The following is a 72,089-nucleotide window of genomic DNA, read 5'->3' on the forward strand; positions in this document are numbered from 1 at the left end:
TACCACAACTATTAACTATCACATGGTCGGTTTTAGTCTCATAAAATTTATAATTACGTATTTTTAATCTCATAATATCATATGTGCGTTGTCGTTTTGGAATTAAAAAGATGTTTTGATTTCGATACTAAAGAGTCCCAAAATCACACTTTTTGATACAAAAATGGCATGATTTTGAGCTTTATGACTAAAGCGTGACCTGCCATATGGAACTTAAAACACATTTTGACCGAAGTGGAAATCTCACCAGAAATTAGTTCCGAATACAAATTGCCAAGGATGTTGTATTTCAAAGGTATAAATTACCAAAAATACAATTTAAGGGTATAAGGTGTCGATTGAGTATAATTGGAGGGTGCAATAAGCGAATTCCCGGTGGGATAACCATAAGGATCGATCTTCCACGACACAAGTACTCTGAATAATGCAATGTAATAATTATCTATCTAATGAACCATGACTGAACAAATCTGCATTGGAGGCTATAAATATTTGCAATCAACAGAACTTGAGTTTCAATGCCATTCTTTCCAACATCGAACTGTAATCAAGCACATCATGTTTCTTAAACTTGTGCAGATTGCCGAATTTTTACTAAAGATTGATGGTCAACTTACAAATGTAAGCAGGAAATCTGTCAACCAGGCCGCATATATAATCATGGTTATGTAGTAGTTTAACTAAAGCGAAAGCCTGAGCTCCAAATCTATGTCTTCAGAGCTACTGGATTCAGTGTTCTGACTACTTGAGCCCATCGGATTGTTCCCATCTTGCTTGTTCTTGTTGATTGAGCCCTACAATCCAATTAATGACAAGAAAAAACATATACAACTATTATTAGGATGCTCAGTTGTTTATTCTCGATGATCATTTCCTTTTTTTTTTTTTTAGCGTGTGTGCGTGTGTATCTAGAGAACGTTGTTGAATTGATCATACCTCAATTGTGGGCTGGAAGAAAGGCCTAGTAGTCAAGCTTGGCTCCACGAAATGTTGAGTTCCCAAGCCTGCATTGCCCGAATGCCATCTGGTTTAAGTGCAAGTTCAAAATCAAGAACCTATCAGCACATACAAACAAATAGATTTTTCCCGGCATTACAATATGTATAGTTTAGAAATCATAGTAACTCAAAGAAATCAGTGTAATTAAAAATAGACCACAGTTAATCAACAATTGTCGTAACCTTAACTATGGCTAAAGTATTTGCTATGATTCTTAGCTGTAACTACTGTTTTCGCTTTGTTTACTGAAATAGCAGATAATAGTGTTGCGCACTCGTTGTTAATTACTATTAACAACAAATTTGCACTATGACCAAAAGTAATATTTCTTGTAATGTTGAAAACAGTTTGCAAGACCTCAACATATGTTGGCAAGTAAGTGTATAGCATCTTATTAGAATTTGAATACAAAGGCTTGATTTATATATCAGGAAAAACAATCAAAACCAACCTTGAAATAGTACTGCTGGATTGGGTATCTCCATATCTGATATTTGTCCTATCTAAATCTGGCAAGCCCATCTGAGACAAGACCATGTTTGGTAGATTTAATCATTGTTGGGTAGATTGCAAAGATAAGCAAGTAAAAGCACATTAAAACAAGTCAAGACGGTACAGTTTAAGCCCACAATTTCTTTTCAATCCTCCAAGCTAACAGGTGTTGTTCCACTTCCTCAGAAATTTTGGAATCTGGTACAAACTTTTTGGCTCAGGCTTAGGGTTAATTATAAGCTCAAGAATCCAATCCTTTTCAAGGGACAGGAGATATGATAATGAGACAATGATTATGACATGATAAGAATCAGAAACCGAAACTATAAGAATGAATACGAATCCCAATTAATTACTGTCTCCTGTATCTATCGACTAATCTCAAATTCATTTGTTACTCAAAACCCTGATCCGCAATTCCCTGTTTGAGTTTGCCAGGTTTCAAGAAAAAGTAAAACGGAAGCTAGCCCTACCACGACGGCATGGGGTCCCCGAAAGCCATAATTAGAAGGTGAGGATGACGAAGAATGGGACAACGACGAAGAGGACGATGAGTAGGCTGTCTGCAGCCTGATATCCTCCTGCAGTTTTGTTCAACAGATTAAAACTGCACGAATCCCCCCAACAGAAAGAAAAATGAATATTCGAAAATCTATCAGCTAGTAAAACAGGAGAAAATCAAGACAAGTACCTGGCTGAAACTGGGGGCATAAGGGTTATGAACAGGAGGAAGATAATTGGAGCCCAGTTGACTATGCAACCTGATCTTCTCAAGCTGGGCAACCCCAAGTCCTCTCTGCGGCTGCTTAGGCTTATCTGAACTGCCCTTTTTCCCTTTTCGTGATGACGAAGACGATGAAGATGAAGATGAAAACCCTGAACCTCTTTCATTCCCCGGGTTTCCTTCTCCATAATAATTGCTTCCCATCTTTCTTACAAACCTACTACTGCGTGTTTTCTTTTGTGTTTCTTGATTTGTAGTCTGCAAAGAAAATTAAAGAAAAGGAAAAGAAACTAAAAACTGGTATGGAATCAGAGAGATCTTCTGATACCCCTTTTAAGCTGTCAACACTTTGCTCTCAGTAATTATTGCATCGCTGGATCAGATAGTGTGTAGATTTTGTGTGATTCATTCTATTTATATATATATATTCTTGGGAATTAATTAATATGCTGTTGTTGCTCGTTTCGACAGCTCTTATCAAAATCCCTCCCTATTATATATATTCTTGCCTTATGGTCATTGATTTAGAATTTAATAAATACACTTGAAAGCGATTGTCTCTGATTTTAACTCATTAAATATGCAATAATTAGTAGTTTTCGGACAACATTTCTAACCCAACACACGCGCCTTTAGTCCATGTTTTTCTTTTTTGTGTTCTCCCCCACCCCTTAAAGTTCTGGAATACAAAAATATAATAAAGTAAAGCAAATAATTGTACGAAGTAGATTAGGGTTGCAATTGAATAGTCCTCAAGCTGAAAAATTGTAATTATGTATTCACGCGCTTCAAGGTTTTGTAGACTTGATTTAGTTGATTGGCATTTTATGTAGAAATCTTTTGAATTTGTTGACTGTGTGATTATTGACCAGGGACCACAAATAAGGATTAATTATAAAGTGGTGAAATTTGACAATGTTAACATTGGAAATCTAATAATACTTAATGGGAAAATTGCAGTTTTGATTATCTATAGAGGTGTCGATTTAGATCTGTTGGAATTCAATTAGATTATTGGACTCCGTAATCTTACAGAATTGATATATTAAGAATAAAATTCAATCAAAAATTGCAATTTAGCTGGATTTAATTAGGGTTCATTTGAGGGGTACATTCTAAATTTCAACCTGATTTTCAGTTTTCGATCTCGTACATATAAATATCGAGACTTCATTCACAAGGGAAATGTCGAACCTATTTAGAATCTTGTTGAAATTCAATTTAGTAATATTATGCCTAGAATTTAAAATAGTTAATTTGCATATTAAGGATAAAATCCGCGGGTTGGAAATCTGCCTATAATATGAAGTTTACCTGTGGCGCACATACAAATTTGGCAATTTTGGATGGATTTTGTCATTAATGTGTCATTTTTCTTCAATTACAAGACTTAATTAATTGCCAAATTAAATTTCAAAATGACTGAAATTGTGATCCTTTCTGATACGGGATCAAAATTGTAATTTTCTCAATACCTAAGGATATAGATTTTTTTAGAAAGTATCTAATAAATAAAGAGATATATAACGTCAGATCCCACACATATTAATTTGATATATCTAGTTTATGTATGGTTTTATTGCAAGAGATTGATCCCCAGTTGTCAAAATCACAAACTGTAAATGCATAGATTTGCCTTATTTTGAAATAATCTATTATGAATTTGTGCTCAAAATAAGCTGAGGCCCATGATTTTAGAGATCATGAGTCCAAATCTCGTTTTATGCTTGGGATGTTATGTCTATTGAATAGTAGGTGTGTTATTTCTCAATGTTGATTCTACTGTAATAGTTGTTGTTAGTTAAATTTAATTTATTTGATATTATTTATCAGAGTATAATTATTGTAATCTAACAAATATAATTATAATGATTTGATTTCAATTAATAATATCTCATCGTCCTTACTCCAAAAAAATTTTTCATACCACACTTCTTTTACTCGAAGATCACCAATTCCAAGTATTTCAAAATGTACAATCAAAGACAAATTGGACAACTTTCTATTTGGAAATTGTCATGTCTGCACGCGAGACATCAACTATGAAATTAGACAACTATATATTAAACAAATTTTCATTACATTACACTGCACGGGAAAATTCCCACATCAGAAAGGCAATTCCTTTGGAAATAATGAAATTGAGATCAACATGAGAATCCAAGCAACCATATGTATATATATATCGAAGAATTAAATCCTGCATGCAGCGAATGTTTTGGGATTTAGAAAGATATTCTCGGCCCTATAACCGTAGATATCAATTAGAGATGGAAAGATCTTTTGCCAATACATAACAGCTAATAATTAATCCATACACCCACACACACACATATACACATATATATATGATACGGGTCGAATAAGCAAGCTCCTTAGGGGTCAAACTCCATGATCCAGTTGGATTATCTCAAATGTATGGTGGTCCTTAGAAAGACAAAAGCACTTTAGGCTAGCCGAAATGGTTCTCGGCAAGACCCTTTGATTCTTAAGTCAGCCTAAATTTGAGATGGTGAATAATGATTTGGAATAGTAAATGAGATAGTAAAAAATAAATATATCTTGCCATAAATACACATTACTTACAGGGCCATATGTGGTGCCATCTCACATCATGAGTCGTCAGACATTATATGGCCAAGATCCCAAGTTCTCGGAGGGGGTTGTTGGAGTGGGTCGCGTTGATCCTGGGGTGCTGGTACTTTGGCTTAGTAGGAGGGTTATTTAAGTTCTTCTCAATTGGTGTAATTAAACACCCCTATCAATATATAAATATATATTTATATATATTATCTCAATTTATAATGTGTAATCTTTGTCGGTTTAGGATATCATTATTAACTCCGAATTTTACTACAGTTTATCTTAGAAACAACAGATCCATATTCCATGTCCAGGGTATTAGAAACAAAAATGAGATAATTGCCACCACGAAATCTAGTCGAGCTGTTCCAGGCATGAATTGTGGGTCATACTTCATAAGTAGTTGTGTGGTGGAAAATTGCGAGTGTGAATCCCTCATTCTCTTAAACAGACATGTGAACTCATGCAATTACAAAAAACAAACCATCAATTGGTCTAATTATAAAACGGTATCGTGCATGCTTTTATATTAATGTACCTGAAGTGCTGTCTCCCCAAAGTGTCTCATTTTCTTGAGGTATGTGATAATACCGACAAATTATTGTCACTTATTTTCCAGAGGGTCTTCCAAATAAATGTTAAATAATTAACTTTTCTTATGGATGTAATCCACATTTCTGGCAGGATCACACGTTTAGCGGATTTTGCATAGAGTTTAATATGGTCGGAAGTTCTTCTTTTGAAAGATCAAATAATTTTATAAAATGGCAAATTATGTAACTACGAAAGTATAACACATTTAGTTTTATATTTTTATTAATTATAAATGTAGTCCTATAATTTAGACCTACCTCACACATTTTTGTCTTAATTTTGACATATTTGGGCTCGGGCCTCATACATTTGGTCATGCATTGTTTGACACATTAATTTGGTCCTGAGATTGACACATATAAGATTCTGAATTGACAATCTTGGTCATTTGTTTCCCACCTCGGTAAATCCCTTAAACTGAAAGAAGATTATTGTTTTGGCAAATGTCCGATCACATGAGGCTCACTTGTTTATTTACGGCAAAGACCTTTTCCAGAAAATCTAGGAAGGACCAAATTTATCAATTAATCAGAACCAAATGTCAAGAACTGGAAATATGTGAGACCCTAATCCAAACGTGTGAAATTTTGGACTAAATGTGTGAAAGCTTTGGACCTAATGTGTTGAAAGTAAGACCAAATTTGTGAGGGTGATCCGAATTATAGGACTATCTATATTATTATTAAAGTTGCCGGACTAAATATGTTATATCTATATTTACATGATGTAAAATATAATTCATCTTTTAAAAAATTAAGTGTAAATAGAATAATCGGTCCTTTAAGTTTGTATTTAAAATCACTTTAATTCTTAATAAAGTTTATTTCTTGACTTGATCATTCCTAAAGTTTAGCTTTTTTTTTTGTCTAAGTTTAGTTTTTCAAACCATTTTCCGGCAAAAAAGAGAGATGAAATTTGACCTTTTATAGGGTAAATAGTCAATTTAAGGTTTTTTTCCTACATTATTTTAACCCTTTAAATTTGTGAAATTATGAAATTATTCCAGGAAAATAACTTTTTTGTATTTTTATGTTGAATACACTACAAAAAAGAATGGCGTTTTAGCGATGGAATTTGCAATGGTAGTTCTGACGAGTTTTTGTTGCTGGTTAAATTGGTGATGAATTACCGACGCATTTCCGACAAAAGGAAGGCCGTCGTAAAAGGTGGTGTTGGATAATAATTTTGTCAGACAAACATATCGGTCGGAATTTTTGCAATGGATTTCCGATAGACATGTTATAGCGGTTGGAAAACACGTCCAGATGACGGAGCTATAGACGGAGTTTGGGGTGGACTATTTAAGCATTGACGTTACATTTTCGGACCCAATTTTTTATGGACATTGAGATGCTATCTCTATTATTTATGACTCGTGTTTTTGATAGAGGATTTGTCGAAAATCGAGAAAAAAAACTTTGGAACGCTTCCTATCTGTAAAGACTTTCCAAATTGTGTTAGAATGAGACGGCTTTTGTCGCAAAATTCATCCCTAATTTAATTTTTCATTTCAGTCGATTTTAACATCGCAATTCCGTCCCAAAAAAATTCATCCATTATATGAAATTAGTTCAGAATTCTGACAAATGTCATCAGATATTTTAATATATTTTTAAAAAAATTATTGTTGTTTGTTTTTTGTTTTCTATTTTTTAATACTCTATTAAATTCAGAATTGGTGATAATTATTTTTGAAATTGATAACGGCAATTCGCACATTTACGTGTGGGACCAAAATTAGAAATAGGTCCACTTATGGGACCAAAAATGTAATTTACCCTTATTTTGATTGTATTGACTAACAGAGAGAGCAGCTGACGTTATCAATTGGACAGAAATCCCTCAATGGTCCTCAAAATTGAGAAAAAAAAAAAACCAAATATGGCACTGAATGTGCAAATTGATCTGAATGTGGGACCAAAACTGAAAACAGGTCCACTTATGGGATAAAAAAATATAATTTATCCTTATTTGAGTAATTGTGGATAGATTGACTAAATTTGCTCACCTTTTGCCGTTATGAAAAAATGATTTCTTGAATAAGTTGGTTGGGTTCTATGTTTCAAAAATTATAAGATTATATGGAGTTCCTACCTCTATAATCTCCAATGGAGATCCTTGGTTTACTTCTCATTTATGGTGAGGGACGAGTGTGCTATATTTAAAAAAATAAAGAGGAATTTTTGTTTATTTTTAAAACACAAGAGAGTTTTTAGATTACTTTTGAAAACATGGGGGTAATATGCAATTTGACCATAAAAAGAATGACTTCATTTTGTAATTAATATGACATTTCTAAGATTACTACCACACCAAACTTAAACTTATATTTATTTTTGTAAAATTAAATGATACCTTTCTCTTTCTTCTGCTACTAACCGAAATATGATGAAATCTTGATTTAATATACTTATTAGAGCCAACTAACTTACTTTTTATTCAGTTTTTGGTGGCACTCAATAACACATGAAATATTTTTTTAATCTGGTCTATTAAATTTGTAATCCAGTTTGTGAAGAAAGCACATCAAATATATTACATTTATTATTATTAACCTCTGATCGCATTTCTTTGATATCAAATTTGAAAAAAGAATGTCTAAATTTATCTTTTTACATACTAACAAAGGTGTAATAAATTAATTATTAATCTATAACTTTATAAATTTCAGGGTACAATCTTTAGAAATTAGAATTGATCAACAAAATTGGTACGGAAGTTCTATCAATTTGTTGCTTTGAAAAGGCAAAAGTTTAGCAATTATCGTGCCAGCATACGCTGATATATTTATTTAACATGACGAAGGACAGTGAAGGAAACAAGGGATTATGTTGGTTACTTGGGATAAATATTAATTAATCTTTAAGATTATGATTTGATTTTCGACATATAACGTGGGGGTGTATCTATTTTGGATTGTGGGCACATGCAATGTCTTAACCCTACACCACAAGACACATACATAGACATAGATACAAGTAGTGTCAGTATATATATGTAGTTGTGTGTATAAAATATGTTAATAGGTACAAAATTCCTCTAAATAAAAAAGAAAAAGGACAACCTCTGGAACTTGAGAAACGAAGTTAATACCTTTCTGGTCGCATTGTCTTTTGTTTTAAGGTTTTGAAGGTCAAATTGACTTTTTAAAAAAGAACATCACAAAAGATAAAGTAATTACTAGTATTTTCACAATAGGTATATTGTTATAAAATTAATTATACATGTTTTGAGGTCTAATATGTCTAAATACACAAATATTCCTTCACTAAACAAAATATGATTTTTGTCTACAGTTTACTACTATGAAAGAAGAAGAAAAACCATGACGAATATAAATTAACCATAGTGATAAAAATCTAAAAACCCAACATATTGGACCATGACAAATATAAATTAATCATAGTATTAAATGTAAATTAACCACAAATATAAAAATCTAAAAACACGATGATGATCATTATTATTGTTTCTGCAAGTGGTAAAATTTATGATACTACAAAAAAATCCGAGATTTGTAATGGCTTTTACGGCTTTTGTTATGTATTTATAACGGATTGAATGTGATGATGTCATGGAAGGGCTGATAACAATTTATTTTTTTGTATCGGACAAAGCCATTGAAGAAGCCGTTACAGTATCATTGTATCCTTAAAGTCGTTACAAAACTATAGTCGTTATTCTGAAATTAGGGACAACTATATTTTTGCATTATGCTAGCCCTTACAAAACATATTACAAATATTTCGTCGTTACTATTTTCATATATTTTTTATAACGACGTGTAATATTTATAACGGATTGAATAAAAATGATAAGCCGCTACAAATACCATGGAAAACACAGCGAGAAACTATACAATAAGATGGTGTTGCAAAACCAAGTCATTAGGGACCGCTTTTTGTACTAGAAAGTATTACTAAAGCCGTTCCAAACGTGCACATGATAACAAATATATTTTTTAACGGCTAGTTTTCAAGGACTATATTAATCATTCCAAAAGCCGTTACAAAATATCTTATATATAATTGTGTTGCAAGTTGTTTTATTTCATTTCATTTGTTGTAGAAATTTTTATTAACCACAAACACACTCAATATTCTGATTTTTCGTGCATATACACTTGATTAGGTAGATTATTACTGAATTTTTGGACCGTCAACTACTGATCATCTGTTAAGTTGGTTGACCAGGTAACAACGACTAATTTAATATTTTTTGTTAATTAAATTCATTATAGTTTACTCATTTTAGTTTTATTTTTTTTTTTTTATCTTATATGCTATGTATTCTTAATTAGTGTAATGTAATATTTAATTATAAATTTATAGGTTCTCGAATTATATAAATATATATACACGTGTGAATATGCAGTGATATATATATCATCATGTTACGAGAATTGAGGAGATGGGTGTATCATAAGAATCTCCCGGGAAGGGCATGTCTACCACTGGAGTTTCAGGATGGGGTTAAGACTTTCATAAAATAGGTCAAGTGTCAGCGTGGACATATGGATGATGATAAAATTAGGTGTCCTTGCTGGAAGCGCAAAAGCACAAAGTTTATAACACCCGACAATGTCAGTTATCACTTGTGCATGCTAGGATTTATGCCAAAATATTATAATTGGACTTCTCATAGCGAGAAAAGGGTGCAGGAGTACTTTGATGCTTTGACTGCCCCTCCAGTACCAGAAGAGCAAACCCCAACTGCTCATGAGGAGGGTAATTATTCACACTGGGATAATGAACAACAGATGGATTAGGCGCAGATGATGATTTTTTATGTAGTCGGGTCGAGTTATTTTTCCTCTTCTCACGATGGTGTGCCTGATGATAGTACGAGGTCCTGCCCTATTGATGTCGGTGCAAGTTCATATTATTATGGTGGTGGCTCCTATGATTATGTGTAAGGGTCGGCATACTGTTTTACGATATAGTGCATACTGTCGACCATCCATTGTGGAACGGTTGCGCCCAATCTCAATTCGCATCTGTTGCTAAGTTGGTGGATATCAAGGCGGACGGTCATATTTCTGAGCGATCATTTATCAAATATTGCAATGGGCTAATAAAATATTGCCCCATGTGACACCCTGCTGAGAGATTACTACAGCATGAAGAAATTGATAAAAGATTTGAGTTTACCCGTTGAGAAAATTGATGCATGTCAGAATGGCTGCATGCTGTACTGAAAGGACAACATCGATTTGAAATACTGCAAGTTTTGTGGAGACATTAGGTACAAGCCGACCCGAGAGCAAGACCCACGCCGCAAGAAGTCCCCTTATATAACTATAATAATTATACCAATTAAATATATATTTTAATTAATTAAAAATAATTTCAAATAATTATAATAAGTATTATACTTAATTAATTTAAATATACAGTTTAGTTAATTAAGAATAATTTTAGATAGTTATAATAATTATTATATTTAAATTAATTTATAAATTATAATTACTATAATTACTTAATATTTATATTCATGTACATATTTAAATATAAAATTTAGTATATTAGTTTTTTAATGTAATTTTTTTTTATTTTGATATTTAATATAAATATGTTTAAAAATAAAAAATTATATTTTTAGGAGAGATAAATACAAAAAAAAAAGTCAATTGGACCATAGTAATTTTAGATACAATATAGGAGCATTTAGTCAATTAAAGATAAAAAAATGTCAAAATACGTAAAAAAAAAAAATAATAATAAAGTTCGAACGCAGTTCAGGGGCGTGCATCTCACCTTCACTGATGAAAGGGGGGATTTTTTGCTGAGTTTATTAAAACATAGGGGATTTTAATTTATTTTTAAAAGACGAGAGATTTTTAACTATTTTAAAAAAATATAGGGGATAAAATCTATCAATATAATTTACAGTATATTTAACACACAAGGAACTCATCACAAATGCAGACAAGAATTTACTCCAATCCAAAGACACTAAAGCAATCCCAAAATTTTATCCTACCAAACACCAAATCAACCTCAATCGCATAATAATATTATACGATACAAGATTCTTGTATTGTTCGTATTTTCAGGTACATCAAATTTTAAAGATTTAGCACACCATCTTTCTGCGTCTGGGAATCACATTATTGTCTCCTAACTTTAAAAATCCTTTAATTTATTAACCAAAAAAAAAAAGAAAAAATCTTGAGGATTATTCTATAAGATTGATACCATTATCAAACACTCTACCTAGCAATATATGCAATCTCATATATCCATTAATATATTCTTATTCATACGTGATCGGGGCAGAATCCTTACAGACGCAATCTGATGTCGTCTATTGAGTATGATAGTGCTCAAACTTCTAGATGTTTCATTTACTAAATACGTTGCCCCTACCCACAACCAACAGAAAAAAGGAAACTAATTCGAGAAAGGTACAAATCGTCATACCATTTCGGGACTTTTTTTTTTCTTTCCCAACAATCCGTTGACATTGAGGCCGGGCTTATGAATATTATATATATAATTTTTAGGGTTTTTATACGGAAGTTCCATGAGACATGATCGATATAACTAAAAATTCTTAGGTTGTGACGGTGTTGTATTTTCCTGTTAATAATTGGTTTGTATATTCCCTGTTAACAATTGGTTTGTATATTACTAATGACTATAATTTGAGTATGGATATTCAACAAAAAGTTAGAAAAATTAGAGGACCAAAAATTATACAAACATGGCACGCTGGGCTAGGTTATTTTTTCAAGGATGGGATAAAGAGGTTGATTGACTCTAAAGATCTAGAAAGATAAAACTTAGATGCTCTGTCAACTTATGATTTTTTTCTAAAGGGGAAAAAGACAATTAAAGCCATTTGTAGAACAAAGTAGCAAATTCATGAATCTGATGGATTTTATTCACATGGATGTTTGTTGGCTATTAAGTACTCAAGCCAAAGGAGTAGTTTCCTTCTTCATAACCTTTACTGATAATCACTCATGGTTTAGTTGTGTGTACTTAATCAAGTAAAAGTTTAAAAAGTTTGAAAAGATCAAAGGGTTCAAACTTTTTTCTGTAGGAAATCAAATTGGATGTAAAATTAAGACCATTAAATCTAATCGAGGTAGTGAGTACTTAAGTGGAGAATTCTTGAATTACTTAAAAGAGAATGTGATTCTCTCTCTTAGTGGCCACCTCCTGCATTGTCACGGCTTAACAGCATGGCTGAAAGGAGAAATCAAACTTTGTTACACACGTTTCAATCAATGAAAAGATCCACTTCTTTACCTCTTTTCTTTTGGTGCTACCCGTTAGAAACGACAATCAAATTATTGAATATGGTGTTATTTAAAATCATACACAAAATAACATATAATAATGGCATGACAGACTGGTGGTGTCTTGCATATGTTGAAAGACTAGTAGGGGTTTAGTTGAATACTAGATCCATCTTGCATTGGTTATCCAAGAGAATTTACCGGAGACTATTTTCGTCCCTCGGAACAAATGTTTTTGTTCTGATAAATGCAATTCTTAGAAAAAGGAATTTTGTAGTGGATACTCAAATTAGAAAGGCCACATGAGAACTTTGAGGAAACATATTCTCCCGTCAACTACGGGCAAAATCAAAAGGATCCTACTTGTCATAAGTTGTGTTTTATGACTACGAAATGGGAAGTGGATATAAAGACGGCATTGTTTAGTGAAAGATTAAGGAAAAGATCCAAACGAAATTTACATCTATCGAAAAAAAAAAGGATTTGAAAACTCCAAAGATCCACTTAAGGACTCAAATAGGCATCGCGAAATTGAATAATTATTTTGATGAATTCATAAAGTTGTATGATTTTGTCAAGAATGAATATGATTCATTTGTGTATAAGAAGGTCAGTAGGAGCTCAATACGTTTTCTCTGGTGCTTCATGTGGACAATATATTGCTCATTAAGAATGATAGTAAAATGTTAGGAGACACTAAAGTATGGTTCTCTACTTAATTCTCCATAAAAGATTTGGGCGAAACTTTTAATATCTTTGAGATCAAGATCTATGGACATAGATCCAGAAAGATGCTAGGAATGACACCAAGTCTCGTACATTGACGTTGAAGAGGTTTAAGATGGATGGGTTGAACATGGGTTTTTTTTCCTATGAGGTTTGTCATTAAATATTCCAAGACTCTATCTACCGATACTAATGAGGAAGATAAGACAATGTAGGGCATTCCCTACGCCTTTGTTGTTTGACAACTTATAGTATGTTGTTCAATGTAGAAAGCCTAATGTAGCATTTGTTCTAAAGTATTAAGAACCGCTATCAGGCGTGTGCCAGTTATGGTCACTGGACTGCCATCTAGAACATCCTTGAATACTTGGGATAAACTAAGGATTTGTTGATGTAGATGGCTATGGGGAGTTGATATTGGAATGCTATATAGTTTCCAATATGTAGTATGCAATGCCAAATCAAAATCCGGTTAAGTATTTCAGTTAAATAGAGAAGGTGTCAACTAGAAAAGTTCTAAACTATTAGGATATATAGGTGACCAAAAAGCCAATTAGGTTGGCCATTTATGATCTTTTTCATTGTAATGTTGAATTATATATAGAGAGTAAAATTCATTATGGCCTTCTTTGTCATGCTACTTACATTGTCTATCATGCATGTAGGAGTGCAAACGAGTCGAGCTCGAATTCTTAGGGGAGTCTATTTTCACGGAATAGCATTAGGGGTGCAAGATGAATCGAATCGACTCGTAAACTCACAACACGACTCATATTCAAGTCGAGCCCTTCGCCAGCTACACTTTTTATGTTCGTGAACTTTTTTATTTTTTATTTATAAATATTATTTAAGTACATATTCAATATCATATCAAGTTTATATTCAAAGTTCATCATAAATTAGAATTATTAATTAGTCAGTAATCTTCTTATTTTAATTTTATACAATAATAATAAAATACGGTATTTTTATTTATATTGTTTAAAAAAATAAACTTAAACAACAATTTAGTAGGTTTTGATACTTTTTTTTTTTTGTAAATAAATATTTAAAATTCATCATAAATTGTAATTATTAGTTAATATCTCATATTTTAATTTTAGATAATATTAAATATCTCATGTTTGAGCCACCAGCGGGCTAAAAAGTAGGTGTAGACTAGCTCAGTTTGCAAGCAAATTTCTCAACTGGGTAGGAGGTGGTCTTTTGCTCTTTAAGCTTTGGGCACTTTGTCCAACTGATTTTACCTTAATTAGGACTCGACTCTTTTGGTCAATTGGATTGTACAACTCCATCCAGCTTTAAAAAATGGATGCCCTATATATAAAAAATAATACTAAGAATAAATCTTTTCATTACTATAATTGTAATTAACTTAGTTACTTTTTTCTATTATAAATATCTTTAGTGTGAAGTAAAACATTTACAAACTAATCACTTTTTAATCTTTAAAATTTTTGGTTATCCAAATAAAATTACACTTTTTAAGAATTGAAATATTAAGTTAAAAATAAATTTCATTTGTTAATGAGATTGATTACTACATTAAAAATTTCAATTCAAAATTTATCTCGCTGTGTACAAATTATTTTTAAGTTTTAATATTTGAAGTTTTCTTTAATTAAAATTTATTTTATTATTTATTATCCACTAACTTTTTTGTTTGTAATTAAAGTTCACTAAAATTGAATATGATACCCTCTGGCCTTTCGGAGAGGCCGAAAATTTCCTTTAGCCCAATATGACTTGCAATAGCTTTTCGACCTCTGCCCACCGACATGGGCCTAGTAACCTCCTACCTGAAGTCCAGCTTACAAGTTATCCACTTAAAGGCCTTGCCTACCTATCTGAAGGTCCAACTAGAAACCATTACCTAAATGCCTAATAGCTAGTACAACTGTGGTTATTAGGCCCACTTGGGGAATCCAATTATTACACTCCAAAGTCTCCACTCCATGGTCCAACTGAGACCGTTAGGCCTACTTGACAGCCCGGCTTAGGTTACCCACCAAGAACCCCAAAAACTCCAAGAATATGCATCTTCTAGACGTCCAAGACTTATCCCCAGCAACAACACTAGAGGCCCAGTTATTGACTGATTATGTAGTAGTTCTACATATTATAACATCAATTTTTTGTTTAATTACAATAACTGAGGTGGAGTGTTTTCTAAAAGCCTCTAATTTCAATGAGCATCATCAACCAATAAAATGTCTTGTGTTGCCCACTGGGCCCTGCAAGGAGGTGGAACGAGGGCAACAAATTGATACACCTCGACTCTGTGCTTGTGGCGTGTCGAGTAGGATATTCTGTACAAGTAGTCAAGTACAAAGTAAATTATAAGTTTTTTTATGATCCGGGAAACATGATATCCAAGGGAAATCAACCCTGCATACTGGTTACAAGATCATGTCTGTGAAAGAACCTCAATTGCCCAACAGAATATTGTTCTGTTGAAAATGCTATACTTAAAGATCTTTTCGGGCCAGCTAGAGGTACCTGCTACAGTTCTACAAATGCTTTGGTCGATTGTTATTTGGAACGAATCGCCACAAGTCCACAGCTACATCAACCTCCTTTTTCTTGTGAAATTTGTAGAGTTGGGGCACATCAAAACGAAGCTACAGAAAGACAAGTTTTCCAAGAAGTCTCATAAGTTGGTGCGAGCTATTTTTGCTATGGATGCTAAAAGCACCAAACTAAAGAATGTAGGATCAGCAGGCTGTGCTAAAGTATGCCACTAGGGAACAGTAAGTCAAGATGAGGTACCTCACTTAGAACCTCGGCACTGCTTGCATTATATTCTCTTAATGCAGTTCTTTTGATGTGCTGCAGTCGGAAAAATATTAGGTAGATATTTAGTTAAATCACATCATATTTAGCACGAGCTTTCTTCACATTCTACTAAACATAGTAGAGAAATATCATGGTATGCTAAAACTGTAGAAATTTAGCAGATGACAATTAGGCAAAAATTGGATAAAAATGCACATAGAACATAAGATGGAAACCATATGAAGCTCACATTCGTTAAAATCATCATACAATATCGTAGAGATAGGAAAGTCATCATGCATGCACGACAGAATATGTCCATGGAAATCTAAAGGTGAGGTGTATAAGAGCAAAGAAATTAAGTACATTCCTAACTATTGCACAAATAGATACCTTGTGTCATATATCCTATGCCTTATGTTTTTGCTATTAGCTTTTGGAAACATTTCATGTTGGGGGCAGATGATGTAGTAAACTATAAACAAAGAGCAGAAAAGTAGAACTTCAAAGTGTGAATTAATGGGCCAACTGACTTCAAACCATCTAGGTTAGATGCTTCTAAAATATCTCTACTCACAATCAAACAATGCACAATCATAAGAAAGTCTAAGTGACATCAACAGGAACATAAGATTTACTGTGCAACAGACCAGTGAACCATATGCTGCAACAAAAAATAACAATTCAAAAATTTATGCGGAGGACATTGAAGAGGTAAATGAAGCAAAGTGATCAAGAATCACAACTCCCATAGCCTCTAGCTTTTATTGTATTAATTTTAACCTTAAAATTCCAGTGATCCTCTTCTTTTGTAATCTTTAACTACTGTTGGCATGGTTTTGGAAAATTCGATCATACTTGGGTATCTAACTATTTTGCTCAGAAGTACCATTACATTTCCTGTTGCATCCATTTCCCTCATAAACCAAAGTTAGCTCCAAGGTATCCATTTCGGTGGAGAATCTTCAGTTGATTCAGGTAAGGGAATAAAGCTCACCCATGTTCCATGAAAGTGCTAAGATAGAAAAAAGAAATGAGAGAATTAATTCTTCATAAACCAACGGTCTCATTTTGCCAGCCGGATAGGATAAAATACAAAGACAATCACAATAGCAGCACCAGGAAAAAAGCAGTTGCACCAGAGAACTAGACTAGGAGCAAAGGCGGAACTCAATATTTACATAGAAGGAAAAAGTCATTAGACCCAGCAAACTGGCGATAAATAAGGAGAATTAAATATTGCACAAAGGTTGTAATCAAACTTGCAACTGCAAATAACAAGCATCGTGAGGCAAGAGATTGTACTTTGGGAAGAACCAATATTTGATTTATTTGCAATATGAATAATGAAATTATACCCTTATTCCAGAAGAAATTTTTTGATAGAACATTTAATGGAGAAACAACAAAATAATCAAACGTTCCAAAGAAAAGCGAACTTACATCTCTCGTTGTGGTCTTGTGCAAGGAATAAACTGCTCCAGAAGCCACCTGACATCAATTTGTCAATTTCTCAGAGAAGTAAAACAAATGCATGGAGCAAAATAGAAGGTGATATATCCATTATGGATAAATCAGAATGTAGTTCACGATCGCACCTTCAAAGCCATAGACAGAAAATCCATATCAGCTCCTTTCTTCCTCGTCCCAAAAGGAGGATTCATTACTACAGTATCAATAGCTCGATCTGTGCAAAAGTCAAGAGCAGTTGTCAGCATTTTAATTTACTTCTCATCCAGGATGTCTACCTATAACAAAGATGCTTTGATGGCTACATTCTCTCTTATAGAATGGAAACATTTTTTGTCCAGTCCCAAGTATATGAGAGCTTCCCGTTATATTCCCATAATAACTTTTGGATCAACCATCACATTTCATCTTAAATTTAATTACTATAATATGAATCTTTTGTTTCTTGTTGGGGGTGAATTTCTTCAGGAAGAATTACCTGACAATCTTAAGTTCCTGATATCACATTGAATGAAATCCATGTCTAACTGCAAGTTAAATTCATCAAGAAAAGTAAAGAGTCATATAATAGTGCGAAATGTCTAATATAGAAGGACTTTGAGATTCATTATAAACTAGAACGTAAGGCCTAATTGAATGACAAAATTAGGACAAAACAGCACCCAGAAGATATCATAGATTAAGCAAAATAAACAACAGCATAATCACACAATATATTGTTTTTGATCCAAGTACCTCTAGCTCATCTGCATTTAAGGATGCAATTTCAATAGACTCCGCATCAATATCAAAGCCAATAACATGCCTGGTCAATGAAAAGAAGCATCAATAAGCCTCATGATACACAACATAACTGGCCACAAAACGTGCACACATTCAAACCCACCAGGAAGCAGATTAAAGAGAGAAACCAATTACTTACTCTGCACCCAAAAGACCAGCAGCCAGTCCAAGTGTACCGCACCCACAACCAAAATCTGCCACCACCTTATCCGACACATCCCCAAATGAATTCTCTGCCTGAATTATGCTAAAGGATGGAATCTAAGTACCCATAAAGGAACTATTTACAATATTTAAAATTCACTGACAACCAAAAAGTGCATCAATATAGTATATGACCAAAAAGGGCACTTGAGAAAATTAGAGAAAAAGAGAAGAATCGGGTGTAGAGAATATTTACAGTGTAGAGCAACCGAGACGCAATGTGGGGTCCAGTTGGATATTGTTCCAGTTCAATCTGTTACACAATTAGAGGATGCCATTGCACTTAGCATACAGCAGTAGTCTTGTACAAAGCAAACATACTAAGCAACAAAAGAGCACAGAATAAGATTTACAGAGCGAGAGAGAGAAAGAGAGACCTTTGGAGTTTCGAACTGTTGAAGGGAACCAAGAAGGCCCTCTAACTGCTTCAGCTTCATCTTCAATTTGGGGCAGCTCAGTGCGCGTCTCACATTCAGAAGAGAGGAAGGTTTTGGAGTGAAGAGCCCTAATTGGGAAAGAAATTGTAAACCAGCAATATAACATGGCTCGAAAATGACTGAGGAGTGAGGACCATATTTGGCCTAATTATTTTAATATTGTAATAATAATAAAATTTCATAAAAATAAGATAAAACTAAAAGTTTTATAAACTATTGGAAATCATTACTAGAAGTTAAGACTTTTATTTTTTTTTAAATAAATCTTGAGCTGTATTAATTTAATTTTTTTTAATTAATAGCTTGGAGTCTTGTATTGGAAATAATTAAGGTCTTAATTTTATTTTTTTTTTTCATAAATAGCTTGTGGACGTTATTTAGAGTAACGACTTCAATGTTTTTTTTTTAATTTTCTTACGTTAAAATCATTTAATTAGTGATTTGGAGAATACATATTTAATAAATTATTGAAAATTTAATTAGTTTTTAACAATACGTACTATTATTTAAAAATATCAAATAGTATTACAATATGTATGATACCCCCTTAATCATTTTTTCTAATGTCCAAGGTAACGGTGGTGGCTCTTCACTGAGCATCAGCAAGTTTGACCCATTTGGTCCATGAATAAAGTATCAAAATTCCTTATTTTTATACTTACACTAATTTGGTACGTAAAAAAAATAAGTCCAATATAGTAGAATGACTCATTAGACAGTAGGGGTTCCATATTATACATTTTTCTAACATGTTAGGACACATCATACTAAAAAATCTCCAATAAACCCCTAAATCCACAACGATTTACATTTCAATAGCTAGTAAAACAGATTCTGCAGAACTCGGTATGACGTCCGTAGAATTTTTCACATAATTGGGAGAGTGATTGATAATTATTAGAAATTTAAATTTAATTAGTCAACAAATTATAGACTGAATTTCAGATATAATAAAACTTGAACGGATTAAATTGGAGTTTGTTATAATATTTGAAAGCAAATTATATTAATTAAGAAAATTGGGAAGGACGTAATGGGTATTTTGAGAAAAGTTTAATTAAATAAATAGAATAATAATAATAGTATTTATTTATAATGTGTATATATAAATATATATATATATATATATATATAAAATGATAAGAGAAGAGAGAGTGGACGAGAGTGGCGGCCACCTCTCATCTTTCTCCTCTCTCTCATTACACCTATATATAACATATACATATATATAAATTTCTACTTCAGAAATTTGCAATTCCTCGCGGGCGAAAGAAGAAACAGGTAATTTATGTTTGAATTTTTATTAATTTACATAATTATATTATTTAATTCGTCTTTTTATTAAATATAGTTTATATTGAACGGTGTACTATTTTATCAAAATATTTTATGATTTTGGCTATTTAAATTGATGTTGAATTAAATATCACATTTGCTATAAAAATGATATAATTGGGTAATTAAATTATTAGATTTGTCAGATTTAATTATTACTATAGCTAATTTACACAATTCCATCGGATGATTAACCAAATACGTAATTCTATGTATTGTTGTTTAATTAAATTATATAGTAGCGATAAATCGATAGAAAACTCATAAAAATGTCTCGGAAAATTATATTTAAGAAATATTATGTTATGAAATAGGAAAAATGAGATTTTAACGATAATATAATTTACGGATGTTATTAAAAATGATAGTTATGAATATATAAGGGGTTTGATTAAATGAATTCTTATGAATTAGTTGATAAATTAAATATATGTTTGAGAAGCTTAGAAAAGGCAGTTATTTGAAAGAAAGGTACAACAGGGGTTGGACTTTAATATAAGTGGAATACTAAAAGATTGGTAGAAAATGTACGAACATATAATATTTTATTTAGAGTTATAATATTCTAAATATATTGATTATACGTATAATAATCTATTATAGAACGTGACAACAAAGTAGAGGGTTGAGTAGTCGCTCGTGAAATCGAAGCATTTCGGAATTTAAGGTAAGTATAGCTAATTGGATTTATATATATCTATATGTGTAGTATTGTATATATAATATATATTGATTTCTTGGATGCGAACGTGGACTTGACTTTATATTATTATCCGTGGCTTTCGTATATTGATTGTTTATATAATTAGTTGTTGATTATTTGTTAGATTACTTTAAAATCGGTGGAATTGCTACTATGTGTCATATGTGTTGTAATAGTTGGACGTGATAATGGTATGATGACGTGATCGTATAATTGATTGTTGTATGAAATCGAATTGAAAGTTATTATTGAGGAAGTAATTTGTTGATATGGAACCAAACAATACGAATTGAGAGAGACATTTGACAGAGTGAGTTTATAGAGAAGAAAGAGAGTATTTCTGATATCTGAAGGAACCGGGAAGTGTTCATTTAATAGAGCCATTTCCTAACAGAATAAACTGACCAGATAAGTTGCTAAGAAATAAACAAGTCACTTATAAAAACGTGACTTCACAAACACGATTTTAAAAATGCAGCAGAAGTGAGAAAACTCTGTTCACTGTTCTTCTTCTTCTTCCTTGAGGCTGGCTTGATCTGCACCTCTCAAATGACACATTTTATCACTCCCCTCCCAAGCTGGACTTGGGGAAAGGTTAACCAGGGCCAACTTGGATCTCAGATGCAGGAAAGAGTTGCATGGCAGTGACTTAGTGAAGATATCCGCAATTTGTTGTTTAGAAATGACATAGGTAGGCATTAACCCTTCCTTGAACTTGTTCCTCACTACATGGCAGTCTATCTCAAGGTGTTTTGTCCTTTCATGAAACACAGGATTAGCTGTTATATGTAGTGCTGCCTTGTTATCGCAAAAGAAAGGCACTGGTAGTTTTATTTCAACATTCAACGCTTGTAAGAGGTAGATCATCCAAACTACCTCACAGGTGATACTTGCCATACTACGGTATTCAGCTTCAGCTGATGACCTTGCCACCGTAGTTTGCTTCTTCGTTTTCCATGATATGGGAGTTTCTCCCAGAAAGATGCAAAAACCGGTAAGTGATTTCCTTGTTGATTGGCATGCAGCCCAATCTACATCATAGAAAACTTTAAGTGAGAAATTAGTTTTTGAAGGAAAAAATTGTCCTGAAGAAACACTCCCTTTTAGGTATCTGACCACATGCATTGCAGTATCCCCTTGTTTCTCACAAGGATGCTGCAAATGCTAGCTCAACTGTTGAACAACATAGCACAAGTCTAGCGTAGTAAATCCCAAGTAGAGCAGCCTCCCAACTAGCCTTCTATATCTGGAAGGCTCTGTAAGTGCAGCTCCTGTATCTGCAGAAAAATTTCAATCCTGGGGGCAATGGTGTAGTAGTGTGTTTTCCCTTACTCATCCTTGTATCCTTTATAATGTCTTGAGTGTATTTATGATGAGTAATAATTAATCCATTTTCAGAGTAAGCCAATTCAAGACCAAGGAAATATTTAGCATTTCCTAAATGTTTAACAGTGAAGAGATCATCCAAGTAATCTTTAATCTTCATGATGTTTTCTTCAGAGGCTGCAGTGATAAGTATATCATCAACATACACAAGTAAAGCAATCAAATTAGCACCATCACCTTTTGTGAATAAGCAATGATCATGGTTGCATTGTTCAAAGTCAAATTTTTCCATTTTTCCAGTGAACTCTTCATTCCACTTCCTAGAAGCTTGTTTCAGTTCATACAAGGACTTTTCTAGTTTGCATACTTTTCCTAATGGGACTTCATAGCCTTGTGGAGGTTCCATATATGTCTTCATCAAGATACCGATGCAAGAAAGCATTATTCACATCTAGGTGATGTAATGGTCAACCCCTTCCTATGGCTATTGCAAGGAAGAGTCTTACAATGACTGCCTTTGCAACCCTTTGCAATTGGTGCAAAGCAGTCATTGTAATCCTCTCCCTCAATTTGGCTATAGCCTTTGGCCACCAATCTAGCCTTATGTCTTTCAATAGTACCATTAGGATTAAGTTTTACCTTGTAAAGCCACTTGCAACCAATAGCCTTTTTGTTCTGAGGCAAGTCTGTCAGAGCCCAAGTTTTGTTTTTCTCCAAGGCACTGATTTCATTTCTCATGGCTTCCCTCCATTCTGGTTGTTTTTGAGCCTCCATATAATCCTTGGGTTCCTGCATGTTAGTGAGTTTCTCTACAAAGCAGTTATGAACATGAGTCATTTAATAGTTAGCAGCATCCTCACCACTATATCATTCATAATCTTGCATCCATCTAGGTCTGTTAGTAAGCCTACTAGATCTTCTAGGGGAAGGAATCCTACTTTCTTGTTCAGGATGAGCAGAGATAGGTTGTTCATTATAATCATCTTCAGTAATGTCATTAACAGTGGGAAGAGGACAAACTATATCTAAATTATCATCAATCACTCCTTTAAAGGGAAAGGTTTCTTCATGAAAAATTATGTCCCTACTGACATGTATCTTTCCAGTGCTCAAATTCATGATTTTATATCCTATTATCCCTTGAACATATCCTAGAAACATGCACCTTGCAGCCCTTAGTTCAAATTTCCTTTTAAAAGGTAAGACATTAGCAGCAAAACAAAGACATCCAAATACTTTCATGTGTTAATATGTAGGTTTTCTTTTATAGAGCAGTTCATAGGGAGTTTTCGAATTAAGGCCTTGCGCAGGGAATCTATTCACAAGATATGTGGCCATCAACAGAGCTTCAGTCCAGAATTTCTGAGGCAAACTAGCATGGAACAATAGTGATCTAGCAATCTGTAGAAGGTGCTGATGTTTCCTCTCCACAACCCCATTTTGTTGTGGAGTGTGAATGCATGTTCTTTGATGAATAATCCCCTTATTATGAAGAAAATCTTGACATTCTTAATCAATAAATTCTGTGCCATTGTCAATTCTTATCTGTTTTATTTTTGTTTCAAATTGAGTCAACACCATGTTGTAGAATTGTTCTAGCTTGGACTGAGTTTGTGATTTATGCAACATGAGGTAAGCCCAAGTGCTCCTACTGAAATCATCTATAATAGTGAGCATGTATTCAAAGTTATTAATGGAATAGTTTCTGTATGGACCCCATATGTCAATGTGAATCAACTCAAAAACAGATTTAGTCTTAGAATCACTCAAGGAAAAAGGTTTTCTATGCAATTTTGCTAAAGGGCATACTTCACATCTGATTTCATGAGTGGCATTACCTTTACAGATTTTCATATGATTCAAGACATTAAAATTGGGATGTCTTAATCTATTATGCCATAACACTTGATCATCCTTATAATTACATTTGTTCAGATTACACATAGCAGATGGTACATTTTCTTGAGTTTTAGTGGACAACTTAGGGCCATTTTGCATGTGAGCTGGTGGTCTTTGGTCTAAGACATATAATCTCCCTTGTTGTCTACCTATGGCCTTCACTTCCCTAGTCTGAGGGTCCTGCCCAATGCAAGTGTGATTGGTAAAAAGAACACTATAATGGTCATCTTCACATAACTTGCTAACTGAAAGTAAGTTATGTCTTAATGCAGGGACATACAGAACATGTTTCAATATGAGGTTCTCACTGATGTGAACTTCCCCTACAAATTTAACTTGCTGACTAGATCCATTAGGCAATTTTACAGAAATTTCATTGTTAAGAGCATAACAGTTTTAAAAAAATTCTATGGAAGCACACATGTGGGCTGAAGCCCCACTATCAATAATCGACACACCACTAGTGATAGGGATAGTACCTACATAGCCTTGAAAATCAGAGAAATTAGAACTTATGTGGTTGTTGCTTTGGTCTTGCATTACCTTCAGTACCTCCCTTTTCACAATTTCTGTGAATCTTTTGTCTTCCTTAGTGTTGAGAGTTGTCAGCAGGTTGTTAGCTTCTTGTTCTGCCCTTACATTCATGGACCTGAAGTTTAATTGTTTTCCCCCGGTCTTTCCTTTATCAGTGATGCCTTTGTACCAGTTTGGAAATCCTATCAGCTCGAAACATCCTTCCTTCAAGTGGCCCCTCTTCTTGCAATGTTCACACAGCAACTGTTTCTTGTCCATGGGAGCTTTCTTGAAGTTTCCCTTTGCATATGACTGTCTTCTTGGTTCAGAACTTGCACTGCCATCACCCCTTCTTTTTCAATTTCACTTATGCCCGAATTAACCTCTCTTTGTTTCTCCACTCTATGTACCATAGAGTATGCTTTTGCAGCAGTGGGTAAGGGGTCCTTATGTAGAATCTGATTTCTTACGTGGTCATATGGGTCGCCAAGTCCCATCAGAAATTGGATCAATTGATATGCCTCCATTCTGTATGAGATTTTCTTGCTTGCTCCACAAGAGCAAACGGGTAATGGATTAAGGGATATTAGTTCATCCCACAGTCTTTTGAGTTTGGTGAAGTACTCTACCACACTCATGTTTCTTTGCGATATAGAGCTGATATCTCTTTGTATCTGATACAGTAAGGGCTCATTGCTCTCACCGAACCGCATTTTCAGTTCCATCCACAAGTCCCTAGTTGATTTTGCATATAGGAAGGCTTCTGCATTTCCTTTTGAAATGGAATTGAGAATCCAGGATACAACCATGTAGTCATTCTTCCTCCATTGTTCCATGGCCTCCTTCCCTTCAGTTGGTTTTTCGTACGTTCCGTCTATGTATCCCAGTTTTTGCCTTGCTCCAAGGGCAATCTCGATTGATCTTGCCCAAGAAAGATAGTTCCTTCCATCTAATGGTGCTGACACAAGAGCGATCCCAAGATTATCATTTCCTTGGTTCTTTATGTTAGAGTTTCTTTCTTCCATAGTGATTTTGTCAGCGCTTTTCTTGATTCAAGAAACTGATACTGCGGTTTTACTGTTTCAAAGCTCAACCCGCTCTGATGCCATGTTGAAATGGAACCAAGCAATACGAATTGAGAGAGACATTTGACAGAGTGAGTTTGCAGAGAAGAAAGAGTCTATTTCTGATATCTGAAGGAACCGGGAAGTGTTCAATTAATAGAGCCATTTCCTAACAGAATAAACTGACTAGATAAGTTGCTAGGAAATAAACAAGTCACTTATAAAAACGTGACTTTACAAACACGATTTTAAAAGCACAGCAAAAGTGATAAAACTCTGTTCACTGTTCTTCTTCTTCTTCCTTGAGGCTGGCTTGATCTGCACCTCTCAAATGACACATTTTATCTTAATTATTATAAAAAAAAGAATGATGATCGTGAATTGAAATAAAAGATGATGCTTACCTAGTTGGGAACACAGTCAATGGTTTATGAAAATGCGATTGATGATGATGTGATTGATAATGTGATATGAAAAATATACGAATTAAGCTAGGTACCATGGCGCGTAGGGTACCGGGGTATTGCGGGCAGCGGGGAATATCCTGTGCTGTTAGCTACACACTGGGGTGGTGTGGGGGTACCATGTTTATTGTGATGTCCTGTGCTGATATTGCTACACAGCTGAAGTAAAAGAGTGTGGGGATATCACACAACGGGTATCCTGTGTTGTATGTGATATGATGATGGCCAGCGAAACTATTGACTGATGTGCACCAATTAGAGTAAGTGGGGTCCTTAACTAATAAACGATAATGTCGAATATTATGTCATGGATTGATTTATAGTTATGAGTATGTATTACTGCTTATATTTGAGGTTGCTATATGATGAATGGCTATTGTCGATGTGACTGCATGTACGTGAATTGTTGCCTGTGTATATATATAAATTGATTGGCTATACTTATTGAGTAGGCAGCTCATTCCTTGCCACGTATTTTTGAGGAGATAGATCACATTGACTAGCCACAGTGGACTTCGAGTTGTGCCGTCGTCTTTATTAGGTGGGTCAGTCGTGACTTATGAAGCCAGAGTTTTTTATTATTGGGTTGTTAAATATTCTGGTCTTTTATCGGGATATGTGTTTTAAGTTGTGGTATGATTTTACTTGAGGTTATGTACATGAGGACATCTAGTGAGGATAAATATAAACTTTCGGGGATATCTATTACCTTTTGTGGTGTATATATATATATATTATATTGATAAATTAGAATTCATTTTATGGGTTGAAAGAGAATTACTTATAGAATGAGTTCTGATTAAAGAAAGGATGAAATAGTAATAATTAGATGTAGTGAGTAGGGGGTGCTATACTCGGGTTGATCTGGCTTGTGTCCAAACCTCTATCCAGATAAATCCAAATCTCAATCCCCTTTTTGGTTAGTTAGCTAAACCCTGCAAATTCTACTCCAAAGCGAACCATAAATAGAGGCATGTTGCAGTCATAATGATAACTCATGTCACATACTCTCGTACACTCTTTACTCTTGGTTGACAATAAGATCCTTGCGCAATGTTTGCAACCACACGCATATTTTCACTTATATTCAATGTTCTATCACCAAACTTTATTTATCACACCATTATTCTTACGTTATTTTAAAGTTTTCTAATTATTAATTCAATCAATCAATTTACTGATTTAAAATGGGAGTGCTTACCCCTATTTTGTAGGTTAGTTCTCCCTTGATTTGAAGATGTTTTTGAAAATCATTCAATCATTGTGCTGCTGCTGGGCTCCGGCACGCATCATTAGCATCGTCTAGGGGAACACTAAAGCTAAAGGCATGGGAAATTGTTAGCTCAAACAATAGATGTGATAACGACTCTTTTGAGAAAAACACTTCTCTCCTCACTATAGGTCTTTCGGTTCCACCTTCAGAACAGGCACTAGGCGGGCCTCAACGCCCCCACTTCCAAAAAATCCAGTAGCCCTTGCCTAATACCGCCAACCTGCTCTTCTGTGAGCAGCCCACCAATTTATTGTTCAAACCACCAGTAGAGCAGGACAATCCACTCAGCAAGAGAAGCTCAACACTCCTGTTGAGCATGGAGTTGATAGGTCTACTCTCGATGTGCTCTGATTGGTTGACTTACCCCCAATAGTGAGAAGGTGATTGACTAGGAACCTCTTGAGATATAGCATCTGTAAGCAAAGAAAATGCGAGTGAATCGGGGTGGGAACGCGCAAGCGGAAGCGGTAAATTAAGAAATTCATAAATTAAAAACCGAATATGATAAAACCATGATTCCAAGGGGTATACCTTTGGAGTTTTCGTGCGTTTGATGTAGTTAATAAAGTACACAATAAACTAAAACATGGCTCATGGTAAAATTAAAACGAGAAGTGTAAGAAACGTAAATCAAGGATTATCTTTTTCTTGATTTGTTTTGAACTTCTTTTTGTTGATTCGTTTATGCAATACTTCAACGTAGAAGCCCTCTAAAGACACTTCCATACACATCGGAATATAGGATCCCTTAACTCGATTTGCTAGAAGAGAATAAGGGAGAAAAGAATACACCAAGTGTGTAAACTGTAGAAAAAGAGATGGCAGCCAATGGGAGCTTCTAAGGTAGGAAAATTATTTTGTGTTGGGTAATGTTATTAGTTATTCCAAATAAGTAATATATATACCTTGTATGGATGTACTAGAATGTGCCTTGGTTTATTCTACAATCCATAAAGTAATATATTCTTGATTCCAAATAAAGAATGACTAACATAGCACTTTTCAAAAGTGATAATTGTTAGCCAATTATTTCCTATCCTAGAATTTTCCAACAAGCTTAATTTAGGGTGCTTGGCCGATTTTATGGAGAATGCAAGGCTCAGTTAATTTTAATTAAAAATTTAATTAAAATCCACTTAATTAAGCTCATTATATATTTAATCTAATTAACTACATAAATTCAATAAGCCTTTATTAATTAATAACTCTAACTTATCAAATAATAAGGGCAAACCCAATATAAACTATTCCTATTATTTTATCCTTGTGCTCCTCCATCCAATGGATCACTCTCATTGGTAGATAATCAAATTACTTATGCAATTAATCCTTAATTAATTCTTCGTTCCTTCTCGGTGATTTGTGTGGGACTATTTAGGTTCACCTTTCAGCTAAACTTGGGCTAATGTCAAACACTGTTATTAATCCTTGATCAAGAAAACCCATCACCATGGATAGCCGTCTAGCAACGGTCCATGGCACTAGAGACTAGGCAAATATCCATATGAATTTTTAGATTCTCGAGTCCATACGGGTGCGGTCTTTCCGTCTACCATCTCCCTGCCTTAGTCTAGGGCATGGAATTAGGTGTCGGCTCCCATCCTGGACTAGACGTCTATACTTAATATTTAAGATCGCGTTACACCAAGTTTCTCGACATAGAAATCTCTTTTTTCTATTCGATCAACGACTGTAGCAACAGTTTTATAGAGCGTTAACGCATCTTCAAGTGCATAGGAATACCTCTGTCATATACTGAAAGGGGACGGATCCTTTACTTGGAACTCACCGTCCTCGCTATATATTCCGACTGCACTGGATAAGGCTTATGATGATCATGTCTGTGACACAATCACCTCTCGCACAGAACCAAAATACAGTCATCGTATACACGTAACTGTCGTGATTACTCAAATCTGAGGACTACTCCCGTACTATTGGAGCCGAGAACTCAAGTCATACCGACCAAGCCTCTAAGGCTTCCATATCATGATCCCCGCAAATCAGTTCAGTCAGTTGACCACTTTATCAACTAACCCACTGATTTTGCATAGACGCCCAATATCTGTCACCGATGAAACACGGCACTCATCCAATAATGTAATACACAGTGCAAGTCTCAGTAGGACTCTCAATGCCCAATCTCATGGTCCTTGACTTGGAACATTTTAGACCAACCCTCAAAAGTTGGTTTCATAGCCGCTATCCAATGTGCAGTCCAACTACATGGGTCATTAAGTGGTTTGTGGGCATCTGTTGTGACGTCAAAGTAGTGTTTGATGTAATTCGGTAAGCACAACAGATACATGCGTCAAACATGAATACTTACCATATTTATCAGGTTAACATTACTTAAAATAGTTCTAATTGGTTTTTGGTCACCTATTCCAATAGGATTATCAAGAAGGAAGTGGTGGAGTTCCACATAAAGGTAAGGAATGAAACCCTGTTCCTAGAGCTAGGTATTCCTTTCAGCACTGACATCATGGCAAAAGAACTTTATGCTCACTTCAGCGCAACTCCATACATACCTACTTAAATTGGTATTTCTCAACCCAGTGGAGCAGGACCCTCTTGCCAACTGAAGAGAGGAGGGACTCCAGGAAACCAAGATATGGACGAGCGGATCTCTATTGGGCTCCAGCAGGATCGATCCACTCCTGCTGATTTTGTAGGAAAAGAAGCAGTTGGGCACCTGCCCCCGATATCTGTCGCTCCCTGAAGAAGGAAATGGTAGAACTTCGCCAGCAGGTAGCCAAGGAGACCCTGCTTGTTGAGCGGGGCATTCTTTTCAGTGAGCATATCATGATAGAAGAACTTCCTGCCTATTTCCGAATACCTTCATACCTCCCTGCTTATAATGGTACCATAGATCCAGCTGAACACATCCGTAAGTTTGAAAATGCAGCCCTACTGCACAACCATATTTATAGTATAAATACCATGTTTTTCTTATAATACTAATCGACTTTGCCCAAGAATGCTTCGACTAGCTCCCAACTGGATCAATACATTCTTTTGCAGAGTTTAGCTCTCTTTCCATGCATTAGTTCGTTAGTAAAAAAAAAAAAAGGTTGATGTTGGCCTATCTCACTGGAATACGAGTGAACTCGAGGGTGGTTTAACCCCCTCGACCCAAAAAAAGAGCATTTCCACCCCGCTCATTACTAGCCCAACAAGGATGTTGATGGCCATAGACAAACATCTTGCTCTGCAGTGATCCAAAGTTGCTGAAGAAGGGCTGCAAGTACCCAAATCTAAATATTTCTAAAAGTACGAAGGAATATAGACATGATAGAAATAGATTCCGCCAACTGAGGCAAGAGACAACAAGATTCATCTAAGTCAGTTATTTAAAAGACTATTTCGACATAGATCGGAGTTGCAAACAGCGGAGGAGCGCCTCACCAGCGAGATTCATATGGAAGCAAGGAGCGGCCTACTAATCCTTCCAAGAGGGAACATCGATAGGAAAAAGTTCATGTTGAGAAGCAAAGCTCCAAAAACATACATATCAAATAGGTGATCCACATGATAGTTGGAGGACCTATTTATGGGAACTCCAATAGAGCCAGCAATGCACATGCCCGTGCAGCCAGAACGATCATAAAGATTGACCATAAAGCACCCATCTAGGATCCCACGATCCACTTTGGACCTATTGATACACAAGGAATTCACTTACCCCATAATGATGTTTTTGCCATTTCTGCTACTTTAGCTACTTCTATTGTTCAATTCATTTTTGTGATTCTGGAAGCTCAACAAGTATCTTATTTTATGAAGTCTATCGGCAGATGGAGCTCATCAATACCCCAATTGATCTGGTAGACACCTCATTATATAATTTTGTAGGAGTAGTAATACATCTCTTGGGACAAATCTTGCTTCCACTATCACTTGGTATGAAGCCCAACAGGATGACCAAGATGATTCGCTTCCTCATAGTGGACATGTCTTCAATATACAATGACATTTTAGGGTGACCTGCCTCGAACGCCTTCTATGTTCTAGTTTCCACCAACGGCATGAAGCTAAAGTTCCCCCTTGGAAATGGAGTTGGAGTAAAAGAGGTTACTGAAAGCAATCGGTATGACCAGGAAAAGCGAATAATGCAGCGAAATGTAAATTAAATCAAACTTAATACGAATCAAAGGGGTGTCATTTTGATTTTTTCAGGCGTTCAGCACTTAAAATGAAAACAAAAATAACATAAATCATGCAACAAGCATGTGGGTGGATTGAGGCAAAAATCAAAATTGCAAATAAGCAAACCACAGATTATACTTCTTTTATTTCATTTGAAACTGTTTCGTGCTTTGTTCCTTTCTATAGGGATCAATGTAGACCCATTTTACATTTGTCCATCCTATAGAATGGAAGTAAAAATCACGATCTACTGCTAGATAGAACAATAAACAACAGAATCTGATTTCGTGGGAGATACGGATCCAAATAGCACTATCGATTAGTGAATCGGATCTATTAGTTCCAACCTTGAAATCTAGTTCAAGAACTATAAAGACGGAGAATTGAGATGGACATAATTAATGGTTTTTTTTTTTTTTTTTTTTTTGGAGAAGAGAGAAATAGAGAGAAAATTTAGTTTGCAAAAACTAATTAATTATCTCGAAGATAAATAGTAGTATATCATAAATAATACAAACCTAGTGTGTATTAATTATTAGAGGCAGAGTGGGGATCTCCGAGAACTCCACTTGGTCTCTAACTCCTCTTCAAAGAGGAACACCTCCTTGACCTTGACTAAGTCAAATTCAACTAAGACTACATTTTTGGTGGATCAATCATGTTTTAATTTAACCGTCAAATTAATTCAATCCCAACAACAAAGGTTTAATGAATATTTTAAATTAATCTAATTAATTCAAAATTCAACAGAAGCCCATCATTTATTTAATATAATTAAATAAACTAAAGCCCAACTTCTTAAATTAATTAATTCAATTAACTAATCAAGCTTAATTAAATTAATCTAATCAATTTAATTGTGCTAAACTCAAATTTAATTAAATCAATCAAGTAAATATTGGTTCATCTATCTAATGGACCTTTTCCATTAAATGATCTAATCATTTATAACTTTTATGAATTAATTTAAACCATCTAAATTAATTTATGTTTTCTAGAATGAATTCTATTATTTTTATAGTGATTTGTGTGTGACACTTTAAGTTCATCCTCACTTGAGGTTATGTCTAATATAATTAATTAATTAAATCTAAGAGAATTATAACCCTTTGATTAATAATTAATCCAAAAACGCCAGTTACCATGAGTGACCGCCTAGTAATGGTCAATGGCACTATAAATTAGGTGAATGTAGAGTGAACATTTAGGCTCTCGAGTATCAAACATGTATGGTCCTTCCATCAGTTGTCTCCTAGTGTAAGTCTAGGACATGAAATTGAGCATTGGTTCCCATTCTTGACTATACAACTATGATCAATAATCGAGACGCATTTACTCAATTGATCGACATAAAGAACCTTTCCGGAGTCAACCATTCACCAAGGCAATAGACTTAAATAGTTTCAAATGCATTTCAGAGTACATAGGAGATTCAATTGTCTTTTAATGACAAGAGACAGATTTTATCTTTGTACACACCATCCTCATTATATATTTTGATTGTATTGAGCAAGGCTTATAATGACCACGTCAAAGGCACATTGATCTCTTGCCAAGCCGAAGATATATACAACCATCACATGTATGTGACTTCGAAGTTCCCCAAATCCGAGAACTAAATCCCATACTATTAGATTTTTTTGTGTTCATATGCACTGAACTTTGATACGTACGGAGGCGCAATAGAATTTAAAAGTTTTAACAATTAAATAATAATGCGTAATTGAAATTATACAAGCCTTTGCCATTTTGAATAACGAATCATGGCGAGTCAAAAATAAGCACGACAACATTAAATCGAATTTATACCTTCGCACTTCTACTGATTTAGTTTGTCAAAAAAAAAGAAAAATGCTCCCAACCATTTTCTATCCACAAAATTAGATCGTTCTCAAATTCATAGAACTCCAAACATCGCTCCTCTAATAGCATTCACAGGTCGGATGCCTCCTGACAATTTGGTTAGATGCTAATCAATCCCTAACTCTCACTTCTTGAATCCACCAAGAAACCAACTAACACTTAGTATGTTGTGTATTTGATGCAGAATACTCTACCTTTAAATTGTGAAAGATTGCTAGCATTAAGAGATATTTTCACTCTTCCACTTCGAGCTCAAGAACATGAATTGATTCAAATTTCTCTTGAGTTTATCTGGAATGCTTTCTATTTCATAAAAATCACTAAAAAAAAGTTACTATTGGCTACAATATTAGAGATTATGGTTAAAAATTATGGTACATGACTACTATTAACTACGATAAAATAAAACCGACGCAAAAAACTGGCTTTTTCATCATGGAAAATTATTTGTCACGGCTAAGAGTCATGGTAAAAACATTTGAGCCATGGCAAATGTTTTAACCACTCTCACAAAAACCACGACCAAAAACCATTGCGTGACCGTGGTCAATAATTATTTACTACAACTATTTGTTATCAATAGTGGAAATTAACTATGGTTAAAATGTTATAATTCTTCTAGTAAGTGTTGTTAGATATAGTCTTTTGAATTACTAGCAGGACTCAAAGAGATACAAAAGTTAGAGTTGGTGTGAAATTGCTAAAGAGAGAATAAACTTTGCTCTTGTATGGACAAAGGAACAAAAGTGTTTGTTAGAGGTGCGCTTTTCAAGCCAGAACATTCCATTCTTTCAAGAGGTTCATTCTCTTTATAATTACACCAACTAGTTGGTGTGCAAGTGCACTAAGAGCGAGCCAGATTAACGTGAAATTTGATCCCTTTCATGCTTTATTTTATCAATTTCGTTGCTTATTTACGTCCCATGTTTGTATCGATTCCTTCTCATTTCTCCATAGTTAACATCATCAATGACAAAGACCGCTAGAATAGTTTACAAAATCCCAGCAATTGGTTTATAAACATATTGTAACACCACCTTTGATATACTCTACATAGCACTTGTGTGTTGTGTATTAATCACCTCCTACTTCTCCTACTCCATTTCCAGCAGGGAACTTTGTTTTCCTGTGGTGTTCAAGGCATGTTCCGAGTACGACGTTGTAACTCGAGGACATATCTCTGTCCCCAATGAGTGGAGAAGAGATATTTGGCTTAGGGCCAGGGTGAACCAACCGAACATCAATGAGATCCATCTGACAATACTTTGATAGAAGCAGATGTCGACCGAGCCGCCACAATGTACAAAGATCCTTTGCACAATAGCATAGCTACTGTGGTTGAAACAAACAAAGGCATCATTATGGTCTGTATGCCCTCCCCGCACATCAGCCGATCCAAACTGGATCCTGGAGTCCCCTACCATGATCCCTTACTCGGCCTGCTAGTCAATCTCCAACATCGTTCTGGTTGTTCTAGCATGAGCTCGTCCAACTCTTCATCAGTTGGTCCTCTGTGACTGGTTCCGTTTTGCCGTCAAGTGATAAAATGATTAGAGCTAAAAGAGACTTTGACGTGACGTATAAAATCGTATAGCTCCTATGGATTTGTAACCCAATACCAAAAGGATAATCATCACTGCTACGTTCTTTCGCTCAATCTAATAAACGAAAACACCTTCTACCACAAATCCTATTGAGTATTATCTTTATGAAAATGGATAAATACACTTCCCTCGTTTGAGATTTAGTGTAATTATTCATAAATTTTATATCTAATATTTCTTGATTTACTTTCGTCTAACAAAATAAATTTTTCAATTGGTCAAAGTTCACTGAAACAAACCTTTCCGTTAGATGTTTAACGGAAAAAGCCATGCGGTCATTAAGTGCATGGGACAAAAGTGCTATTTTTTTAAAATTATGGGGTCAAAAGTGAAATAATTTTATAACATATAGGACTAAAAGTGTCGAGGTTCTAAAGGGCACGTGCTAAGCACATGGTACTTTATTTTAACATATATAACGAAAATGTGTCGTTAAATCAAAATTATTACTTTTCTAGAAAGTTTTGAGATCAACAATTCAAAATCCCATAATTAATAGACTTAAAAGTAAACAAATCGTAAGTTGTCGAACGAAAAAGGTCATTTCTCCAATTATTAAACATGAAGAACTTATTGAACATGATTAGAGTACAATGATACGATAGTGAAAATAATTAATTCTATTGTGATGAGAACCAAACATATGTCTGCTACAATTACCAAACAATTTTGTTTGTCTTTCCTCTATTATGAAAACATCACAGATAAAAACACACACACACACCCACAAAGATTAAATATCCCATACTCCTGAAATCACGTGCACAAGCCGCTCAGTTCGTGAATCTCACGCAGATCCTACTTGACTGTATGTGTATGACTAGACACGGTAGATTAGGAAAAATTGTCGTTTCAATTAGTTTGATCGAGTCAAATCAATTATAAAGTAAGTATTGTATTTGTTATATAATTGGTCATTTTTCTTAAATTGTACATCAATTATACGACAAATTTATTACACTTACCACATAATTGTTTAAATTTAATCCAATCCAATCGAAACTAAAATTCCCCACACAATATGTGGGAATTTACTCTTTTGTTTGATGTCGTGATTGTGAAATAATTCGCAAAACTTAGTTGAAAGTGATGGGGTAGCATCTTTTGTCCATAGTATTATTTTAAACCAAGTCATAATTGACATAGTTTATCGACTCAGGAATACATTTCCGATACTAGAAGTGTCCTTTGTGGTGATGGTTAGAAAGAATTCCAGTATTCTTTCTCAAACAAAGTAAATTACAATCGTTCCGCAATGATGGTGTTCAAAGACTTTTCCATGCGGGTCAGACGTCAGGTCAAAATATTAATTGATACGACTTGCGATTTGATTCTCGATTTTCTTTATTCTTGACTTGTTCTAGATAAAAAAAACAACAAAAAACCAAAAAACAAAAAAGCAAGAGATGGGAGTGTTTCGATTTTCAGATCTTCCTTAGGGATGGAGGACGAATATTTTGGTATGAAAGAAAGAAAAACCGGCTAGGGTATCACTTGATGATGGAGGACGAGTTGAAATGAAATTAGAAGAAAAGAAAGGAAGATCTAGTCTTTTAGGTAACTTTCATATCTCCACCAACTTACTAAACTCTCTCCACTGTTTTTCTTAACAGCTCATGGCCGATATTCAGGTTTTTTCTTCACTTAGAAAATTCATCTTTTTTTATCTAGTATCAACATGGGCAAGGTATGCTTTTACTTAGATCGGTGTTGATTAACTTGTCCAATGAATTAAATAGAGTCAAACAACTAATTTTCTTGTGCTTATTATTTTATATTAGTTTAATTACCCAACAAAAAAAGTCCACGTGAGTATTCAATCCAATTGAATGTCCACAAGCTCAAATGCACTTAATCAATTAAATGTATTCAATTCACTTAATTCATTAATCCCACAAATTATATAATTAGTCCAATTAATTATTTCTGACCAAGTCGAACTAATTAATCCAATCCAGTAATTATTTCTCGGACCTTACAATGTTTTCATCTTAGTTGAAGAAAATATATGTAGGATCTATTATCTCCTTAGGTTTTTTAGGGTATAAACCCTACTCATACCCAAAATACTTATTTCAGTGGGTATGGTTCAGAATCTAGGTCTAACATAAAATGATTGAGTTCGGATATGGATCTAGCATAAAATCATTGGTATGAGTTTGGGTATTACCCGCACATTGATAGGCCTAATCTCTTGCACGTCCTTTAAATTGAAAACTTGTTGCAACTCCAACTTCTAGTCCTAAACTTTCATTGCCTGAAGAGTAAACTTTTAACTAACGCTATCGAGTTCCGTAGTCTTGTTGGGGCACTACAGTACGTGCATGACATCAGGATTGTGTCGTATCAGATGCGTCGACCAGTATTCGAGCTCCCAAAAGATGCTTTTATTTATCTTCACTACCGTACCTGCTTGGGAATGACAACGACGCTTCAACCACAGGACTAAACTCTTCAATCCAATTGCGAATTTGTTCTCCCGTCAATCTTGACCATGCAACTTTCCCTTCTACTCGGTTCTTAGTGAATGCTTTCTTATTCCCACAGTATGGATGGTCCAGGGGGAGGAACTGTCTGTGGCAGTCAAAGTAGCACGCCTACCTACCGTTCTGCAGGTAGAATGTACGTGTGTCTTCCATACAAACTAGACACCCCATAACACTAGTGAATTCCATCTAGACGCCATCTCATAAGCAGACAGGTCATTCACAATCCACATCAATGCGGGGCGCATTGGGAATGTATCATCCTTTGTTGCCCCCAGCTGCATCCAGCCACAACTGCTACTCCGTCATCACCACAAAAGCCTTCGATTTGGCAGAGGCATCGCGGTCCTCGACCGTGGCCTGAGGCTGACAATCCTCCACCATCTTCTAGAAGGTCTCTTGCAAAACATATAAAACCGTCAGTACTTTTAACGAAAAATTAATCATTAAAAAAATAATATTAATAATATAGGTACTTACCGCCACCTACGTCGTTCTTTTTTTTCTTGTAGCACCGCTCGAATAATTCCATTTGCTTGGGCGGCCGACCGAACTCTATTTCCTGTAGAAGAAAAAACCAGTTAGCACGATTTTAAATAAAAATAATAAAAAGCATCGTATTTACTTAAAAACTTCCTTTTGTGCAATCAGGGGTCCTTTACTTTTGTGCATGTGTGGGATAAATTAATGTTTTGCAGGTCCGATTAGATAAAATATAAGATACAATAAATTAATGAATTTCTATTGATTGTTTACTGAGTTGGATAAAATATTGGATAGAGCGGAATTATGTTATCACACCTACAACACTAGATAAATTATTAGTTGTTACCCAATATCTGTAGTGGGCTTGATGGATTACTATCATAGATTACTTGCTACTGGTAATTTTTACAAAATTATTATCGATACTAAAATTGTAAAATTCGTTATTATCATATAATTTTTTTGTACCATGATAGTGTGATAAATTATCTAAACATCCCTTATTAAATATATATATATATATATATTAGAAAGAAAAGAAAAAGATAATAAATTTGAACTATCATCATCATCTACAAATTTGTTCTGGAACAACATTAATCGTCCTCTAAAAATTCCTTTAAAATTCTATATATATTGGGTTGTCTCGAGAAGACATATATATATAATAGTAACCACATGAATCTGATCATATGCAAAGCTGATAATTAAATAAGACCTAAAAACATAGGGAATATGAGGAGGGGAAAAAAGACAAGGGAGAAAGGTTTCGGGTCTCGGAATGTGATCTGTAATGAGGACAAGAAAGGTGCAATTATTATAAAAATGGAGATAGGGAATAAAAGGGTGTGGCCGATAAAAAGACAAGCCGCCCCCCGACAAAGATTTTAGCAGTACGGACCATACACACGTCCCCACTCCTTAATATACTCTTCTCTCACTCCTCTCCATATATAAACATATATATAATAATAATATAAATTACTTGAGACATTCTCTCTTGTTTCAAGGGTATTTTTGTCCGTTAGCAACAACAGAAAATCAAGAGGGAATGATGTGTTGTGATAAATTAAAGTTTATTGGAAACAATAAATTAAGTACTTGTGAAACATTCTTCTTGTTATATTCTACATATGCCATGTAATATTATTCCTTGTATTTGGAAGTTGCAAATGCAAAGATCCAATTCCTCTTATTGTCATTTTCTGAGTAGTTGATGTGATTCCACTTGGGTTTATATTATTTAAATTTTTTTTGATGACAAACATGTTAAATTAGTTCAGAATAGACCGTTTAATGAATAAAATACACAATTTTTTTGTAAAATAATGAAATTTTGTTATTAATTTACGTTAGCAATGAATTCGGCAAGAAAAATATTTACTTGTTAATTAGTTTGTCGTTGATTTTAGCATCGAAATCTTGGTTTTTTGCTAATTTCTGAAATTATAGTTAGTAAAATTTTGTGGGCACTTTTTCATTGTTTTAGCAAGGGATGTTTTGCAGTGTTACAATTTATTTCTAGTTACATCGATAAAATATTTCATTTCTAATGTTAATTTTAAAATTACAATAATTTAAATTCTCTAAATTCGTTGCTAATAGCCGATAAATTAATTTACTCGATCTTCTTAATTTCTAGTTTTTTAGCTATTGGGACAATTTCTTATAGTGGTTTAACACTTAGAAAAAAATTTACTAATATCCGCGTTTTGTTGGCTACAAAATAAAAATCGTGTTAGATTACTATTATTAACCATATGATTAAATGAAATCGACGGAAAAATTATTTTGTCTGCGTGACAAAAATATCAGCATGATTCTTATAACCATGACAAATCTTTTAATAATAATCAAGAAAAATCGTATAACTATGATCAATAATTATTTATTTTTAATTATAATAATTAACTATGGATGAATTAAATGTTATATTCTTTGTAGTAAGTGTTTGAATTACAGCCTCATCCAAAAGTACAAGTAAAAGGCGAAAATATGAATTATTTATACTTTTACAAGAAAAAAAATATTACATAATTTTAGTATATCGAATTCGAAATTTGGTGGTAAACAACAAAAAACCCTTGGTACTTGTGATCATTCCCTTAGATGTTGTCTAAGGTTTAGGGATCTCATAGCCCCAAATTTTGACTACTTCAAAATTTGTGCACAATATTTTGTCCCTAGTTTATATTTTCATGGCTTTCAACGTGTCTTATCCTTAGGCTCAAAAAAGTTATATTATTTGTTAACACTTGCAATATTATGCTTACGAGAAATATTGTTTTATTTGTGTAATTACGTGTTTAAGAAGACTAGGCTTAGTGCATTTAACGTTAAATCAGTTGCACTGAAATTCGATATACTAAAAAAAAAATCAGTTGCACTGAAATTCCTTTAAAAATAAAAAATTATACTTTTTTCTAAAAAAAATTAAAATTACACTTCTTTTGAAAAATTTTCCATTTACTTACGTTAGGATTTAAACAAATAATATTGATGTTAGCTAAAAAGAATATATCAATTTTTAATTTTTACCCGCTATTCAATATTCTCTTAGTAATATTTTTATATTTGTTATGGAGTAAATATAATATATATATAAAATTAAAAAAATATTATTATAATAAAATATTATTCTCTAATTATAATTGATGTCTCAAAAATATACATGATCTAAGAGACAACCCGACTTAAGAAAAGCCCAAGGCCTATGAAGGTTCATGGAAGGCTCTGGAATGTGCACGCCAGCCACTTAGACATTTTCCTTACACATGGTTGAACCTTAGTCGAACAGCATGGAGGGATGACAGTTGGCTCGCGATGGAGGATGTCCAAGGATCTATTACGATTGTTGGAGTCATTTTTACCTCTCTCTAGGAATTTGAGAAGCTTATCCCATAAAGAGACTTATCCTCTTAAATCATAAGCTCCCAATCGTAATTCTCTCCAAAACAGTTGGAGCCTGTTTCTTAGTAACCACCTTCTCGAGTCCAGGGGCGATTTGGTTCCCTTGACCCATTAGGAGGTAAAAACTATATATAAAAAAGGGTTTACGCTCTAGATAAAGGGTGATGTTTTTCCTTACATCTCGCACGCATAAAACGCAATTATTCGTAGCACTTTTAAGCTGAATTACTATATCAAATTACACCTCTGCAGATTCAATTCTTATTTTCGTTTACTGACTTGAGTATCGAATTGTTAACGTATTTTTTTGCATATCTGCTTTCTAGAACTTGTGAAAAATTAGGCCCAAAAATTTCAAGTTGAACGTATTTGTATGAGCAACTTTCTGCTCGTATCAATAGCTATTGCATGGAAAATAACATTGGTAAATCAAAAATTAGTCATCTTTGGGTGTTATTTTATTTCCTATATATATTTGAGGTGATCATTGTTACATCTATTTTCTAAAAGTATCATGTTCAAGTATTTCATCTAGTACTTTAAAAAATAGATGCAATGATAGTGTACATTTCACCCCATATATATAAAAAAAAGTACAATAAAACTAAAGTAATTATTTTTTTCATGCATAAATGGCTACTTTTATCTGATAGGTATAATTTAAAATTAAAATATTTATTACAATTATACCCTTTTTACTTAATAATATAAAATTTATTCTCTTACAAGTATAAAAATACTAATGGGGGAATGTTGAATGAGGCAGAAATTGATGTTGAACTTTTTTACTAATATCAGTATTTTCGTTCAAATTCTAAAGGGATGGAGTAAATGGAGAAACCACAGAAGAGGTGAAAGTGTAAATTTTAAAACTTTTCTAAAAATAGTGTAGTTTCCTAATTTTAGGGGTTGGAAGTATAATTAATCCAAAAACAATGCAAAATTATGAAATCAAGTGATGAGACGACTTCTTTTGCCGCATAATAATTAATAATTTTCACAAAGTTAAATGGTAGCTGCCAATGTAATTTTATATAAATTATTAGTACTGATTATTAATTTGTAAAATATTCATTATGACTATTTATAACCAGAAATGTATTTAATACAAAGTAATATGATATTAGTGACAAACTATTATGTGATAAATTTAAAATTATCACAAAATATATATTAGTAATAATACTTGTCACTATATTATTATTAGTGCTAAAAAATTTATGTATAAAACTGTCATTAAATACAATTAATGACACATCTATAGTGACGAACTAATGGCAACACAATATAGTGATAACAATTATTTATTGTCATTGGATCGTCACTATAAATGTATAACTGATTTATTCAGTGACAACTTTGTAAACATTATTTTTGTCACTCATTCAATCTAATTACAATTTTTACAAAATAATAGTAATTATTAAAATTATAAAATTTATTATTGTGACAAACTAAACATTCTTATCAATAAAAATATATATAATTAGTAACAATATTAAAATTGTCATTTAATTTTTTTTGTCATTAATCTTCTATTGTTTTGTAGTGATTTCCTAACAACTTAATTAATTCAAACAAAAAAGAAAATGCTTATTTCTGATGGGATTTTTCGACAGATTATAAATAAAAAAATCTATCATGCACAAATTAAATATCCTGATAGGATTTTCAATAGCAAAAGGGTGGGCACAAGTAGGGCGAGGCCGTAGGCCACAATGGGGTGGTGGAAACGAGGGCACATGTAGGAGTTTAGGGGGTGGGCATGGCGATAGGATTAAAAAGAAAGAATAAGTTTTGAAAATATTTTTAAATAAATAATTTATTTTATTTTATTAATTCTAATATAATTTATATAAAGTACATAAATTATTTTAAATTATAATTTATTAGTTTTAACAAAATTTAATTACAATAAAAATAGAGAATAAATAATTTTAGTAATTTATAAAAGTGTCATAACTTTATTAATTTTAAACTTATAATCCAGTAATTAATTTTATTAATATGTTAATTGAATAGTTTAACATTATAATTGTAAAAGTGTAATTTTATATAGAGATTCAAATAAAAAATTCTAAAATAGTATAAATAATAAAAAAATACACAGGGTCATATTATTCATTCCATAAACATTACTTTGGCACCTCGCTCCTCTACCTTTTGGTAATTACAAAATACCTTTGCAGGCATTTCTGTTATTGAAAAAATAAATTAAAGTTAGACCAAGACAATTGGGGTATTTTGCGATTTTAAAGGCTGTTAGGGGTGGTTTTATAATTTTTAAAAAGGCAGGGGTAGTTTGTGTAAAAAGATAAGAGGTGAGGAGGTGTAAATATAATGATCTCTAATTAAAAAAGAGGGTAGCAAAGAAAAGAAAACTATAATCATTAAAAAGATAAAATAAGCAAAAAAATTTAAAATACAAAATAGATTGAAATGTATAAGTAGACAATAACTATTGCATTTTAATAAAATATCAAATATAAGTTGTATTAATATGCAATAAAAAATTAAATTATTTTTATGGCTGCATTTTCTCTTTTGTAGTTTTTTTTTAAAAAATATTTATTCATGATTTAATGAGTATGTTGAGTTCAATTATATAACAACAGTGTTTTCAAAATTACTTACGGAAGTTTCTAAGCAATTTATAAAACATCTCATATATTATTGATTAATATATTTTTATATATATAAATTATATATTTACGTAATAAATAATTTATTGATACAAATTATATTTTTCTGCCAAAATATAAAAGAATAATTCAAATAATTAAATGGACTAACGTACTTAATCAGTGTATCTACCATTATTTATCCAGCACCCCGTCCACTTAAAGAAATTTTTTGAATTAATATGTCAAAGTGATATCATTGTTTTCTTAGCGTGCATATATAATTATTTTTTAATAGTAAATACCAAAAATATTTAAATTTAATAGCAATTAAAACTAAATATTAAATTAATACAAGAAACTAATACCAATCAAGACGTAAGAATGAATTTGAAAATGCTCATTCAATTCCCACTCCATTCCTACATATAAATCACATCTTAAATTGGGAAAAGTATTATTTTAGTTTGTTAAGTATGCCTAATTTTAATTTTAGTCCGATAACTAAGTCCATTTTGTTTAGGTCCAGTAACTTACGAAATTGCTTACTTTTAGTCATTTGGCAGATTTTTAGACAATTTTACCCCTCTGCAACTTTAGAAAGGCAGTTTTAGTCCATATTATTATTTGTGATTGAGATAGAGAGAGAGAGAGAATAATTACTTTATGAGATGAAGGGTATAATTAATTCAAATAAATTACCATATGGATCTGCACAGGAATCTTATTAATATTATTTACTGATCAACATTTCTATAATAATTAAATCTTCAATAAAAGTTGTTATGAATTAAATATAATAATCTTAGTTTTCTCGGAACAATATACATATATACACACATTGCGTCTCATTTATAATTAATTTGCATGATATACTATTATTTTTTCAATTAATTTTATATTTAAGGCATGTTCAATTTACAAAATTATGATTAATTTGCTAATATAAAGTGGATAATGTGCAATCTGTCTATAAAAATTATAAAATAAGATATATTAATTATATCATAAGAATTATATATCTAAATAATAAATGTATGTATAAATCAAGAAATAATCCACAAAATCATGTGTAAATTACAGAAAAAAAAAAACATCTCGTAATTAAAAACACAAAAAAAATAAAAAATTCACGATACTATATATCGTTATTCTAAAATTATGATTATCTTCTTGTTAATGAATGGAGAACGTCTTATTTACTTGTGGCCCTGTGAAAATATATTCATTATAACAATTAATGGCCCAAATACGCCTCACAAAACCATAAAATTATAATAAAATATTCATAAATTAATTGATAAACGGAATAACAATAAATATGCAAATAAAACGCCAGAAAATTAATTTACAAGTATCTGACAGAGTATGTCAATGAAGTCTAACTTAATTGACGAAGTTGAGGCCCATGGCTAATGTGTCGGATGTTATTATAATTTAATAGTAGGTGTCGTTCTATTTTAATAGTAGTTGTTGACCAAATATAATAATGTCATATTAATTATTAGTATATAATTATTGTAATTATCGATAATTGTTAAATATAAATATTCGATATTAATGAATTGTAATCGATTTATAAGGAAAAAAATTTCTAATAGAGCATATAATGATTTGGATTTAAACAATTGAAAGAGATCATAATTAACTTATAGGTGCAAATGAGGTTTGGTTCAATTGACAAAATTGAAGTACTATAATTTTAGAGGTCATGGTTTCAAATTTTTTTATATGCATCGGAATTTTGGATTTGATAAAAAATAGTGATGTGGACTTTTGAAAATCGAAAGTGGGACAATTTTGTCTTTTGTCTACTTGGATTCCACATAGACAGGATCTGTCCCACCTTCAATATTTAAAAGTCCACATCATTATGTTTCACTGAAAAATCAGTTGAGCAATTTTTAGTAAATTTATTCTCAATTTACGAATACTCTAGAATTAATGTCCTTAATTGTCAATATCAGCCGATAAAGCATAGCAAAATTGAGATTCCATAACTTTAAAGGTCATGTGTTTGAGCCCCCATTATTTGCAGGATGTGGTGTTATTGATCAAAATATGATTACTATAATTTTTTTTGCTATGTATTGATATCTGACAAAAATAATAATTTTCGAGTTTTTTCAATTAATAATATTTCATCGCTTCAAATAAAAAAAAAATTGTCAATACCTATTTACACAAGACTAAATTAAAATATAATTTTTTATTTTGATAGGATCAAAATTACTATTAAACCTTAATTTATACCAAACAGTTTGGTAGAAACAGTGCGCCTGTTTTATTAATAGTTTTAGATTATATATATATATATATATATATATGTATATTCTATTTTCTCAATTTTGTTTATGTTGTTATAATGACGTCAGATGAGTGTCATGCTAGCGTCAGCAAAGGATAGCATTATACAGTAAGGTGGGTCCCACCATGTTTGGTGAATTACAAGTACATATAACCTTTTCCAAGCAACTTGGTTAGTTGAGGTAAAAACTTGTTCGCTTGAGCCTATTATTTATTTTTATTTTTTATTTTTTTTACAGAAATTGTATTTACGTATTATATTACTATCAATAAATTAATAAATACATTAGGTCAATTAAAAAATTCATAGTACAATAAATTGATAATAAAAAAAATTCAAATTATGTGGGACAAATGCCCATTATAATAAACGTATATTAAATGCAACAAAAGTCTATTACAATAAACTGACATTAAATGCAATAAATATTCTTTACAATAAACACACGTTTAATGTCAAATATTTAAATATCTGATGTATTTAAACTCATAATTTTAAATTTATTTATTAGATCTCAACTTTAATTTTCAAATTTGCATTTAATGACAATAATTCTCAACTTTATATTTTATATTTGGTCTAATTATTTTATATTTTAATCTTGAAGTTAAATTTCATTTTTTAAAGTGTTAGCCTCGTAAAAAGTCGTCGATAATAAACATTTTTTTAGCACTATGAATATATACAAAATTACTTATCTACATGAATTTTGTATAGCTGTAATTACAAAAACACAAAATATACTCAAAATTTCCCGACACGGACTTATAAGATCAATTTAGTTAAATGATTGTAGCAGTATTTTTGGGATAGGTTTAATGCGACTTCTAAAAGAGTTGTAGATACATGAATCGATATTATTATTTAAAATTATTTATATCGCGGCTATCATTTGGTGATTAAATAAATAATAAGGCAATTAATAAAAATAAATTATATTTTTAGTTCCACATGATAGGAAGGTCTATACTTCTGGTCCCAATATAACAGTTATGTGATTTATGCCGTCTATTTTTTGAACGAAGTTTAGTGATGGGATTAAATGTGTCGAAAAAATTTAATTTTGGGAGTGTTTAAAAATTCATGTAAAATAAATTAAGGACTAAATTATAAAAGAATATAGTATGGAAAATAAAAAATTAAAAAAGTTTTATACAATTACTCTATATATTAAATGGTAGTAATTTCACAAAGTGCAATATTATTTTGAGATGTTCCTTGCAAGAAAAAATTCTAAGAATATTAATAATTAGTATACAGGAAATTATATGATTGAAAATACTGCACTAATTATTAGATAATTTATTTAATGGTGCATGGTAAAATGTAAATTAATAATGACAATGATGTGGGTAAATTACATCAAAAAATTTTAATATTTAATATAATTATAAATAATTTTTAGTTATTTTAGAGATTATTAATACCCCTAATATTTTGACATACGATAACGACATAATTATGTAACCTTTGAACTATAAGTTACGTGGAATGTCAGCTTTTTACATTTAGGAAAAACGTTAGGGAATCTGATGTCGTGCATTTGCCTCTCTACGATTATGCTTTGTACAATTTAAAAAGGACATTTTAGTCCTTACAAATGTAAAAGTGTGTAAAAATATAACTTAGGATTTAAAAAGGCATTTATGACAGTGCAAATGCAAAATCTTAAGGTAGTCCTAATGAAAGCTAATTAATAGAAGAATAGATTCATGCATTTTTGGATGTGGACGTAATTACTTTCATAAGATTATTGGTAATTTTATAAATAATAAGAAGATATATTTATAACTATATTAAAGTTTAGAAAAGCACTATGCGATTTACCCTAATAATTAATAAATAGGGATAACTACCGTTCAGTTTCCTGAGATTTGTTATAATTATATATAAATTTTTTGAAATTTGAAAAATTACATCTAGTACTCCTGAAATTAGTTTCTATCTAACAAATAATTTCCTCCATTAGTAAAAATTCATTGAATTTGATGATATTAACAAAAAAATTGGATAAAATTCTATATTCACCGATTGACTTATTATTGATTTGTTTCAAGTCAAATAAATCTTATTATGATCAAATTATCGCTATATATCTTCATACGTTAATGCATATGAGGAGGTATATTTTCACCGTTACAAAGGTAGTCTAGTCACAAAAGATTTGTTTGACGTGTAATAAATCAGTAATAAGTCAATCGAGGGTAAATATTGATTTTCTTTCAGTTATTTCGTTAATATTAATAAGTTTAGTGAATTTTAATTAGTGGGGATCTATTTGTTAGACGAAAGCAAATCTCAGATATACTAACTATAATTTTTCAAATCATGTACAGAAAATTTACGTATAATTATACCAAATTTTTTAAGGGAGAATGTATCCCTAATGAATTAATATAATACGAGCAACATCTATGCCAGAAACAAAGGTAGCAACAACAAAAGGAGTAAATTGTGATGATGATGATAGAGAAGAAATAGAAAATGATATCGACAATGATGTTAACTTTAATCTGTCCCAACCCTGTTTCTTTTTCCATCAAAATTAAGTAGTAAAATTGTATGTTTTATGTTTTTTTTGAATTAATTAATGTATTTAATTATCATGTGATCCAATTAATTTCACATAGCATACGAGGTATTAAGAATTGCATAGAACTATATATATATATGATGTGGAAGACAAGTTGGCCATCTTTTGGAGGAAAGAAATGTGACTTTTCTTCTTCAAACTTGCACAAAAGATGGCCAACTTGTCTTCCACATCATAATTTTAGCCACATAGGATTATAAATCAATAAAAACGCATTTAGGTGTCATGCCATGTCACTTTTCCGGCGCAAATTATAAATCCAATCGACCGGAGGACTAAAACTAATCAATTTTCCAAGTTACTGGAGTTAATAAAAAATGGGCATACTTATAAGACTAAAACTATAATTGGGCACACTTAACGGACTAAAAAAATATTTTTTCCATATATATATATATATCCGAGTGACACGACTAATTACTCCAGCTAGGTTTGGGAAAAATAATATTAATTATCAGATTGAACTTGTCATAATTAGATACTAAACAGTTTTAATTAATTATTCTTTTTGGACAAGTGTATACTTTCTTTAAATTGCTCCTCAATTAAACCATTTCTATAATTAGTGTTAGTGTATGTGACACTGCTCAAATATGAGTGCATAATTTTTTGTAGAATTTTATTAAAAAATATTTATTATTTTAAAAGTATATTTTTTAATTGAATAAATTAAAAATAAAAGAAAATACAAAAAAAAATATTGAATAAACGAGTGAGGAAATACAAAAAATAAATGAAATTGAGAACAGGAAAAATGAGAAATTGACAATAAAAGAAATAAAAGAAATAGTGCGATGATTTGAAAAATAAAAAAAATTATCAGATCATAGAATTAGAAAACACCTATCTTTTTTAATTATATATATATATATATAGAAAGTACAGAGATACAGTTGAACTTTATGGGTGACCTCTCCCTAATCGATGTCGGCTTACTTGTGGAAAATTAAACCTCTCAATACATAAAAGCATGGTGTGATTGCTGCGAGATTAGCAAAACATATCCAAATTTAATTCGATCAAATTTATATCAATTATATGATAAGTATAATATATTTGTTATGTGATTAGTGTATAATTTAAAAAAAATTATCAATCACATAATAAATATAATATATTTTTTTATAATTTATTTAATTCAACTACTAAATTTTGGTTCATGTAAGAATTTTTTTATATATATAATTTTAGTATAATTCATATAGTATGTATATTTTTACCTGAGAAAAAAAGGTACCACCTTTTTCCACCACTTTGGTGATAAAGCAAAAGCAAAGGAAAAGAAAAAATCATAGAAAAGAAAAAGGGAAGCAATAAAGAAAGGAAATAAAAGAAAGAGAGGACACAAAGACAAAGCTTCTCAAAACCCCATGGATGATTCATAGTTCTTCTCTCTCTCTCTCTCTCTCTCTCTCTTCTCTCTCTCTCTCCTACTTAATCAAGTGTAGAAGAGACCCTCAAGAAAAGTTTGTACAAGGACCTCTTCAAGAGCTCCCAAGAAAAAAAAGGAAAAGTGAAAGTGAAAGACAAACCAAAAGGGGGAGTTGAGAAAGTGAAAGAGGAGGAGACATTGATTATCAATCTTTCAACTTGAGAGGGTAAAGAAAAAGGGATTCAAAAAGCTAGCTATGAATCAAGGAGTTGTACAGAGCTCACCGGTGCAGCAGATGGTGGCTTCCGGCAGCCCCACCTGGTGGAACATCAACAGCATGAGGCCTCCCCCCCACTACCATCAACACCACTCTTTCTTGGCTGCTCCGCCGCACCATCACTTCCCTCATCATCTAACACCACCGCTCCTTGCTACTTCCTCATGGAATGATTCCCAGGAGCTCCCTGAATCATGGAGCCAACTACTCCTGTACATTCACATCTCTCTCTCAAATCTATTTTTCTTGATTCATGCACTGTCCTGGTAATTGGACTTCCATCATCGTGAAGGCCAATATATATTTTCATACAAATTTCATATATTACATGTATCAGCTTACAAAGCTCATAACTCTACAGTTAAATCATGAAAGTCTCACTTTCCATCTCTCTCTCTCTTCTCTTAGATTGCCTTCTTTCCTTCGTTCCATAAACCTACAAGTTATATCTATCTAATCGTCTTGTGATGTTGATGATGATAGAACTGATTTCTTTTCACTTGGTTGCGTAGAGGAGGATTAGTTGGCGAGGAAGACAAGCCTGGTTTGAGCCATATGCAGGCTAAGAAGCTGGAGAATTGGGAGCAACAACTCCTGAATCACACCTCAAACAGCTGCGCCGTAGATACCTTAAAGCAAGAAACCTCGGCAAGTTCCTACACGTACGGCCCTGGAAATGTGGAATTCCAGTCCGCAAAACCCACTAACTGCTGGTCGCATCAGATTGTTTCTGCTTCATCTCCCAAGTCATGTGTTACCACTTTGAGCAATAACATGCTCGATTTCTCTCCGAAATCCTCAGATTTGAAGCACCCACACCAAGATCCTTCATCTGAGGTACAACTAAAACACACTCGCAACTAGGGTTTCTGAAATACATATTTCATAGTCTAATCATCTGGGGCTAATTCATCCTTCCCAGATTCTTCATTCTTGCTTAATTTTAGGCATATATACCAATATCTTCCCATTCTTGAAAGAAAACATGGGCTGGGGGAAAAAGACAGAGTCCACTCTCATCCGGGCTAAAACCTTCTAATTCTTCACTCATGCAAAGATCAGTACTGGATTAATCTGTTGATTCCAAGAACTAAAATAGTTTCGTACCGTCGTTGCAGCAAATTGCTTAAGCTTAATCATAGATCTGAAAAAAGTTTTGGTCACCTAAGATGATGAATCTTTTGACATGTTTTACTTTATTGTGAAGTGCAACAGCAGCATGGTCACAGGTGGGGCAGCCAAGAAAGCCAGAATTCAACCTTCTTCAGCCCAGTCTACATTCAAGGTAAACTAAAGCTGGCAAATTGGCTGCTCAATTATGCACTCTTTCTTTCTCAAACATTCCCTATAGCAGGCTGTTTTCGTTTCTCAATCTCTCCTTTTCGTTTTTGGAACTTAACTGTTGTCTTTCTTGATTGTCGTCATCTTCTCACTTGCTTATTCTTTGGGTATCTCTTATATAGTCCACACACAAGAAAGAATCATATCTCTGTTGAAACATATATACATACACATATATATATATATTTATGTATATGAATTTGCACAAAGTCTCTCTACATACACATATATATATATATATATATTTATGTATATGAATTTGCACAAAGTCTCTCTACTTCGATCACATCTTTATAGTGGTTTAATTGTACTTTGACATCAGGTGAGGAAAGAAAAACTGGGCGACAGAATTACAGCCCTCCACCAGCTTGTTTCCCCATTTGGCAAGGTAAACTCCAAGCACATAAGTTGTTAAATTGGGTTTAGGCCATTATTACGGAAAAGAGCGTAGTAAGAAGATCTTTATAAAGATCACAGCCACCCATCTTCGCTTTTTAACCCTTTTCATCTTTAGGGTTTAATTTGATCTGAGAGAATTCTTTACTGAAAATAAAAGGAGAGAGAGAGAGAGAGAGAGAGAGAGAGAGAGAGAGAGAGAGAGAGAGAGAGAGAGAGGACATAATAGGGTTATTCTTTTTTTTTTTTGGGTGGGGAAATGACTCTTTTTTAATCTTTTGCAGACTGACACAGCTTCTGTCCTGTTAGAAGCTATTGGATACATTAGATTCCTTCAGAGTCAAATTGAGGTGACGTTTCTATTCTCTTTCAATATTTTGGGCAACAGCTCTTGAGTTTCGGTGATGAGTCTTTTGTTTCTAAACATTCTTCTTCATTGATCCCCCTTGAATTATGCAGGCCCTAAGTCTGCCGTACTTGGGCAGTGGATCTGGAACCACGAGGCAACAACACCCTGTAAGAAACCTACCTACCTACATCTTCATCTCTCTCTCTCTCTCTCTCTCTCTCTCTCTCTCTCTCTCTCTCTGTGTGTGTGTGTGTGTGCTCTCTCTCGCTCTAGATATATATACATATATATATACACACATCTTTTGTGTCTTTGTGTGAATGTGGTGTTTATGTATATGATATCTAACTAGAAAAGAACATGTGCAAGTGAGCATGATTTATAATTTATATGAATTTTTTATCACACTTTTGTATTAACCACATTGATGTTATAAAAAATAAGTTATCATTGTGCATTCTTTTTTAGATTAAAAACTATAATTAAATTAAATTATAAGTAAAAAATAGGACCATATATATACAATACTTGTGTGGATCTAACGTCACTAGATAACAACGGACGTGTGATAAATATTTTTTCATCATTTATATTATATACAATTATACATATATATATATTGTATTGCAATTGTCATTCCGCATAACTATTTTTAATAGATTTTTTTCTAATTTTTACATGTATTTTTTCTCAAAGCCAACATCATTCCATTATCTTTGTTTATTAAATTTTTTTATAAGTCCAAAATTTTTATTAACTTATTATTTCGTATACTTTTTTCATATAAAAAAATCCCGAATAATTAAAAATACATAATTTTTTTATATTTTAAACAATTTTCAAAAAAAATATTATGCATACACTTGGAATGTGACTTATCAACTTTCAAGTTTGAAATTATAGATTGTCTAAAGAATATGAAAACTTTTTCAGGTTCAAGGGGAGAGGAATTGTTTATTTCCAGAGGACTCTGGCCAGGTATATATATATGCTTTATTGGATCCATTACCTCCTCAAAAGACTTTCCCGGGGAGCTCCATTTGTGATTGCTTCTTAATTTCAAACCTTCCAGATTTAATTAATTATTAATGTCTCAACTTTTCTGCAAAGAATTTGAACTGCAGAAAGCAGTAGCTTTTCAGCATTATTCTCCACTTTTTAATAATTGAGCCCCTTCAATATATAAATTATCTTTAATTCCCCTCTGAATCTGAAAAATTACCTAGTCTTTGCTCTTCTTCTCATTATTTATTTCTCTGTTTGTGCAGCTGATGAATGAAAACTGCATAAAGAGGAAAGGAATATCTGAGGTACTATAGTTAAATATTTTGCCTTTATTTGGTTCTATCTTTATGTTTTGTTACTTTGATAACATGGAAAGGAAAATTACAATTTTGGTTCGGTATTAAAGGAGGTAGCAATTTTGGTCCTGCTATAAATTTAATTTAATAGTTCGACCCTACAATTTTAAAGATTTAACGCATTAAGAACAAAATTCGACGCACATTACACTTTGGACATCTGGGTTCATGTGAGGAGGGCATTCTGAATTCCAGTTAGGTTTTCAATTTAGGGCGGGTTTTATCCTTCTGCCAATTTTTTTTAAAATTACAGAGTTTAATATGCCAAATTAATTCCAACAGGACTACAATTGTCATGCCTTATAGTTGTCTTCACTATTTTCTCAATAACTCAGTAAAAAGATTACTTTTTTTTTTTTTTCTGACAAAGTTTTACATATAAATATTTTGGTGCCATTAATTTATAGAAAAAATTGCAATTTTGACCCCTAACTATAATGGGGTGATAATTAGTTCAATTGGAATTCAATTCGATAATTAATCCCAATAATTTGGAATAACTGGCATATTTAGTAAGCAAAAAGTCAGTTAAAATTGCAATTATTTGACTAGAATTTTGGCATATATAATGTGAGGCGCACGTACCAAATTTCAACTAAATTAACAATTTTCAATGAGTTCATTACCCTCAAATGTATCAATTTCTTTAAATTGCATGGTCTAATTGTTAGATTGGGTTCTAACAAGGACTAAAATTAGCATAATTGCAATTTTTCCCAACATGGGGATTATGTATTTAGTTTTTGTTGACTTTTTTCTTGATGGGATTGTAGGAATGTGATGAAGAAGCAAAGAAGGATTTGAGGAGTAGAGGGCTGTGCCTGGTTCCAATATCTTGCACACTTCACGTGGGGAGTGACAATGGAGCTGATTACTGGGCTCCAGCGTTTGGTGCAAACTTTCGATAAAAACTAATGATGAGAGAATGCACACCAGAAAACTGTCATAAGAAATGATATAACATCACGAGCAGTCAATCTGCTAAAGAAAATCGAAGGCTGACTGCTTCTGATGCTATGCGTTTTCTTCAGATTATATGTGCGTAGAACTTAACTAGCAGCTTCAATTAATGTCATTAATTCGAATTCGTGTGAGCTCCTCACCATGAACATATATTAGTTAATTCAATTCGAATTTGAGTTCGACGTGCTGACAATATCAGTTCATGCTTTGTTTCGACGGTATTATATATATAGATTATTATGGCAGATTTGAAGTTTCTATTCGAATCTTGTATAGCATTTTTTATTCCCATAAATTAAGCTTATTTTATCTTTGGTCCCATTTATTATGGGATTAAAAGATCACATAACTTACAAACACAACAAGAAAACAGGGTATCAGAGAAGCCAAAGCGATGAAAAGGGGAATAGCCCCCACCCAGGCAATTTTCATCTAGCTAGGGCTATTGGCGGTGTGCAGAACAGGTGAGAAGTTTACAACAGAGTTTAGTCAATTATCACGGATGAAAAAGAGGGGGATTCTATTTTCTACGGCTTGGTTAGGACAAAAACAGAAAAATACCAACACTAATGGGGGTGAACCCAACAGGCGCTCGAAACCGCCGATAAGGGTTAGAAGGGCTGCTAGGTAGGTCGATGGGACTTAAACCAGAAGAGAAGCCTATTCTTCTTAAGGGGATTTGGATATTCTTTCGGAGCTAATACCCAAAAAACCTTTGGCCCAATAGCTAGAGGCCCAATAGCTAGAGGCCTACCCACCTACTTGGGCCTAGCAACCTCCTACCCACCTGAAATCCAGCTTACAAGCTATCCACTTAAAGGCCTTGTCTGATGGTCCAACTAGAAACCATCTACCTAAATGCCCAATTGCTAGTACAACTATGATTATTAGGCCGACTTGGGGAGTCCAACTATTACTTGAAGGCCCACTCCATGGTCCAACTGAGACCGTTAGCCCTACTCGACAACCCAGCTTAGGTTACCCACCAAGAACCCCAAAAACTCGTAGAATATGCATCCCCTAGAGGTCAAAGACTTATCCCCCGCAACACCACTAGACGCCCAGTTATTGACCGATTATATAGTTGTTCTACATATCATAACATCAATTTTTTGTTTAATTACAATAAGTGAGGTGGAGTGTTTTCTAAAAACCTCTATTTTCAATTAGCATCATCAACCCATAAAATGTCTTGTGTTGCCCCCTAGGCCCTGCAAGGAGGTGGCACGAGAGCAACAAATCGATACACCTCAACTCTATGCTTGTGGTGTGTTGAGTAAGATATTCTGTACAAGTAGTCAAGTACAAAGTAAATTATAAGTTTTTTTATGATCCGGGAAACAAGATATTAAAGGCAAATCAACCCTATATATTGGTTACAAAATCATGTCTGTGAAAGAACCTCAATTGCCCAACAGAATATTGTTCTATTGGAAATGCTATACTTATAGATCTTTTCGGGCCAGCTAGAGGTACCTGCTACAGTTCTACAAATGCTTTGGTCGATTGTTATTTGGAACGAATCGCCACAAGTCCACAGCTACATCAACCTCCTTTTTCTTGTGAAATTTGTAGAGTTGGGGCACATCAAAATGAAGCTACAGAAAGACAAGTTTTTCAAGGATTCTCATAAGTTGGTGCGAGTTATTTTTGCTATGGATGCTAAAATCACCAAATTAAAGAATGCAGGATCAGCAGACTGTGCTAAAATATGCCACTAGGGAACAGTAAGTCAAGATGAGGTACCTCACATAGAACCTCGGCAGTGCTTGCATTATATTCTCTTAACGCAGTTCTTTTGATGTGCTGCAGTAAGAAAAATATTAGGTAGATATTTAATTAAATGACAGCATATTTAGCTCGAGTTTCCTTCACATTCTACTAAAGATAGTAGAGAAATATCATGGTATGCTAAAATTGTAGAAATTTAGCAGATGACAATTAGGCAAAAATTGGATAAAACTGCACATAGAACATAAGATGGAAACCAGATGAAGCTCACATCTGTTAAAATCATCATACAATATCGTAGAGATAGGAACAGTCATCATGCATGCACGACAGAATATGTCCATGGAAATCTAATGGTGAGAGGTGTATAAGAGCAAAGAAATTAAGTACATTCCTAACTATTGCACAAATAGATACCTTGTGTCATATATCCTATGCCTTATGTTTTTGCTATTAGCTTTTGGAAACATTTCATGTTGGGGGCAGATGATGTAGTAAACTATAAACAAAGAGCAGAAAAGTAGGACTTCAAAGTGTGAATTAATGGGCCAGCCGACTTCAAACCATCTAGGTTAGATGCTTCTGAAAGATCCCTAATCATAATCAAATAATGCACAATCATAAGAAAGTCTAAGTGACATCAACAGGAACATAAGATTTACTGTGCAACAGACCAGGGAACCATATGCTGCACTAAAATTTTACAATTCAAAAATTTATGTGGAGGACATTGAAGAGGTACATGAAGCAAAGTGATCGAGAATGACAACTCCCATAGCCTCTAGCTTTTATTGTATTAATTTTAACCTTAAAATTCCAGTGATCCTCTTCTTTTGTAATCTTTAACTACTGTTTCCATGGTTTTGGATATTTCGATCATACTTTGGTATCTAACTATTTTGCTCAGAAGTGCCATTACATTTCCTGTTGCATCCATTTCCCTCATAAACCAAAGTTAGCTCCAAGGTATCCATTTCAGTGGAGAGAATCTTCAGTTGATTCAGGTAAGGGAATAAAGCTCAATCCCATGATCCATGAAAGTGCTAAGATAGAAAAAAGAAATGAGAGAATTAATTCTTCATAAACCAACAGTCTCATTTTGCCAGCCGGATAGGATAAAATACAAAGATAATCACAATAGCAGCACCAGGAAAAAAGCAGTTGCACCAGAGAACTAGACTAGGAGCGAAGGCAGAACTCAATATTTACATAGAAGCAAAAAGTCATTAGACCCAACAACCAGGCGATACATAAGGAGAACTAAATATTGCACAAAGGTTGTAATCAAACTTGCAACTCCAAATAACAAGCATCATGAGGCAAGAGAGGGAAGAACCAATATTTGATTTATTTGCAATATGAATAATGAAATTGTACCCTTATTCCAGAAGAAATTTTTTGATATAACATTTAATGGAGAAACAATAAAATAATCAAACGTTCCAAATAAAGCGATCTAACATCTCTTGTTGTGGTCTTGTGCAAGGAATAAATTGCTCCAGAAGCCACCTGACATCAATTTGTCAATTTGTCAGAGAAGTAAGACAAATGCATGAAGCAAAATAGAAGGTGATATATCCATTAAAGCATCATGGATAAATCAGAATGTAGTTCATGATTGCACCTTCAAAGCCATAGACAGAAAATCCATGTCAGCTCCTTTCTTCCTCGTCCCAAAAGGAGGATTCATTACTACAGTATCAATAGCTCGATCTGTGCAAACTTCAAGAGCAGTTGTCAGCATTTTGATTTACTTCTCATCCAGGATGTCTACCTATAACAAAGATGCTTTGATGGCTGCATTTTCACTTATAGAATGGAAACATTTTTTGTCCAGTCCCAAGTATATGAGAGCTTCCCGTTATATTCCCATAATAACTTTTGGATCAACCATCACATTTCATCTTAAATTTAATTACTATAATGTGAATCTTTTTGTTTCCTGGTGGGAGGGAATTTCTTCAGGAAGAATTACCTGACAATCTTAAGTTCCTGATATCACATTGAATGAAATCCATGTCTAACTGCAAGTTAAATTCATCAAGAAAAGTAAAGAGTCGTATAATAGTGCGAAATGTCTAATACAGACGGACTCTGAGATGAATTATAAACTAGAACTTAAGACCTAATTGAATGACAAAATTAGGACAAAACAGCACCCAGAAGATATCATAGATTAAGCAAAATAAACAACAGCATAATCACATAATATATTGTTTTTGATCCAAGTACCTCTAGCTCATCTGCATTTAAGGATGCAATTTCAATAGACTCCGCAGCAATATCAAAGCCAATAACATGCCTGGTCAATGAAAAGAAGCATCAATAAGCCTCATGATACACAACATAACTGGCCACAAAACCTGCACACGTCCTAACTCACCAGGAAGCAGATTAAAGAGAAACCAATTACTTACTCTGCACCCAAAAGACCAGCAGCCAGTCCAAGTGTACCGCACCCACAACCAAAATCTGCCACCACCTTATCCGACACATCCCCAAAGGAATTCTCTGCCTGAATTATGCTAAAGGATGGAATCTCTAAGTACCCATAAAGGAACTATTAACAATATTGAAAACACACTGACAACCAAAAAGTGCATCAATATAGTATATGACCAAAAAAGGCACTTGAGAGAATTAGAGAAAAAGAGAATAATCGGGTGTAGAGAATATTTACGGTGTAGAGCAACCGAGACGCAATGTGGGGTCCAGTTGGATATTGTTCCAGTTCAATCTGTTACACAATTAGAGGATGCCATTGCACTTAGCATACAGCAGTAGTCTTGTACAAAGCAAATATAATAAGCAGCAAAAGAGCACAGAATAAGATTTACAGAGCGAGAGAGAGAAAGAGAGACCTTTGGATTTTCGGACTGTTGAAGGGAACCAAGAAGGCCGTCTAACTGTTTCAGCTTCATCTTCAATTTGGGGCAGCTCAGTGCGCGTCTCACATTCAGAAGACAGGAAGGTTTTGGAGTGCAGAGCCCTAATTGGGAAAGAAATTGTAAATCAGTAATATAACATGGCTGGAAAATGAGTGAGGACCATATTTGGCCTAATTAAATAATAATAAAATTTCATAAAAATAAGGTAAAACTAAAAGTAATAAACTATTTGGCCATAATGCTGCCCCTTTCCAGGGGAAAAGAGGCAGCATTGCTGCTTCTCTTAACTCGTTACAATGCTACCCCTGTAACAGAAAAAAACAGAGAAAGAAACTGCCTCTATTTACCTTATAGATGTACAAAAAAGAAGAAAAAAATCTCCACTTATATCTATAATTCAATAGTTAACTTCAAAAATATTTCTTAAATCCATGAATACACCAAAATAATGATCTAAAAAACATTGTTCAACTAAAGTGAATAAACTCTTATAAACATATGTTTCACAATATTAATTTTGATACAATAAAGAAAGAGTTTTGCTTCTCTTCGCAATGTAATGCAACTTTGCCTATCCAATCCGGATAATTATACAGAAACCATGTGTAAGCAAATCAAGTTTAACTCCATCAAGAGTTTTGAACCTTATATTGTTGCACAAATGACAAGGACAATGAATCAAGTTGTCTGGACCCATCACATTTTCTTTTGCAAAGTTGAGAAAGAACTCTACACCTTTAATGTACGACTCAGAAAAGGTATTTGTCTCACTCGTCCAACTTTTATCCATGACCTTGTACCTAAAAATGACATGTTTACATCTATACATATTAAAAAAAATATTTCTAGTATTTAAGTCTTTGAAGATAGTGAACAAAATATTATGAAAGTTATCAACTATAACGGTTCTCTAGCATATGTCAATTTTCATTATTGTCATTCCCAGAGGCATCTCCTAAAACTGCACCATGAAAATACATTTTAAATAATCTAGATCATTATCAAGAAATGTACAACTAGTAATTAGAGAACTCTAGACAGAGGTTGGATCAGAAAACTAGAGGCAGCCTCTAGTTTTCTGATCCAACCTCTGTTTAGACTTTAGAGGTTGTTTCTGCTGCAAATTTTATCTAGCAGAAACAAGCATCAGCCTCCGATATAATGCAGAAACAGCCCCTGTTCTGTTTCACCCCAAATTTCACAAAAAATCAACAAAAAATTCCAAATTTCACCCCACCCACGCGCATATAGCTGAAACTAACCATCAAAATCACAACCTACACACTTGAAAGCAGATAAAGCAACTAATGATTATCATGTGCAAATAATGAATTGAATGTGAGAATTGACACAGTAACTTCATTTACCACAGAATATTTTGGGCGTAAATAGATGAAATTACCTGTAGTAGAGTAATCAATTTGTGCCGACCAAGAAAACCCACCGATACTACTAAAATCCACAACCTAAACACTTAGAAAAAAAAAGATAAATCAACTAGTGATTATAATATGCAAAGAAAAAATTCAAGGTTAGAATTGACATAGTAACTTCATCTACAACGAAATAAATCATTTGGGTGGCAAAAGATGAAATTACCGTATCAGTTTTGCACCAAAGAAACCCACCGCCTTTGACGAGATTCGGATGGAAACTTGGAACTTTGTATGGTAATCTCAATGGCGTAATCACTTGCAAAGATGAAGGTGTAAAGAGAGAAAGAGAAATCGGTCTTGGTTGAAGAAAGAGAAAGGGAAAAGGAAAATAACGATAAACGAGAAGGGAGATTTGATGGAAGAATAAAAAGAATATTATGTAATTTTAGATAGTTTTTAGGTTGTGTATATATGTGACAAATTTAATTCCTCATATTAATTTATTAAAAATAGAAAAAAATGAAAAATTTAAAAAGACTTAAAAAGTTTTTATAGGGAATAAATTAAGAAAAGTGGGAAATATGTAATGTGAGGAAAACAAAGTTGTCACATTTTATCAATATTTATTGTGAGGAAATTATACATATTTGTGACAAATAAAATTTCTTTACGACAGATGCATGCTATAATGAGAAAATTAAAAGTGGTCACAATTTGTATTATATAATGTGACGAAAATTTATCTCCTCGCATTTAATATATTATATATGATAAAATTTAATTTCCTCACATAAAAAGATATTTTTTTTGTATTGTCCCTCCTATATTGTTGTAAATTTGAAATTATATAAGTGGAATATAACAAAGAATCATGTCTATTATAAATGAGTAGCCTTTTCGTATTCTTTAATAAATCCGTCATGGGTTGATGTATCTCTAAGTAGCCTTGGTAGCCTAAATTTTCTTGGAGTCCATCTGAATCTCCCCTCTCCACAATGTGTCCAAAAAACTGATAGTCTCATAAGCAAACGAGCATTTCGGCACCTTCACATAGAACTCGTGCTCGAGGAGTATCACCAGAACCTGCCGCAGATTCTCTACGTGTTTGGCCAAGGTTCTACTCTAGATAACAATATCATCCTAGTTGTACACCACCACAAACTCGTCAACAAACTGTGGAGTATCTGGTTCATCAGAGTGCTAAAGGTTGCTGGAGTGGTTGTCAGGCCGAAAACCATGACAAGAAACTCGAAAGCTCTATACCTCATTACCACTATTGTCTTCACGTCATTGCTCTTTTATTTCAACTTGCCAATAGCCCGACCTCAAGTCTCTATCTTCGTAAAAATATTTCGCCTGGCTTAGATGGTCGAAGCAATTTGTTACAAGTGGTATAGGGTATTTATTCTTCATAGTGATTTTATTTAGCGCTCGATAGTGTCAACACATACGTAAGGAACCGTCGGCCTTCTTTTGGAACAGCACATGTCCCACCATACAATTACTTAGTGGGCTTGATAATGCCACTCTCCAACATATCCTTCAATTGCTTCCTAAGCTCCAAGCTCAGGCTGTGACATTCTATATAGTGCCCTGGCGGGAGGTTTCGTGCCAGGTACCAACTCGATTTCGTGATCCACTGTCCTCTTCAGTGGTAGATTCGGAGGTAACTAGTCTGGCATCACATCCTCGAACTCCTTCAACAACTTTTTTAATCACGCTAGGGATGAGCCTTGACGCTTATTCAATTTCCTCAAATCAAATGGTGCACAATTAGGATGGTTCATTCCGCTTGCACCCCTTCTCGAACTGCATTGCCGAAAGATTTTTCTCGCCAGTCCGCCCGGCCAGTGTGGGGATGATATAAGGTTTGATTCTCAGCATCATAAATGAATCAACATGCTAATTAAGGTATGTGTATCTCTCAAAAACTCAAGCCTAAGGATGAGCTTGAAATCATCCATCACCACAACAGAAATATTGGTTTTGCTCTTGAAAGGACCAATCTTGGTCAGCACAGATTTGGCCACACTAGCAATAGGTTATCGGTCAAGTTAAACACTTTCACCCAACTAACTCCCTTCCCTAACATGAGCCCGAATCCCTCCACTTTGGCGCTTGCAAGGTAGTTGTGGGTAACTCTAGTATTGATCATGGCACGGATTGGCTTACCATGGATCTTCACATCAAATAACATTAGCCATTTCTTCTTAGATGTTCGGGGCTGTGTTTTCTTTTCAGAATGGCTCCCAATTAGAGTCGGTACAGTCTTTCTTGCCCGGGGTGGCATCGTCTTCTTACATCTACTTGATGGGACAATGTGTTGCACCATTGAGAGATGACACCCATGTTGTCATAGTTCTCCTTCGGTTCATTCTCGGAACTCATAGATACTTGTGAATCCACTAGCTTTGCGAACAACCCCTTGCCAGTAAAGGTCGTCTGTGCGTTCAACAACTATTTCTTTGGGCAGTCCTGGTATCTATGCAGGCCGTCGCACAGGAAGCATCCGCTACTCTTCTATGGCACCCTTTTTTTGTTCTCCGAACTACTCTTGTGTGGGGCTTCCGATCTCTCCCACCTCTATTGGAATTACTCCTAGACGACTTTGCTCCTCCTGGCTTATTTTGTGCAAGGTTAAATGTAGCTTGCTTTTTCCTCCGGTTCTCAGGATTGAAATTTGTTAAGCGTTCGACCACTGCTATAGTTGATCCGAAATCAGACCCATTGACACTGCAACTTAAGAAGTGCCCTGATTTTAGGTTTTTCATGAAGGTGAAGAGCTTATCCTTTTGTGATATATCTCGGATATCCAACATCAACGTCGAAAGGCTTTCACTTAATCTCGCACGGAGGTTGTATGTTCCAACTTCCTAATGCCCGCTTGGCATTATACATTGCGCTCTCTAGAAGAACTGCTCTTGAAATCGCTTCTTGAAGAAGGGACCAAAAGTCTAGGCGCACTTGGTTGGCCTAAATCTCAGCATATTTGGTGCGGCACCATAGTTTGGCATCACTAATCAAGTATATCATCTCAATCGTCACCTTCCTCGCATTGTCTTCCACGTTTGCAGCAAGAAAATATTGTTCAATATCAAAAAGAAAATATTGTCTTCCACGAATACCACTATAGGTCTTCGGTTCAAGAATCGAAAACTTTACACCATGATCGTGAGCAACAACAGAGGCGTTGCTCATCAAACGTTGGAGCAGACTAATCTAAATAGACATTTGTTCTATCTCATGTCTCATATCAGCAATGCCACGACCTCCAAAGACACCGGCCATTTCTTGAACCACCTGCCGACATTCCTCTAGTTCGGAATTTGGCATCATGATCTCTTCTCGGTAAGAGACCTTGTCCTCCAAATTCATCACCATCTTACTCAACTAAGATTTTCATCCTCTGGGCGACACCACCGATCTCGGCTCTCAGCATCTTGCCCGATATTCCCGCAGAACTTCTGTGGGTCACAACAATCTACCTCGGCTCCATGGGGTTAGATACCGATGCTCTGATACAGCCTCTCACGGGGTGTCTTCCACAATGCAGAGAAAGGGGCACTATGTGGCTAGTACTCTGCAGTAAACGACTACTTCCGCCCGAAAGCACACCAACAGAGTTCTTGATGACAATTGCATAGAGCACCGACAAGAATAAAAACACGAAATCTGAGAACAGCAACACAAACAAGCAAGGTGTAGTACGAAAGTAGTAAATTGAGCACAAATTCAGAATGTGGATTTCATTGATAGTAGAAAGTAATTAAACATTGTATAAATGATGTTAGTGTAAAGGGATCGCCTTGATGGAGACATTATCACGTAGACTACACCAAGGTTCGCAATACTCAAAAGTTTTTTCCTGTTCACAACACTAAATGCTGAAAAGGTTGAAAATTGCACCTCAGGAAGTATAAAGTCCCCCTTGAGTAAACAAAAGTATTTACATGTATGCAAGACGTACAAGACAAAAGACTTATGCCTAAAAACTCTAAGGCTGCAGAGTCCAGCATTTGTCGACGAAGGTTGTTGGTCAGCTTAATTGAGCAGTTGCATGGCCGAATGTGCGTCAAGAGTGCCTGGAGTGCTAACGGCCCTTGACACCTAGTCACCCTCTCCTGCACACCGTGACTCATAACATCACACTAACGCCACCCAACTTCGCCCCATGTCGCTCGGCCCTTTAGCAAGAACCCCATGAAGAAGATTCATTCACCTACGGCTTGTTGGGTGCCGCTCGCCTCTAGAAAGAGGTAAGCACATAGATTTAGTTCCATGGTTAATTGAATGGAAATTTTACAGATTCTTTAATTTCTGAAGGGAGATTTAGTTCCATTGCTAATATCGATTATGATGTTGAGATTTAGTTCCATTGCTGATATCGATTATGATGTTGAGAACTTGAGATATAGTTCCATGGCTAACTTCTGATAAACATTGTTCCTCTTATATATTCTTTTTATGGAATATTACCAAGACGATTCTTGTTTCTACATTGCACCCAAGTCTGTATTTACTAGTAGTAGAAGGTTGACTAATCATTATCGTAATAGGGTCCATCCCATTAATATGGTGACATTGATATTTATTCGTCGTTAATTGTGAAATGAAGTGAAAGATAAAAGAAAATGATAAAATTTTTCTCCAATTTGAAGCGAATCTTAATGTTGCTTCTTTTTGGAGTTGAATTGATGAAGTTACTTAAAGAGTATTTGCGCCAGTTTTTTAAAAGCGCTTTTTAACTTTTAGGTTCAAAAAATCACTTTTGAGGTATTGAGGATGTCAGCTTCTGCTAAAAAAAATACTTTTAAGCCATTTTGGCTTTTTGTAAATAAATTGAACTTTATGGACTACTTTTTCCTCAATATAATAATCTTATTTCAATTTTGCCCTTATTTTTAAAATTACTCATCTAAAGTTGATGTTGAATTTTCAAATAATTTGAATAATTTACCACTAGCAATACTTATATAAATTCACATATTTAATATTTTAAGTTTATTTATTTTATTTTTTGTATTATTGGATATTACTCCTATATCATAGAAAAATATAAATTAAAATTGCTATGATTAATTAATAAATATATTTTTTGATAATCATGCAAGGTTATTTATTGTGTATGAATTATTGAACAACTATATTACATAGTAAAAATATTATTAAATCAAACATTTAAAATTTTCATTAATATTTAATATTTTAATAATATAAATGACAAATATTTACAAATTTAAATATGAGATATACTAATTACAATAAAATTTATTAATTTTTTCAAAAAAAATTATTATTATCAAATGATAAGTGCAAATATTAAAGAAACATAGTATCTTTTTAATATATATGGACAAAAAGATTTTTAACCAATTAAGTTTATTTAAGTAGTGATCTCCTTACAAACACTACCCAATTTAATTTTTATCTGTTTTTCACTTTTCTTATAAACACTATCCACTTTGATTCTACTACAACTTTCAAATTTCTCTACTAAAATCACTTTTCTAAAAGTAAAAATTTTCGCAAATACCCATTAGTGTTATAACAAAAGTTCATTTCTTAGCATTCACTTTTGCATTTCGATAATCAATTTTTTGTTATAATAAATAATCATGCACACAGCAAAATCATGCAAAAAGCGGGGTGTTAATAATTAGGGCTAGGGGTGGCAATTAAACTCGTACCCGAAAGGACCCACCCCATTGGTCCAAAAAATATTAGCCAGGGCAGGTAACGGATCTTGAAAATTAGGATCCGACTCGACAATATATATATAATGTATGTATATATATATGATATATATATATTATTTTGGAAGCATTAATATATTCTCGTCATTGATTGTAGAATGAGGTAAATGATAAGTAAAATTTTAATTATATTTTTTTATTTTATTTGGTAGAATAAATATTAATAAAATATTATATTTTTTATTTGTTTATTGTTAGATACTTGTTCAATAGTTGAAAAATTGAAAAATTGTCCAACAATTCTTGACGAGGAAGAAGATGAATGATGATGTTGTATTTATTTTGATTTGAGAATTTATTTTTGGACTTGAATATTTGAGGAATAAATTTATTTGTAACTGATATATTGAATTATTTTTATATTTGTACAACAAATAAAAAATAAAAATTTAATCGGGTCTAGGTGAGACCCGCCCCGCCCGAAGTTGGTTGGATAGGTCCCAAATCCACCTCGAACCCGCTCCATTGCCACTCCTAATTGGGGCAAGTCTCGGGATGTCCTTCCTATTTTTTGTATAAAATACATTTTGCATCCGTAAACTATTTTTAATGTAACATTTACCCCTTAAGTTAATAAATATAATACTTACCCCTTGTAATTAATTTTTTTGATAATATTGCTCTTATATTATTTATATGTATATTTAGTTCAATGAATTTTTTTTAATATTTTTTATTTTAACTTTAATTAAAATTTTCTTAATTGAAAAAATATATTTTAATTATAATAAAATAAAATATAATCAGTGAATTAAATAATTCAATTTTTTTATATTTTACAAACTCAAAGTTAAGTAATGAATGTGTATAATAACTACACAAAAAATTTTATAAATTTTTTTATTAATTTTGTTTACAAAATTGTGAAATTTACTATTTATTCTTTTAGATTAAAAATAAGTAATTACGTATCCATTGATTTCTTTAATGTGATAGAATATATTTATATATTTTTCTAAAAATATTTAATTTTGATTAAGCATATTAAATTTATTAATTTTTTTAAAAAAATATATATGAGTTGTTGGTCATATTATATTTATTGTGTATCTACTATATATTAATTTATACTCCATTTTGAATTTAAATTTTTATTTATTAAAAAATTAATTAAAATATAATTCGATAATAATTCAATGTGCAAAATACTAAAATATATTAAAAATAATATAATTGTCAAGGTATAAGAGTATTTTTGTCCAAGTGAGGCGTAAGTGTTATATTTATTAATTTAAGAAATAAATGTTAGCTCAAAAATAGTGTATTTTAGTATCTTTCTGTTTTGAATGAGTCTACTATATAGTATGGATGTAGAATCGTCAATTGGAGCAGGGCCGTCCTACGCGTTTCGCGCCTGCACGAACAGTTGAAGATCCGTTGCCAACCCCATTTCTCGGAAGCCTTTTACGTGAACAAGACAAGAACCCCTCCCCCACCTGAAAAACTACTACCGCCGCAGCCATGTCCGCAACCACCACCGCCGCCGCCACAACCTCAGTGGAGATTCTGCACCACGCCGCCACCTTCCTCTCCCAAGTACTCTCCCAACCGGACCTCCGCCACCATCTCTTCTCCACCTTCCTCCAAAGACTCCCTTCAACCCTCATCAAGCCCCTAAACTCGGCTTTTCAAACCATAGAAAACGCCATCTCCACCGCCGCCGCCGCCTCCTCCTCTCTCCGCTCCGCCGAAAAGCTCCTCCTCTCCAACTCCCACAACCCCTTCGCTTCCTTTCTCCTATCTCTTGTTCACTATCTTCGCCACCGGGAAATCGATGCATCTCTCAGCCTTCTTGATGTGTTCCAAGCTGACCCTTCACTATGCAGACTAGAAATCGCGCCATTCCTCTTCCAAGAACTGTTCCTCATACATTTTGCTTCCATTCTCGAATGGTACAACGAGCAGAGATCGAGCATCCTCTACTCTTTCTCCTTGACCTCCGATTACAACAGTGATGACCACTCCATCATCTCAAACACGACACTCTTGTCGAAAATGAGCGGCGATCAAGCTTCTGCACTCAGGGATTTGGAGAGGGATTACGAGGATTTACTTGATGAGAACTGCAGGATATTCGTGGAGTACTTTAAGAGGATTCTACGTAACAAAGATGGAGATCAAGTGAAAGTTCCACCACCAACGGTAGTACTTCAAATCCGTGAAACTGCTGATAAGCTTGTTTACAGTGATGAAGAGAAGATCAAAAACCAAGAATTCGAGTCGACAAACAGACGGTATAATGTAATGTTTAATTATCTGAATTTATTTTCCAGTTTTTCTGCACCTGATATTTCACTTGCACAATTAGTCCAGAGTTGCTTTTTTCCGTGTCCATATCCACATCTGTACTATTTTGTCATATGTTTTTTATTTTCCAAATTATGTACGGTGTATCTTCTATCTCATTTAAGATAAACATGTCACGTGTATAAAGATTGTACACATTACGTCTATATAAATAGATGCAATAGGATCTAACATAGAAAATTCAATACACAAATTTTAACTCTAATACGGTAACGATCATAATTTCACATTTAGTCGGTCGGATGTTTTCCAATGTCTTAACATGCACATTTAGTCCTCGTGTTCACATATGCGGTCTACGAACCAAATTTGGATGTTGTCTTGATCTTAAATAATTTTTCAAAGTTAGAGTTTTCATTCTCTAAATATAGGTCTTACGACAGTTCTGGCCGACAGTGACGACAATTGCAAATTTCACATATAGTCGTACATGTTAGACTGACTTGCTAATTAGTCGTCGTCTTCACAAATGAAGGTTTAGAAAGGAATTATTATAGAAAAATATGCATGATTCAACTATGATAGCTACCTGCAGGCCAGATTTGTTTTACAATTTTATAGTAGTTTTCGCTTGACCGAAAAGATGCCATTTGCACATATAAATTGATGTATATTACCATTGATACCATATAAAATAGTGCTAGGATTTAATAAATTGGATGTCTAATTTGGAAGAATTATTTTATTCTTCTGCTGAGATGCTCTTTTGACCATACTCCATTGGAATATTCTTGCTGTTTGTCGTTTTGTCCTGTTCAAATTTCATCTTTGACACTGTCAAGATAATTGGAAATCATTCTGGAGGAAGAAATCAAGAACACATTGCGCAATTTGCACATATTACTTAGACTGATGGTAACCTGCAATTTTAGGCATGATTGAGAAAGTGTCAAGCAGAAAAAGAAATAGTTCTTCTGTCTGAATGAAATGGTTGAACTTGGGATCAAATATTGTAATAAACTTGCATATTTTCTATGAGCCACTTAGTTCTTCTGCAAAATTCAGCTTCAATGGGAAGGTCACTCAAAGTTCTGAAAAATCGTTGTTTTTGTTTTTGATATGCTGGTGCAGCCAATGTGGGCTGGTGGAGATAGATCAGTTGAATTCAGCAGCAACAGAGCCAAGAGCCTGTCCAAGTTTCCGTCTTTCGTTCCTGAAAGAGTCTCTCCGAAGGTCATCACAAATCAAAGATCGTCAGAAGAATCAGAAACATCAATAGAAAATGATTTTGGTGCTAAACTCCACTCTTCTGCAAATGAGAACTTGAGTGATTATTCTTCCTCAGATTCTGAAGCAGAATCGAAGGTAATCGATATTTACAATGAAACTGATACACTCTATGTGGTCTGATATACCAAAGCTGATTGTTTTCATTATTAAAAAAGGTTTTACATGTCTTGTAGGGAAGGATCAAAACACTGGCATTGTTTGACTCCAGAAAGATCACAAGCCAGAAACAAAAGCAACCTCTTTCACTAGAAGAATCGAGGGGGTATGAGATAGTGCCGTTAATTGCATTTTACCCCCTTGAAACTATTAGTAGGTACAAGGCTTTTCTGAACAAAAAAACAGGCGACAAGACTCGTGAACTTTTGAAAGAAAAGCTCACTGCCTTCCACGTTAGGGGGTCATGTCGCCCTGTTTTTTGATTGTCAACTAAGTGTTTGACAAGGGCCTGTATTATTTAACTCGAAATAGTGCAACAATTTGTGTGATTTAACTGCTTTTTGGTGCTAATTTGTTTACCTGGACTTCCTCATGTATCAGTTCTCCCCATCTTTTCATGGAAGACATTGACAACGTTCTTGGTGGAGGAAAGAGTACACCACCAAAAGACTTTGTCTGCCCCATAACTACACACGTATTCCACGACCCTGTGACTCTTGAGACGGGCCAGACTTACGAAAGAACAGCTATTCAAGAATGGATTGACAGGGGAAATTCCACTTGTCCAATTACTCGCCAGAAGCTGAGTAGCACTCAGCTGCCTAAAACAAATTACGTGCTTAAGCGACTCATAGCAAGTTGGCAAGAACAAAATCAGGGATCAGCTCTTAGCCAATTCAAAGTAATGCAAGCAAAAGTCGGCCCAGAAATTCGTTCAGTTTCGCCTAATAGTGTCATAAGCCAAGCCACCATCGATGGCACCATGAGTGAGCTTAGACTCGCGACTACAGACCTGTGTACATCAGAAGTCCTGAGAGACGCTGAAACAGCAGTTCTCACAATTGAACGGTTCTGGGAGGAAGGGAATATGCAGCTGGAAATGATATCTATGCTCACAAAACCTCCTGTCATTAACGGTTTTGTGGAGATATTGTTCAATTCTGTGGATAAACAAGTCTTAAAAGCTACTATTCTTCTCCTGACGGAGCTTGGATCAAGAGATGTTAGCGTTATCCAGACACTGACAGCAGTTGATTCAGACGTTGAATGCATTGTTGAACTCTTCAAGAAAGGTTTGGTGGAGGCTGTTGTGTTGGTTCATCTCTTAAGACCTCAGGCAACGAGCCTCGTAGAAATGGACTTGGTGGATTATCTTTTGGCGGTGCTTGGTAACAAAGAGGACGACGATTCAAAGAAAATGTGTATGAATCCAAGAACAGCTTCATTGATTCTGCTAGGAGATATTATCCGCAGTTCCAGCGAAGCCCGTCTAGCAAAAATTGTAAGAAGCATGGTCGCAACCAACGCAATTGAGAAAATCGTTGTTAGTCTACAAGCTGAACAGGTTGAGGAAAGACTTGCGGCTGTGACTATCTTGCTGAGATGCGTTCTTGAGGATGGAAAGTGCAGGAACATAATTGCTGAGAAAGCTGAATTTGCTTCTGTCTTAGAGATATTCGTCGGAGCAAACGATGCAGAACGGTTTGAGATAGTACATTTGCTCTCTGAACTAGTTAAATTGAACAGAAGGAATCTGAATGAGCAAATCTTGCATCTTTTGAAGGATGAAGGTACTTTCAGCACAATGCATAACCTTCTCATGTATCTACAAAATGCCCTTCAAGATCAGTCTCCTATTGTGGCTGGTCTACTTCTGCAACTTGATCTTCTGGTACCCCTTCTCTCTCTCTATGTTTGCCTCTCTGTGTGTGTGTGTGAGGGGGAGGGGGGTAGAGAGAGAGAGAGAGAGAGAGAGAGAGTTGGTAGTTTAACTACTGGCTGTTCTTTTTCAGGACGAGCCAAGAAAGATGAGCATATACAGAGAAGAGGCCATAGATGCACTAATTTCAGGTCTGAGAAATTCAGAGTTCCCAGTTGCTCAAATTTCGGCGGCGGAGACAGTGTTGTCCCTGCAAGGAAGGTTCTCTTATTCAGGGAAGTCACTGTCGAGGGCCATTC

The 72,089-nt window shown here is 33.7% G+C and overlaps 5 protein-coding genes across 13 annotated transcripts in view; 2 read left to right on the forward strand and 3 right to left on the reverse strand.

Annotated features, from left to right (window-relative positions):
- LOC105162170 (protein SPEAR3-like) lies at window positions 509-2,637 on the reverse strand. 3 transcript variants are annotated; one of them, XM_011080138.2, is made up of 5 exons: window positions 2,183-2,623; window positions 1,965-2,072; window positions 1,451-1,521; window positions 937-1,024; window positions 509-794 (listed from the first exon to the last, which is right to left on the reverse strand). In XM_011080138.2, exons 1-5 carry the CDS (start codon window positions 2,417-2,419, stop codon window positions 681-683), a joined length of 618 nt encoding a protein of 205 aa, XP_011078440.1. In that variant the 5' UTR covers window positions 2,420-2,623; the 3' UTR covers window positions 509-680. The 3 variants fall into 3 exon arrangements, with proteins under 3 accessions (XP_011078440.1, XP_020549419.1, XP_020549418.1); XM_020693759.1 differs by having other exon boundaries at window positions 734-794; window positions 937-1,055; window positions 2,183-2,629; XM_020693760.1 differs by lacking the exon at window positions 1,965-2,072 and having other exon boundaries at window positions 2,183-2,637.
- LOC105162075 (methyltransferase-like protein 5) lies at window positions 15,610-19,143 on the reverse strand. 4 transcript variants are annotated; one of them, XR_847820.2, is made up of 10 exons: window positions 18,974-19,143; window positions 18,793-18,849; window positions 18,532-18,653; window positions 18,345-18,414; window positions 18,088-18,136; window positions 17,738-17,826; window positions 17,583-17,630; window positions 17,035-17,154; window positions 16,134-16,193; window positions 15,907-15,985 (listed from the first exon to the last, which is right to left on the reverse strand). XR_847820.2 is itself a non-coding variant. In XM_011079996.2 (9 exons), exons 1-9 carry the CDS (start codon window positions 19,031-19,033, stop codon window positions 15,875-15,877), a joined length of 609 nt encoding a protein of 202 aa, XP_011078298.1. In that variant the 5' UTR covers window positions 19,034-19,143; the 3' UTR covers window positions 15,610-15,874. The 4 variants fall into 4 exon arrangements, 3 of the variants coding, with proteins under 3 accessions (XP_011078298.1, XP_011078297.1, XP_011078296.1); XM_011079996.2 differs by lacking the exon at window positions 17,035-17,154 and having other exon boundaries at window positions 15,610-15,985; window positions 18,532-18,596; XM_011079995.2 differs by lacking the exon at window positions 17,035-17,154 and having other exon boundaries at window positions 15,610-15,985; window positions 18,532-18,629.
- On the forward strand, window positions 49,979-54,887 carry LOC105162076 (transcription factor bHLH68). Its single transcript, XM_011079997.2, has 9 exons — window positions 49,979-50,491; window positions 50,792-51,116; window positions 51,487-51,564; window positions 51,943-52,008; window positions 52,301-52,366; window positions 52,476-52,532; window positions 53,299-53,343; window positions 53,634-53,675; window positions 54,500-54,887. The coding sequence occupies exons 1-9, from the start codon at window positions 50,259-50,261 to the stop codon at window positions 54,632-54,634; spliced, it is 1,047 nt and encodes a 348-aa protein (XP_011078299.1). The 5' UTR covers window positions 49,979-50,258; the 3' UTR covers window positions 54,635-54,887.
- On the reverse strand, window positions 55,934-61,105 carry LOC105162077 (methyltransferase-like protein 5). Of its 4 annotated transcripts, none has more exons than XM_011079998.2 (11): window positions 60,908-61,105; window positions 60,711-60,781; window positions 59,282-59,409; window positions 59,101-59,157; window positions 58,838-58,935; window positions 58,653-58,722; window positions 58,396-58,444; window positions 58,045-58,142; window positions 57,882-57,929; window positions 56,436-56,495; window positions 55,934-56,287 (listed from the first exon to the last, which is right to left on the reverse strand). In XM_011079998.2, exons 3-11 carry the CDS (start codon window positions 59,339-59,341, stop codon window positions 56,177-56,179), a joined length of 651 nt encoding a protein of 216 aa, XP_011078300.1. In that variant the 5' UTR covers window positions 59,342-59,409; window positions 60,711-60,781; window positions 60,908-61,105; the 3' UTR covers window positions 55,934-56,176. The 4 variants fall into 4 exon arrangements, with proteins under 4 accessions (XP_011078300.1, XP_020549423.1, XP_011078301.1 ...); XM_020693764.1 differs by having other exon boundaries at window positions 60,711-60,774; window positions 60,908-61,104; XM_011079999.2 differs by having other exon boundaries at window positions 58,045-58,133; window positions 60,711-60,774; window positions 60,908-61,103.
- The window catches only part of LOC105162078 (putative E3 ubiquitin-protein ligase LIN), a 13,087-nt gene continuing 8,635 nt past the window's right edge, over window positions 67,638-72,089 (forward strand). The window contains exons 1-5 of the mRNA XM_020693863.1: window positions 67,638-68,678; window positions 69,816-70,049; window positions 70,148-70,236; window positions 70,512-71,802; window positions 71,924-72,089. The exon at window positions 71,924-72,089 is cut by the window's right edge and continues 95 nt beyond it. Of these exons, the coding sequence (XP_020549522.1) occupies window positions 67,899-68,678; window positions 69,816-70,049; window positions 70,148-70,236; window positions 70,512-71,802; window positions 71,924-72,089 (2,560 nt within the window). The 5' untranslated portion in view covers window positions 67,638-67,898. The remainder of the gene's footprint in view (window positions 68,679-69,815; window positions 70,050-70,147; window positions 70,237-70,511; window positions 71,803-71,923) is intronic.

This window comes from Sesamum indicum, linkage group LG5, assembly GCF_000512975.1.
Source record: "Sesamum indicum cultivar Zhongzhi No. 13 linkage group LG5, S_indicum_v1.0, whole genome shotgun sequence".
NCBI lineage: Eukaryota > Viridiplantae > Streptophyta > Magnoliopsida > Lamiales > Pedaliaceae > Sesamum > Sesamum indicum.

Coding starts and splice junctions, on each gene's coding strand:
- LOC105162077 (XM_011079998.2), bottom strand. CDS start 59,341: ATGAAGCTGAAACAGTTAGACGGCCTTCTTGGTTCCCTTCAACAGTCC. Junction 58,936..59,100: donor CGTCTCGGTTGCTCTACACC/GTAAATATTCTC, acceptor AGCATAATTCAG/GCAGAGAATTCCTTTGGGGA. Junction 58,143..58,395: donor CAGGAACTTAAGATTGTCAG/GTAATTCTTCCT, acceptor CTGCTCTTGAAG/TTTGCACAGATCGAGCTATT.
- LOC105162075 (XM_011079994.2), bottom strand. CDS start 19,033: ATGAAGCTGAAGCAGTTAGAGGGCCTTCTTGGTTCCCTTCAACAGTTC. Junction 18,850..18,973: donor AACAGTTCGAAACTCCAAAG/GTCTCTCTTTCT, acceptor ATTGTGTAACAG/ATTGAACTGGAACAATATCC. Junction 18,654..18,792: donor CGTCTCGGTTGCTCTACACT/GTAAATATTCTC, acceptor ATGGGTACTTAG/ATTCCATCCTTTAGCATAAT.
- LOC105162170 (XM_011080138.2), bottom strand. CDS start 2,419: ATGGGAAGCAATTATTATGGAGAAGGAAACCCGGGGAATGAAAGAGGT. Junction 2,073..2,182: donor ATGCCCCCAGTTTCAGCCAG/GTACTTGTCTTG, acceptor ACAAAACTGCAG/GAGGATATCAGGCTGCAGAC. Junction 1,025..1,450: donor TCCAGCAGTACTATTTCAAG/GTTGGTTTTGAT, acceptor CACTTAAACCAG/ATGGCATTCGGGCAATGCAG.
- LOC105162076 (XM_011079997.2), top strand. CDS start 50,259: ATGAATCAAGGAGTTGTACAGAGCTCACCGGTGCAGCAGATGGTGGCT. Junction 52,009..52,300: donor TTGTTTCCCCATTTGGCAAG/GTAAACTCCAAG, acceptor AATCTTTTGCAG/ACTGACACAGCTTCTGTCCT. Junction 53,344..53,633: donor TTCCAGAGGACTCTGGCCAG/GTATATATATAT, acceptor CTGTTTGTGCAG/CTGATGAATGAAAACTGCAT.